At 46.3% G+C, this 72,089-nt stretch overlaps 2 long non-coding RNA genes and 1 other non-coding gene across 3 annotated transcripts in view; 1 reads left to right on the forward strand and 2 right to left on the reverse strand.

Annotated features, from left to right (window-relative positions):
• Positions 1–27,480: 27,480 nt before the first annotated feature.
• On the reverse strand, positions 27,481–35,578 carry LOC149466505 (uncharacterized). Its single transcript, XR_016312033.1, has 3 exons — positions 35,301–35,578; positions 30,714–30,791; positions 27,481–28,946 (listed from the first exon to the last, which is right to left on the reverse strand). It is a non-coding gene; the product is annotated as an uncharacterized LOC149466505 (long non-coding RNA).
• Positions 35,579–59,060: 23,482 nt separating this feature from the next.
• On the reverse strand, positions 59,061–59,126 carry LOC149466506 (small nucleolar RNA SNORD82). The gene has a single exon (XR_016312054.1). It is a non-coding gene; the product is annotated as a small nucleolar RNA SNORD82 (small nucleolar RNA).
• Positions 59,127–65,777: 6,651 nt separating this feature from the next.
• Positions 65,778–72,089, forward strand: part of LOC149466507 (uncharacterized) — an 11,939-nt gene continuing 5,627 nt past the window's right edge. Inside the window, exons 1-2 of the long non-coding RNA XR_016312041.1 lie at positions 65,778–65,905; positions 69,852–69,928. This is a non-coding gene — a long non-coding RNA (uncharacterized LOC149466507). The remainder of the gene's footprint in view (positions 65,906–69,851; positions 69,929–72,089) is intronic.

A 72,089-nucleotide genomic window follows, 5' to 3' on the forward strand; every position in this document is an offset into this window, starting at 1 on the left:
GGACACTATTCTTCCCACTGACCCCAATGATGGGGCACTATTCCTCCCACTGACACCAATGATGGGGCACTATTCCTCTCACTCTCTGGTCATCCCCTTTACTGTGTCCGCAGTCTCTGGTCATCCCATGTACTGTGTCCGCAGTCTCTGGTCATCTCCTGTACTATGTCCGCAGTCTCTGGACATCTCCTGTATTGTGTCCGCAGTCTCTGGCCATCTCCTGTACTGTGTCCGCAGTCTCTGGTCATTTCCTGTACTGTGTCCTCAGTCTCTGGTCATCTCCTGTACTGTGTCCGCAGTCTCTGGTCATCTCCTGTACTATGTCCGCAGTCTCTGGTCATCTCCTGTACTGTGTCCGCATTTGTTCATAGTTTTTTTTTTAAACTATAGTCCGGCACTCCAACGGTCTGAGGGACAGTGAACTGGCCCCCAGTTTAAAAAGTTGAGGACCCCTGGCCTAAACCATTGAAACCTGTTATGGCTCATTCTTTGAAAATCTGGGACTCATGTAAGTATTCGGCGGGACTACTCTCCCCACATTTACCTCTTCTACAGTTATTCAACTGTCCGCTTTTTCCCCCGGGGAATTCTGATGAGATGGCATTTCTTTGGTAAATAATCCATTGCTTTACATCTGATCACTCATTGGTCGGGGTCTGCATACATTCGCGCAACTTCGAGAGTCATGCTATTCCTCCCTCAGAGATATTTCCATATTTGGAAATATGTCATTTTGTTGCACCCTTGATTCGCAGACGGGATTCCCCCCGAACTTTATCTGGTTTTGAATCGCTTTGTAAGGCGTCGACTTCCACTAAAGGTGCCCTCTCTCATGTTTATTTATCAATCCAGAATCATATGGCTGAACGTTTACCTACCAATTGCGTACAATGGATTGTGGAGCTTCAGATGGAAATCTGCTGAGGATTGGGGGCCTATGTGACAAGCGGTTTCTCGATGCTCTCGGAATATACCGGCGTTAGAGAATTCCTTTAAGGTGATCTCGGGATGGTATTTTACCCCATCTCGATTAGCTAAATTTATACCAGATCACGACTCGCAGTGTTTTCATGGCTGTTCTCTAGAGGGTACGATGCTCCATATTTGGTGGACCTGTCCAGTGGCCCACCGATTATGGACTAGGGTTTACAATCTCATATATTCAGTTACGTCTATTAATCTAAAAAAAGACCCTATTGAAGCGTTGCTTTTTAAGCCACTCCATGGCCTACCTCGTTGACCCTCTCGCTTGTCAACTTTTGTTTTGTTGATGGCCACTAAGCAGACTATTGCCAGCTCTTGGAAGTCCCCCACTTTACAATTTGAGGAGGTCAGGTCTAGGATCCAAGGCGTCTTTATTAATGAAAAATTGATGGCAGTTTTGGAGCATAATCATGATAGGTTTCTTTCAGCTTGGCAACCTTGGGTGGACTACCACCCAATTTCTCCTTTTAACACAAAGCTTACTAATCTTTGATGTGTTGGGATTTTCCCCTTCAATCCCCCTATGTGGGGGTCGTGTCTCCCGGCCCTCCCGTCAGACAAACTTCTTTTCTTTTGCTGGTCTGTTTCTTTCTTCCCTTTGTTCTTTTCCTCCTTTTTTTCCTGTCTTTTCTGGAGTGGGGGGGGGGTCTGGGGTTCCTGAATCCTTGGTCCTCTTTGGATTTTCTCTCACTTTTTTTCTTTCTTCCTTCTTCCACATGGTTTGTTCCAAATAGACCAATTGCTTGTCATTTGTTGTTGTTATCTGATAGTTCTATGATTCTCAGGGAAAATATTTCTTCAAGAGGACGAGGCTCTCTCTGTGTTTTTGATGCTTTTCTCGAAGGTATCTTATGTATTTTATAACGTGATTGTGGGCTTCGTAGCCCCCTGTCTTATAATGTGTCATCTGGATCCCTGTGTGGGCCTTATATGTCTATTCCTGTGTTTCTGTGTGGTGTTTCCTTGTCCTCTGTTGTCTGGTGCTGCTTTCTATCATATGATTTGTCATGATTTGTATGTTTCTTTCACTCTGTTCAATAAAACGTTTAGTACAAGAAATAATGCTCGTAATAGTGTATTAGCAGAAGTTTTTTTAGGCGGAGAGTAGACGCTCTGCTCTTGGAGATATAGGGTGATGACTAGCATCGAGTAGGTTAGCGTAGTGTAGTTCAGTGTAGGTCCTGCCCTGAAAGAGTCTACCTTGTCGTGGTGGGCAGGCTTGTCATCTTTTGGTTAAAAATGTTAAAACTGGAGAAAGAATGTATTGTCTCTGGGCAGTTTCATTTTTGACCATGAGATTCAACTAAAAGACTCCTAGATTTCATATAGACAGACCAGAAAAAAATAGTTATATCTCTATATAGAAAAAAAGATGCAGACAGTAATCTGTACAAACTATTTTAAAGTGGCTTTGTATGTTATCAGCATTTTTAATGTTACACGTTTATTCCTTCCATTTCATGCAGGCAACATTTCTCTGATCTAATGTTTACAGGGGTATACTCTCTGGCCACGACACGACTCTGGAGATTTCTCTGCTGACCCACGGATGTTGATCAGGTGTCCAGGTAGGGTGGCGGCTTTCTCTTTGGGTCCTCATGCTGTTAGGTCTGCTGTCATAGGAATGCCTTGGTCATTCTTCTCCTCTGATCAGTCCTCAGTGTTGCCAATATAGAAATAATGCTCGTTCAGCAATCTTGGTCAAATGATCGGCCTATTTCTTTGTGAACCTCAAAAGTTTGACTAAAACTCTGGCCACTAGACTGAATGCGTTAATCCCTACTTTGACTGATAAAGATCAAGTACGTTTCATACCTGGATGCCAGGCGGCTGATAATATCCGCTGCTCTGTTTTAATCAGTCACTTCGCTCGGATGCGATCCCGTGATCTTATGTTTTTGTCCTTGGACATGACTAAAGCCTTTGACACTCTTTCTTGGAATTATTTGCAGATTGCCTTGCGGAGATGGGGTGTAGAAGTTTATTTTCTTCGGTGGATTTATAGACTTTATAGTACTCCGTTCGCTACAGTTCGCTATCATGGGGTTGAATCCTCTCGGTTTCAAATTAGGGGTGGTACGCCTCAGGGTTGTCCCTTGTCTCCTCTTCTTTTTATCATGGCCCTAGATCCCCTAACTGTTCGTATTCGGCTTCATGCGGACATTTCGGGTCTTGTGTTGGTGTTGGTACATCATACGATTGTGCCTTTTGCGGACGATATCCTGATGTATCTCTCTTCAACATTTGTTTCTCTCCCTAATCTCCTTTCGCTTCTTACTTATTTTGCTCATCTCTCGGGTTTACATGTAAATCCTATGAAGTCAATGACTATGAATATTTCCCTTCTTCAATGGGCTGTGGCGCATCTTCAATCCCAATTTCCATTTCAATGGACCTCCGCTCTTCCTTATTGGGAAGTTAAACTTACACCTTCTTATGATTTGTTATACCCGGCAAATATTCCTCCCCTACTTTCTCAGCTAACCAAGTTGATCTCTTCTTGGCAATCCATGACCTTATCATGGTTCAGTAGGGCTCATGCGATTAAAATGACCTACCTTCTGAAATTATTGTATCCTTTTCAAATGTTCCCTGTTCGGGTTCCACCTCATACACTCAGTATTTTACTACACCAAATTTTGCCTTTTGTTTGGGCTTCGGCACTATTCCTCCCTCTGACACCAATGATGGGGTACTATTCTTCCCACTGACACCAATGATGGGGCACTATTCCTCCCACTGACACCAATGATGGGGCACTATTCTTCCCACTGACACCAATGATGGGGCACTATTCTTCCCACTGACACCAATGATGGGGCACTATTCCTCCCACTGATACCAATGATGGGGCACTAGTACTCCCTCTGACACCAATGATGGGACCCTATTCCTCCCACTGACACCAATGAAGGGGCACTATTCCTCTCACTGACACTAATGATGGGGCACTATTCTTCCCACTGACACCAATGATGGGGCACTATTCTTCCTACTGACACCAATGATGGGGCACTATTCTTCCCACTTACTCCAATGATGGGGCACTATTCTTCCCACTGACACCAATGATGGGGCACAATTCCTCCCATTGACACCAATGACAGGACACTATTCCTCCCACTGACACCAATGATGTGGCACTATTCCCACTGATACAAATGATGGGGCACTATTCTTCCCACTGACATCAATGATGGGGCACTATTCCTCCCACTGACACCAATGATGGGGCACTATTCTTCCCATTGACACCAATGATGGGGCACTATTCTTCACACTGATACCAATGATGGGGCACTATTCCTCCCACTGACACCAATGATGGGGCACTATTCCTCCCACTCACACCAATGATGGGGCACTAATCTTCCCACTGACACCAATGATGGGGCACTATTCTTCCCACTGACACCTATGATGGGGCACAATTCTTCCCACTGACACCAATGATGGGGCACTAATCTTCCCACTGACACCAATGATGGGGCACTATTCTTCCCACTGAAACCAATGATGGGACACTATTCCTCCCACTGACACCAATGATGGGGCACTAATCTTCCCACTGACACCAATGATGGGGCACTATTCTTCCCACTGAAACCAATGATGGGACACTATTCTTCCCACTGACCCCAATGATGGGGCACTATTCCTCCCACTGACACCAATGATGGGGCACTATTCTTTACTCTGACACCAATGATGGGGCACTATTCTTCCCACTGATACCAATGATGGGGCACTATTCCTCCCACTGAAACCAATGATGGGGCACTATTCCTCTCACTCTCTGGTCATCCCCTTTACTGTGTCCGCAGTCTCTGGTCATCCCATGTACTGTGTTCGCAGTCTCTGGTCATCTCCTGTACTATGTCCGCAGTCTCTGGACATCTCCTGTATTGTGTCCGCAGTCTCTGTCCATCTCCTGTACTGTGTCCACAGTCTCTGGTCATTTCCTGTACTGTGTCCGCAGTCTCTGGTCATCTCCTGTACTGTGTCCGCAGTCTCTGGTCATCTCCTGTACTATGTCCGCAGTCTCTGGTCATCTTCTGTACTGTGTCCGCATTTGTTCATAGTTTTTTTTTTAAACTATAGTCCGGCACTCCAACGGTCTGAGGGACAGTGAACTGGCCCCCAGTTTAAAAAGTTGAGGACCCCTGGCCTAAACCACTGAAACCTGTTATGGCTCATTCTTTGAAAATCTGGGACTCATGTACGTATTCGGTGGGACTACTCTCCCCACATTTACCTCTTCTACAGTTATTCAACTGTCCGCTTTTTCCCCCGGGGAATTCTGATGAGAAGGCATTTCTTTGGTAAATAATCCATTGCTTTACATCTGATCACTCATTGGTCGGGGTCTGCATACATTCGCGCAACTTCGAGAGTCATGCTATTCCTCCCTCAGAGATATTTCCATATTTGGAAATATGTCATTTTGTTGCACCCTTGATTCGCAGACGGGATTCCCCCCGAACTTTATCTGGTTTTGAATCGCTTTGTAAGGCGTCGACTTCCACTAAAGGTGCCCTCTCTCATGTTTATTTATCAATCCAGAATCATATGGCTGAACCTTTACCTACCAATTGCGTACAATGGATTGTGGAGCTTCAGATGGAAATCTGCTGAGGATTGGGGGCCTATGTGACAAGCGGTTTCTCGATGCTCTCGGAATATACCGGCGTTAGAGAATTCCTTTAAGGTGATCTCGGGATGGTATTTTACCCCATCTCGATTAGCTAAATTTATACCAGATCACGACTCGCAGTGTTTTCATGGCTGTTCTCTAGAGGGTACGATGCTCCATATTTGGTGGACCTGTCCAGTGGCCCACCGATTATGGACTAGGGTTTACAATCTCATATTCAGTTACGTCTATTAATCTAAAAAAAGACCCTATTGAAGCGTTGCTTTTTAAGCCACTCCATGGCCTACCTCGTTGACCCTCTCGCTTGTCAACTTTTGTTTTGTTTATGGCCACTAAGCAGACTATTGCCAGCTCTTGGAAGTCCCCCACTTTACAATTTGAGGAGGTCAGGTCTAGGATCCAAGGCGTCTTTATTAATGAAAAATTGATGGCAGTTTTGGAGCATAATCATGATAGGTTTCTTTCAGCTTGGCAACCTTGGGTGGACTACCACCCAATTTCTCCTTTTAACACGAAGCTCACTAATCTTTGATTTGTTGGGATTTTCCCCTTCAATCCCCCTATGTGGGGGTCGTGTCTCCCAGCCCTCCCCTCAGACAAACTTCTTTTCTTTTGCTGGTCTGTTTCTTTCTTCCCTTTGTTCTTTTCCTCCTTTTTTTCCTGTCTTTTCTGGAGTGGGGGGGTCTGGGGTTCCTGAATCCTTGGTCCTCTTTGGATTTTCTCTCACTTTTTTTCTTTCTTCCTTCTTTCATATGGTTTGTTCCAAATAGACCAATTGCTTGTCATTTGTTGTTGTTATCTGATAGTTCTATGATTCTCAGGGAAAATATTTCTTCAAGAGGACGAGGCTCTCTCTGTGTTTTTGATGCTTTTCTCGAAGGTATCTTATGTATTTTATAACGTGATTGTGGGCTTCGTAGCCCCCTGTCTTATAATGTGTCATCTGGATCCCTGTGTGGGCCTTATATGTCTATTCCTGTGTTTCTGTGTGGTGTTTCCTTGTCCTCTGTTGTCTGGTGCTGCTTTCTATCATATGATTTGTCATGATTTGTATGTTTCTTTCACTCTGTTCAATAAAACGTTTAGTACAAGAAATAATGCTCGTAATAGTGTATTAGCAGAAGTTTTTTTAGGCGGAGAGTAGACGCTCTGCTCTTGGAGATATAGGGTGATGACTAGCATCGAGTAGGTTAGCGTAGTGTAGTTTAGTGTAGGTCCTGCCCTGAAAGAGTCTACCTTGTCGTGGTGGGCAGGCTTGTCATCTTTTGGTTAAAAATGTCAAAACTGGAGAAAGAATGTATTGTCTCTGGGCAGTTTCATTTTTGACCATGAGATTCAACTAAAAGACTCCTAGATTTCATATAGACAGACCAGAAAAAAATAGTTATATGTCTATAGAGAAAAAAAGATGCAGACAGTAATCTGTACAAACTATTTTAAAGTGGCTTTGTATGTTATCAGCATTTTTTATGTTACACGTTTATTCCTTCCATTTCATGCCGGCAACATTTCTCTGATCTAATGTTTACAGGGGTATACTCTCTGGCCACGACACGACTCTGGAGATTTCTCTGCTGACCCACGGATGTTGATCAGGTGTCCAGGTAGGGTGGCGGCTTTCTCTTTGGGTCCTCATGCTGTTAGGTCTGCTGTCATAGGACTGCCTTGGTCATTTTTCTCTTCTGATCATTCCTCAGTGTTACCAACATAGAAATAATGCTTGTAATAGCGTATTAGCACAGGTTTTTTAAGCAGAGAGTAGACACTCTTCATCTGAAGGAATGGAGTGAGGCTACCTCTCGGGGAAGCTCTGAAACTGTGGCAGGACAGGAATGTTGGTGGCGCATAGCTCTCAGGAAGCCTCGGCCTTCTTGTTGGGTTCACGAAGTTCAGGATTGATTGCACCTCCTCCCAGTTGGGTGTGGTCTGGTGGGATAACTGGGGTGTTATGCATGGCCTGATAGGTGGAATATGGGTGGGGTTTCCTCCTTCAGGGGGTGACCACAGTACCCTGAGTGTTGTCATTCCCCCTGTTGCTGCCATGGGCTCTATTCATATGTTTTGGAATTTTAATTCTAAATAAAAACTTTTTTTTATTTAACATACAATTATTTATTGTAATACACTATTGTGAGCATTTTTCTATGTCAGTAAAACTGGGGACTGGTGAGATGAGGAGGGCGACAAAGGTTCTCTGTGAACAAACTTCACTATAATTTTATCACTTGCCCTCCTGAGGATTTACCCCCCTTCCTGACCAGGCCTCTTTTTTGCTACTGGGCGCTGCACTAAATCAACTGATAATTGCGCGGTCATGCAATGCTGCTCCCAAACGAAATTTGCGTCCTTTTTTTCCACACAAATAGAGCTTTCTTTCGGTGGTATTTGATCACCTGTGCGCTTTTTATTTTTCACGCTATAAACAAAAATAGACCAAAAATTTTGAAGAAAAACAATGTTTTTTACTTTCAGCTATAAAAAATATATAGTAAACTCAAAGTTAGTTATACATTTAGGCTAAAATGTATTCTGCTACATGTTTTTGGTAAAAAATCCCAATAAGTGTATATTGATTGCTTTGTGTGGAAGTTATAGCGTCTACAAACTATGGTATAGATACTGCAATTATCGCCATTTTTTGCTATACAGCGCTGCGCTAGTTTAACGGACAATTGCGCGGTCATGCAATACGGTACATAAATGAAATTTACATCTTTTTTTTCCCACAAATTGAGCTTTCTTTCGGTGGTATTTGATCGCCTGTGCGTTTTTTATTTTTTGCGCTATAAAAAAGAAAAGGCTGATGATTTTTACAAAAAAAAGAACAATATTTTGGACTTTTTGCTATAAAACATGTCCAGTAAAAAAAAATGTAAAAATCAAATTTAGTTATAAATTTCTGCCAAAATGTATTCTGCGACATGTCTTTGCTTAAAAAAAATCCCAATACGTATAAATTAATTGGTTTACGTGAAAGTTATAGCGTCTACAAATGGCGGGAAAGATACTGGGATTTTTTTTTTTATTATACTAATAATGGCGGCAATCAGCGACTCATGGTGGTGATCAGCGATTTATGACAGTGATTAGCGACTTATGGCAGGACTGCGGCGGACATTTTGACACTGGGGGTGAACTGACTAGGGGCACTGACATCCCGAGTGACACCAAAAAAAAAAAAACACTGACACAGTACTAATGGCACTGGGGAGGAAGGGGTTAACTTTTATTAGGTAAAGAAAGGGTTAAATGTGTGAGGGGAGTGTTTTGCTAGGGGGCGGGGGTGTGTACTTCACAGGAACACGCTGATCCCGAGAGATAAAGTCTCGTGCACTACTCCTACCTGTTTTGCACAGCGACATTAAAAGACGGCGCTGTGCGTACAGGTGCCGCCCTGCCGCAGTAAAAACACTGCGGGGGGTCGGCAAGCGGTTAAACTGCTTTAGACCTTTCAGACTGAAGGTCAATTATTTTCAATTAGTGTTTTGTACAGACATCGATGCTTGTTCACAGAGTGAAGTGTGGTTCATTACACAATGGTGTGTACATTAAAACCTGAAGGAAAAAGTGGACTCTTTGTTTTATTCTATTTCAGTATGCTAGAGATATGAATATGTGTGGGAGATTGGGGACAATACCCCCAGTGTCTTTCCAAGTCTAATCAGGTAATAGACACATCTTGGGGAGTCTCCCATCTTGTACACTTCACCTGCCTTATTGCAGGCTAATGTGGATGTATGTATGTGGAAAAGAGCTCAGAATTGATCAAAGAAGGGGAAATGTGCCATTACAGGTGACCATTGCTGACCACTGCATCACCCGTCATATAATACCAGCAACAGCCATTTTAAATTTGTTCTCCGTTTTGTGAATGAAAAGGATTGTTCTTTTGTAGATCTCGGTAAACAAGTCTGGAAAGGAAGAAGGCAGGTTCTAGGTTGAGGCATATTACATACAGGCATCTAACACTAAAAATACGATGACTAGCATCGAGTAGGTTAGCGTAGTGTAGTTCAGTGTAGGTCCTGCCCTAAAAGAGTCTACCTTGTCGTGATGGGCAGGCTTGTCATCTTTTGGTTAAGACCAGAAAAAAATAGTTATATGTCTATATTTATAGAAAAAAAGATACAGACAGCTATAGTTCTGAAGAAGTCCCCGAAGTGGGCGGGACAAAATGCGTAAGCTGACACGTGCCTACCCACTCTCTCTGACATCCACATGCCATCTCCACATGCTGTGGTTCATATCTAGACCTTTCACAGCCATACATCTATTCTTGAGCCGTTTGCTAGGCTTGAACTTGAGGACTGGTCACCATCCATGTTAGTGCAGGCAGATTTTTTGCTGGACTTGGAGGTACCATTGTTATTTCAGCCTTTATCATCACAGGACCCAGGGGTCCTATCAGACTGTGAGTTATAGCGAATTGTGATGCTACTTTAATCATATCAGTTGTACAGATCACGGGCTGGACTGGTCATACGAGTTCATGTTGCTTATTTACTCCTACAATATCCTCTATCGCATAGGCTGGCTACTGTGTACTATAGTACTGAACTCCCAGTTACAAGCTGACCATCCTCACTCCATAGCTGTCATTCCTTCTCTGGCTATTAGCTGATTGATTTCAGCAGGCTGCACCAGTTTTATCCATTTTTCTCATGCAATACCTTCCATTGCCTTACCTTCATTACGGCCTCCATCCATCTGGTTCTGGTCACACAAGAGTTTATTTATACCACGTCTTGCATGGACTTTGAGGCTTTTGCCCTGTACAGTGACTTTATACCTTGGGATCCCCTTTGGTCAATGGCCATGTCCACACTGGCCTTTGCATATTGCTATATATTCTAATGCTATATGTTTATGCATTGATGTTTGTTGTTTAGCTGTGTAATATATCTATATGGTTGGCACTTCCAGGAACCCCCGGTGTGTGCAGTAGGCTTACTCTCCATCTAGTGGGTTTTGGGGGGTTGGGGGTGTCAGTGGGCTGGTACTATCTCCCTCAGCTCCTCCTCTCTCTTTTGTGAGTGGGATGGTGCGATGTGAGGGTCCTCTATCTAGGGGAGGAGTTCTTTGTAGAGTTATTGGGGGATTGGTTAGGATTGGTGGGGTGGTTTGGGTCAGGGATTGGGTGTTGGGTCAGATTAGTCCCAAAGGACCGACTCCATCCTTTGTCCATCCCTGATGGTTCCCTCTTGATATCTCGGGGGGGTAGAGTCCTCTGTCATGCAGGATTATCATGTCTCCGATGGCCTATTACTGTTTATGGTGCATAATAAATTTCTTTTGAGGTTAGTTTTTTAGGTGTGCGGCCTTTTTTCTTCTTTTTTTTGCAGGTTCTAGGTTGAGGCTTATTACAAACAGGCATCTAGCACTAAAATTACGATGACTAGCATGGAGTAGGTTGGCGTAGTGTAACACAGCTGATCACATGACAGAGCCAACGTTATCTGCTCTTTACAGTGATCGGTGATCCACTGTGTCCATCCCGAGGGTGCGCATGCACAAGTAGAGTGGGAGGACGTCACCCTATTGAGCATCTGTGGGGCATCCTCACATGGAAGGTGGAGGAGTGCAAGGTCTCTAACATCCACCAGCTTCGTGATATCGTCATGGAGGAGTGGAAGAGGACTCCAGTGGCAACCTGTGAAGCTCTGCTTAATTCCTTATCCAAAAGGGTTAAGGCAGTGCTGTGAAATAATGGTGGCCACACAAAATATTGACACTTTGGGCCCAATTTGGACATTTTCACTTAGGGGTGTACTCACTTTTGTTGCCAGCAGTTTAGACATTAATGGCTATGTGTTGAGTTATTTTGAGGGGAGGGCAAATTTACACTGTTATACAAGCTGTACACTAACATTGTAGCAAAGTGTCATTTCTTCAGTGTTGTCACATGAAAAAGATATAAAAAATATTTACAAAATGCGAGGGGTGTATATTTTTTTTTACAAAGTCCATACTTCTCTTTTAAAATAGTTAATTTGATTTCTTCAAAGGTTACACTGGAACAAACAAGTTACTACATTTTACTTTTGCTCACCACTTTCTGCAAAAGTTCTCTGTATATTTTGATGACACATTTACCTAAATGTCATATTACTTCACTCAGTTTTAGAAAAACGGGACTTTAATGGTATCTATCAGGTGTGTAACTGCAGATCATGGTGCCCCAATGCAGAATTTTGATGCAGCACCCTGGTGGCCTCCCTGCTATTGTTGATCTTAAAGTTGTTCTAAAGGCTTAAGGTTTTTTACCTTCATGCATTGTATGCATGAAGCTAAAAACCCTTCAGTGTGCAGCAGCCTCCCAGCTCCCCTAATATTCACCTGAGCCCGATCTCTGTATAGCGATGTGCATAGGAGACTCAGCTTTCCTGGGCCTCTCCATCCTCATTGGCTGAGACACAGCAGTGGGAGCCATTGTCAATCACAGCTTGTGAGGAGGGAGCGGGGGGTTCGGCTGAGTCCGGCTCTGCTGTGTCCGATGTAGCGCTCTCTAGGTAGCTAGGTTGTTATTTCTGTAAGACAGAGGCTGGGTAGCAGCCTGGGATGAGTCAGCCTGGGAGTGAGGTAGTGAGTTCACCTCAGGACAGGCTGGGAGGCACTACAGGTCAGGGCTTCTGGAGCCCTCCCACCATTCCAGAAACTTATAGAATTTTCTGGAAGAGGGGTGGAGGAGGCCTAGGTCTGCATGTTTAGGGGAACTTGGCTAATCCCCTGGCAGAAGGCCAGGCAAAGTGACCATGGACAACCCTTAAATGTGGCAGAGTTTGTGCAGCAGTAGTGTGTTTGATGGATGGAGAGGAAGGTGGGAGTGTGAATCCTAGGAGGGGGCCCCAGGGAGGGGAGCCTACCTACAGGCTGTTTGCTGGACAAAAGTATCTCCACTCCACCATCTCCAAGGGAGGACAACCTGTCAGCTGGGAAGCAGCCAGCCCAGGGTAAGGCCTGAAAGCAGCTTTAACTCATCAAACTGACAGGACAGTGTGAGTACTTTTACACCCCCCGGGCTAGATAAAGGGAGAGAGTGGTCAGGTGCAAGACCCAACTATTTAGTCAGTTTATTTATTTATTGCAAGTACTTATATAGCACAATCAATTTACGCAGCGCTTTACATATATATATATATATATTGTACACTCACATTAGTCTCTAACCCTCAAGGAGTGTACAATCTAAAATCCCTGAGATTCATACATACACATACTAAGGCCAATTTAGACAGGAGCCAATTAACCTACCAGCATGTCTTTGGAGTGTGGCAGGAAACTGGAGTACCCAGAGGAAACCCACGCAGGCACAGGGAGAACATGCAAACTCCAGGCAGGTGGTGCCGTGGTTGGGATTTGAACCAATGACCCTAGTACTGCCAGGCAGAAGTTCTAACCATTTACCCACTGTGCTACTAGATCTTGGAATCTTGCCCAGGGATACCCTCAGTGGAGCTGGGTCAAGAGGGGGACTCATCCTTTGGTCTGAGGAGGTACACCAAGGGGACTTCAGTGCTCCTTAACAGAGACAGTGCTATTTTTGGATGCACAGCTTTTGTACAGTGTACACGTTGTTAAGACATTTGTCCTCAAGTTTGCAGTTCCTTGGGCATCCAATATACCCCTAGACCCCATCCAAGTTGCTAAGTCCTTAATTAAAACAATTAAAAACAAGCTCAAAGACTGAATTACTAACTCTGTGCATGTGAAGATTATTATTTTATTATTATTATACAGTATTTATAAAGCGCCAATAGTTCACTCAGCGCTGTACATTACAAAGGGGGACAGAACATGTGACAGAACAATACCAATACAATGCAAAACATGAGGGGATTGAGGGCCCTGCTCTTTCGAGCTTACAATCTAGGAGGGAGGGGATAGGGGCACAGGAGGAGATAGCTGTGGGGGATGGAGTGGTAGGAAGAGTGGAGGAGGTCGGCAAGTTAGCAGGGGGTGGGGTAGGCTTCCCTGAAGAGATGGGTTTTCAGGGTGCGCCTAAAGGAGAGGAGAGTAGGTGATAATCTGATGGGTTAGGGCAGGGAGTTCCAGAGGATGGGTGACACCCTGGAGGCGGGCATGGGAGGAGGAGACCAGGGAACTAGAGAGAAGGAGGTCTTTTGAGGAGCGGAGTGTGCGTGCTGGGCGGTACTTTGATATTAGGTCAGTGATGTAGTTTGGGGCAGTATGGTGGACGGCTTTGTACGTCAGTGTTAGGATTTTGAATTTGATCCATTGCGCAATCGGAAGCCAGTGGAGGGATTGGCAGAGGGGGGTGGCGGAAACGGAGCGGTTGGAAAGATGAATGAGTCTGGCAGCCGTTGTCGGGGATCGCCGCAGCACTGGGCTCGGCGCAGGCGCAGTGCACTGCCCTGTGCAGGGACGCGGGCACTGGGACCTGGCCAAGCGCGGCAATCGAGTTCGCACATGCGCGGTAGAGACCGCGCGCGCGCGCTTGGCACCAATGACAGCGCAGGGCGGGATATTTAAATGGCCCTGAGCTGTCATTCAGTGCCTTCTGGTCTTCTAGTATCCTGTATCCTGTGAACCTGTGTATAAGTGAGTTGCTGACCCGGATTGTGCCCTGACCTTGCTGTTTTCTCCTGTCCTGACCCTTGCTTGCCTGACCTCTCTCCTGGATGCACCCTATTGGACCTGACCTGCTGTTGTTGACCTGGCGTGTGACCCGACTACTCTCCGCCCGCTGCCTTGTACCGCACCGTCCCCATAGTTACCGACCCGGCCTGCCTGACCTCACACTCGCTCAGCCATCCATCCATCCCGTCGGAATCTCCCAGCCTTCTCATATTAGGCTCTTCCTCTGTGGGAGCCCCTGGCGGATACCCCTCTCAGTGGTGAGTGTGCCCAGTAACTGCGACCTGGTCTCAGAGCGCTACAAGTCCATCCCCACCATCAGGGGCCCTGGTGAACAAGTGCTCTGGGACTTAGATACGGTGGAAGCACCTCACCGGTGGGTTGCTGGAGGTACTGCTGGGTGGTCCCTTACAGCCGTATTCAGGATCGACTGAAACGGGGATAACCAGCGGCGAGGCAGGCCAGTGAAGAGGGAGTTGCAGTAGTCGAGTCGTGATATGATGAGGGAGTGGATGAGCTGTGTTAGTGGTTTTTGGGGTTAGGAATGCGGGAAAAATGCATGTTGCCTGACCGTGCAAAGCTTACGGGACCCAAAACTCAGCAGCCCCTGAGGATGTAGTGCTACACTCATGAACGCAGAGAGTAGGACTGGGGAGCGAGCTTGTACCAGAGCCCCTATAGCAAACAGCTTGCTGTGGTGGCACTTCTCAGGTGGGGAAAGCCAGAAGTGCCGACAGGGAACCCAGGAAGAGGAGGATCAGAGCTGCTCTGTGCAAAACCACTGAGTAGAGCATGTAAGTATTTTATTAAATATATACAGTCAGGTCCATAAATATTGGGACATCGACACAATTCTAACATTTTTGGCTCTATACACCACCACAATGGATTTGAAATGAAAATAACAAGATGTGCTTTAACTGCAGACTGTCAGCTTAAATTTGAGGGTATTTACATCCAAATCAGGTGAACGGTGTAGGAATTACAACAGTTTGCATATGTGCCTCCCACTTGTTAAGGGACCAAAAGTAATGGGACAATTGGCTTCTCAGCTGTTCCATGGCCTCATGGTTCTCAAGATGAGATCCAAAGAGCTGTCACTATCAGTGAAGCAAGCCATCATTAGGCTGAAAAAGCAAAACAAACCCATCAGAGAGATAGCAAAAACATTAGGCGTGGCCAAAACAACTGTTTGGAACATTCTTAAAAAGAAGGAATGCACCGGTGAGCTCAGCAACACCAAAAGACCCGGAAGACCACGGAAAACAACTGTGGTGGATGACTGAAGAATTCTTTCCCTGGTGAAGAAAACACCCTTCACAACAGTTGGCCAGATCAAGAACACTCTCCAGGAGGTAGGTGTATGTGTGTCAAAGTCAACAATAAAGAGAAGTCTTCACCAGAGTGAATACAGAGGGTTCACCACAAGATGTAAACCATTGGTGAGCCTCAAAAACAGGAAGGCCAGATTAGAGTTTGCCAGACGACAGCTAAAAAGCCTTCACAGTTCTGGAACAACATGCTATGGACAGATGAGACCAAGATCAACTTGTACCAGAGTGATGGGAAGAGAAGAGTATGGAGAAGGAAAGGAACTGCTCATGATCCTAAGCATACCACCTCATCAGTGAAGCATGGTGGTGGTAGTGTCATGGCGTGGGCATGTATGGCTGCCAATGGAACTGGTTCTCTTGTATTTATTGATGATGTGACTGCTGACAAAAGCGGCAGGATGAATTCTGAAGTGATTCGGGCAATATTATCTGCTCACATTCAGCCAAATGCTTCACAACTCATTGGACGCTTCACAGTGCAGATGGACAATGACCCAAAGCAGACTGCAAAAGCAACCAAAGAGTTTTTTAAGGGAAAGAAGTGGAATGTTATGCAATGGCCAAGTCAATCACCTGCCCTGAATCCGATTGAGCATGCATTTCACTTGCTGAAGACAAAACTGAAGGGAAAATGCCCCAAGAACAAGCAGGAACTGAAGACGGTTGCAGTAGAGGCCTGGCAGAGCATCACCAGGGATGAAACCCAGCGTCTGGTGATGTCTATGCGTTCCAGACTTTAGGCTGTAATTGACTGCAAACGATTTGCAACCAAGTATTAAAAAGTGAAAGTTTGATTTATGATTATTATTCTGTCCCATTACTTTGGTCCCTTAACAAGTGGGAGGCACATATGCAAACTGTTGTAATTCCTACACCGTTCACGTGATTTGGATGTAAATACCCTCAAATTAAAGCTGACAGTCTGCAGTTAAAGCACATCTTTTTCGTTTCATTTCAAATCCATTGTGGTGGTGTATAGAGCCAAAAATGTTAGAATTGTGTCGATGTCCCAATATTTATGGACCTGACTGTATGTACAAAAAAAACAAGCCTTTAGTTTCACTTTAAAGTATGTCTATATTGAAGGGAGGTAGTAGGACTAGGGACCAGTTCTGTGGACAGAAGTTGTCAGGTAAGAGTGGTATCAGTACATGTCATCAATTACAAATATTGTAGCTGCTGACTTTAAGTAAGTCCCTGGCTTATTAAACCCTGGCTGGTTCTTCACCAGTCTTTGGGCCCCAGGCACCTCCATGCTAACTGTGGGAAGCCGGGTGTGACTCTGCAGCTTTGCAGGCAGCTCCCCACTACACATGCTTGTGCCATGCTATGCCCTAGAAATGGTCCTGCAGCCTTTTGGGACCTGTGACGTATTCCAAAAGGTTGCATGCAGAGAGGGTGGGAAGCTGAAGTGGGAAGTGTTAAAACCAAGTCCCCACAGCCCCTAAAAAAAGGAAAGTGTCTGAAAGGTGAGGAGGGCAGGAGGAGGCATAAAAGTGGAACTTCTTTTTAGGAGTTAAGTTCTGCTTTAACTTTTAACTTTCATTTTTCAGCCAACTATCCTGAATGCAGCAGCTCACTAGTCTTTTTCAGTATCTCAGATCTCAGGGCCTTCGTGTAAATTTTAAGCCCTTGTAACCCTTCCACCACCACAACAAGCAAGTGCTGAAAGAGAAGGCCTACTAGTAAGTAAAAAAAAAATCTAAAACACAAGATTTGTAGTAGCAACACTAATGACCATTATAATATTCTATATTATGGCATAATTGTTGGTATTAAATCACACTACACACATTTGCAAATACTGTATATGTGAAAGCCACAGTGCCTTGCAAGGCTCCTCTGTATACTGTGGTCTTAACTCATCATTTTGAGGTTCTGAGTTGGAACAAATATAGCAATGAAAAAATGAAGGGTAGGTTTGCCTGGAGGGAGCCAACTCCTTAAAGGTACAGGAACACATCAGACACCCAGCAAAGCAAGCGCACAATGGCAGCTGAAAGCATTCAATGTGTCCCGGCATTAAATTCAATTGTGCAGATAAATGGCAACCACCTCAGAAGAGGTTTGGCACTGCGGCTTTCACATACATTTGCACGTGTGTGCAAAAAAAGCTTCTCTTTCCGTGCAAACTGTTAGACAGGGCTAAATTGGTTTTGTTGCAGGCTAGCTGGTAAGTGTGCTGGAAATTTTCTGTTGTTTGTAATGTGCAAAGCACCTTCCATGTGCTCCTTACTGTAAAGGCTAGTTATAGATTGGGATGGTTGTCATTCATCTGCACATCTTGCCAGTTTTTCCTGAGGAGACACTCTGGAATGCTTGCTTTAGACATAAAGAGTTAATTACAGTGCTGACCCGCAGTGGCGTCCCGAGGCAGGTGCGGGGGGTGCGCGCCACACCAGGTAACACCTACCGCATGGGGTGACACCGGACCCGCTCCACGAAAAGGTAAGTTGTAAGCAAGTTGACAATCCCCACAGGATGGATCGGATCTGCAGATTGGGGAGCATAATGGATAGGACTCCGATCCATTATGCTCAATCCGCAGATCCAAACCATCCTGCGGGGATCGTCGGCATGCAACCTATACGGGGTGACACCAGACCCGCTCCACGAAAAGGTAAATTGTAAAGAAAGCCGACGATCCCCACAGGATGGATCGGATCTGCGGATTGGGGAGCATAATGGATTGGAGTCCGAACCATTATGCTCAATCCGCAGATCCGATCCTTTCTGTGGAGATCGTCGGAGGGGGTCTCACCAAGTGTTATCGCACCGGGTGACACCAACCCTAGGACGCCCCTGCTGACCCGGTTTCTCCTTACTGCACAGCCTGCAAAGGGGGATTTGTTACTAGCAACAATAATGCTTAAATCTCCTCCTGTGTGTCTGATGTCAGCTCTTTTAACTGGAGACATCACAGGGGATACAGAGTCGGTGTCAACAGAAACCTCTGCAATCCTTAATAATAAAGTACTGGGTTTGTGGTATCTTCACATATACACCAATTTTTAATGTTGAATTTGACTTAAGGACCCCCCTAATAGGTCCCCTTTTACTCCCAGGCCCCATATCAGCAGCATGGGCTAACATGGCTATTGTTATACCATTGGTGCCCACAACTTTATAATCCATGGCATTATTTGAAATTCATAACCCACAAAAACAGTAAAAATGTTTGGCTGATAATTATTGCGATCTTTCCTTTTTTCATCAATGCCAGCACTGATTTTCTGAACTACTTTATACAGTGCAATATGTTTCACCAAGGCTTTTCACCCATTTTGTATGTGTATTAGGCTGCTGAAAATCATCTTCTCATTCAGTGAGTATTGTGACAAACGCGGTGCCCGACCCCTGCCCTTCTCACCAACTTGTGACAAAGGACCAGCCGATCTCACACCGCGCTGTCACTTGCGTAACAATGCCACTCTCAGCTGCACCCTGCACAAAGATTTTCCAGCTCGCAGGACCACAATCAGGGGCGGACTGACAACTCATGGGGCCTCCGGGCAATAGGGGATCATGGGGCCCCTGTGTCCTTGCCCAAACTCAAAGAAGCCTATGAAAAAGGTACCAGGGGCATCTCATGAGGCCCCCTACTGACCCCGGGCCCTCGGGCAGTGCCCGAGTTTCCAAATGGTCAGTCCGCCCCTGACCACAACCTAGGTGCCAGCAGCCTCAGAGCGATGGCCACTGGGTTAAGTTAATTATGTAATTAACCCTTCAAACTCCAAACTGCCACCAGATAGCTTTGGGACTATCAACCCTTCACAATGTTAGCAAGAACAAATATGAACAATAAATGTCTGTAACACACACTGTCACCAGAGACAGGTATATTAAGAGGATTATTATATACAGTAGCACTTTTCAAGAGACAGGGATTCTTTAGTTTGCATTAAAAGTCTTAGATATAATTTTACCACTTTTCAAAATAGAGTTTATTAATGAAAAAGTCAAATGGTGCAATTAAATTATTTACAGAAAAAGATGTTACAAAGAAATAAAGAGTACAATAAAGTAATAGAGAAAAAGGAAAGGAGGTAAGAAAGCAGAATACTTGCAAAGTCCTTGGTTTTAGCAGAGTCCAATTGTCCAAGCAAATAACGTTGCCTTGGCTCTCTTGGGTGTTTCTTGGTTGATGGTAAATGAGAGCTCCCCTACTAGATCTGGTCAGTCCCTTTTCTATGATATCAAAGAGGTGTTTCCTGAGAACATTTGACCAATCATCCGGTTTAGGGGATGGGTGCTAGGAGGTCACCAAATTTATTACCAAGTTCCAACTACAGTTTCATAATAATATTAACAACTTCCAATACGTGCAGGTGGTATTCTAGCAACTGGCAGATTATTATTCAGAATTATATTTAGATCCCAGGGATACCAAACACAGCACAGCGTACCTTTGGCACCCAGGAGGGAGGAGACTGCTTTCTCCTTTTTCCTATGTGCTACCATAGTCATGTATGACCTTGATTTGTTCAGTATGATATTCCCCATTCAAATATATACCTAAAATTAATGTGCCCTGTTCCTGTTGAATTCTATTAATTGTATGTGGAATCGTTACGTTGTGGGATAGACGTTTTATGGCATGCTCTGTATTCCTAGAGCCTTAAAGGTCACATGTGACGGCTTGACTGAGTTATTATTGTTTTACGATAGGGCAGTGGAAAGTGTTTTTCATGGTCTGTGGAAATAGACATCCTGCCAAGACTAATTAGCTGTTTACAGCTCTGGCCAGGTCTAGACACTGCATCTTTTTGTGTTTTAATTAAGATAAGAGGTTCTTTTGAAGTTTGTTAAAAGTTTAAGCTACAAATTCCATAGTTTGCAAAGGGGGGGGGGAGGCAGTAGGAACACTGCTCATGAGACCTTCACACGATGGCTGTTGAGTACAACTTCCATGTCTTTATTGCGCACAATTGTTACAGGTATCACTGTGCAAATTCATAGAGCAACCTCTTTGTCAACAATCAGAGCCCATTCACATTAGTGCGTTGGGTTAACGCTCAGTAATGCACAATTATATGTGTTGGTGCAATGTGGTGCCATTCATTCTGAATAAAGCAGTGAATCTTCCTAGTGCATGTGTTTTAAAATATATGGACTAATTAAAGTATAACTAAAGGCAAAATGTTTTCTTTAGTTTTAGATAGAGTGGAGATGGATTAGAACACTTATCAGTTTCTATTGCTGCCTGTGCCCCCCATTAAAGAGATTCACCCTCTTTATTTTTGCTGTTTATCATTATCATTGAAAGTGAAAATAAAAGAAAATCCCAAATTTTGGGTTGTCCCCAGAAAAGTAGAAGAGGGGAAATCTTCCAATAGGGACACTAGTTCTGGTTACCTGGGGGTCCCAAAGGAATTCCCTTAAATTGCATGGATTTCCTTTTACTTCCTGTTTAGCTATGGGACAGGAAGTGAAGGTAAATCTTTGCAATGGGACACAGATGTCGAAAAAAAAAATCTGACAGAGGTTATTCCTCCCTTGCTTTATCCAGTATGAAAAAAAAGTTGTGCCTATAGTTCTACATTAACCTTTTATAAGTGCATGGTGCATGTCACATTATGCAAAAGAAAGTTATTTAGTCTGAATAGCATCCCATTTTACATGGAATAATTAACCACCTGTAAATTCTCACTGAATGTCACATTGTGTGTTAGGTAGTCATTCATTCTGAATGGCACCCCGATGCACCTTGTCAAAGGGCAGTGCCTGTCTGTCAAGCACCTTTTTTAGTTTGGTTTGGTGTGTTAGGCCACCCATTTCAATGAATGGACTGCCTTAACCTCCCTGGCGGTATTCCCGAGTGTAGCTCGGGGTAAAATATCTGTACCAAAAGCGGTAACCCCAAGCTACACTCGGGCTTACCATGCGGCGCTGCATAGGGAGTCCCTGCAGCACTTACCTTGTCCTTCGCTCCCACGATGTGTCCCCTGCAGCGTCCTCGGCCATCTCCTCCGGCTGATGCCGGCATCCGGCTCCTGTGTTCTGGTCCCTGTGACATCGGGACGTACGGGCGCCACCAGCCCTGTCTGCATTTTGACTGTTCTTTCTGCCTGGAAACTTAGAAAAGTCCATGGCGTCCAAAAAGTGTCCCTTTAGGTCAAAAGCGGGTTTAGATCAGCTAGAGAACAGCGATAGTGAATCAGAACCACTTGCAGAATTGAGTGATAATGATTCGTGGAGAAATTTGTCATCAGACACTGAAAACAATTTTGCAACTTTACTCAGCGATGTGCGAACCTGGCGCTATATTTCAAATTTCAGTGTTTTTGGTTTGATTATATTATTGAATTAAATGTATTATTATATTATTATTTTTTATGATTATTTATTAAATTATAATTTATGATTTTGTGTTTCAAATTTTTATCCTACCCGGGATGTTTAATAGACTCTTGTTCGGACAGATTTCAGTGAGTTATTCCTAAATATTACAGCCTACAATAAAAAAACTACATATTTCCATGCAAAATAATGGTACCGCTTTCAGCACCAAAAATCTGAAAAAACCATACCGCTAGGGAGGTTAATGCACCACACATTAAGACATGTGCACTGTGACACCTCAATGGTGTGAATGAGCTCTTGGGGACATATTGGCAAAGCACTGAATGTGACACTCCAAGCATTTAATGATGGTTAATCATTCCCCGTACTTTTAGGCGCTTGGACTAGGGAGAATGACTGCTTATTGTATATGTCACTAGATCTTAGTTTCGAGCTAAGTAAAGCCCTGTATACACATAGAAAATATCGGACGAATGATCGTCCGTTTTTTTTTTGCATGCTAGTATCATATCGAAAGTGAAGAGGTTACTAAAGTTACGAAAATTCTTGAATAAAAATTCAGAAGTGATGTAATAGAATGTAGCACTACCCTCTTAGGAGTTGCTATAGATTTGGGTCCACCTATAGTCCTGCACAGCCAGGCAACAAGCATTTTCTTCAGACCTTGCACACTGGAGTTAATAAACAGTCTTTGAGCTTGGTTTTTAGGTTTTATTAAGGGGTTTGAACTTAGATGGAGTTGAGAGGTGTATGGGATGCCCAAGGAACTACAATTTGAGGACAAACTCCTTAGCAACTATGTACAAGTCTCTATACAGCAAAAATCTCTTCTTGGAGAGTTCTCCTGGTGTATCACCCCAGACCCAAGATTAATTCTTTTCTTCACCCAGCTGCCTGAGGGAATCCCTGGGCAAGAATACAAGAAGCTGCCACTTTAGATGAAAGCAGTCCCAGATGAGGAGCTAGTCAGGTTTCCCACCAGAATGCTCTCTCCCCTTATCAGGCCCAGGGGGTGTAGGATTACTCCCTAAGTCCTCTCCAGTAATACATGAACATAAAATATGCAGCACTAAAAATTGGATATTAAAATAGATAATAAAATGTACATGATATACGTGTGCAAATGAGCAACATAACTTAGTGCTGAAACCAATGATATAAAGCAATATCAAATATCCTGAAGGAAAAAGGTGCATATAGTGACACTAGTGCCAAAGTCAGTCTATTCGGTCGTATTGCAAAATGATAAAAACAATCCGTGACATCTGTGGCTTAGAAAGTGAATGTTTATTGCGCTAACCAGATAGTGCGATTTATTGCGCATTGGAGTTAATAGGACCTACTCCTGGTCATCTGGATCTGGAGCACTGCAACGTGGATCGTCACCAGGTCACCAGCATTCAGGTACTATGCGTCTGAAGGTAGAAAGCTCATCACCAGGTATTCCGTCATCAGCCACCAGAGAAATGTTACCCACTCTCATATGTCATGAATCACCTTAGGGGGGGCTCGCAGGACAAACAAGCCCAGAAGAGAGGTATCCGATAGTGTAGTATTTTTATTAAAGGATGTAATATAAAAACAGGTAAACAACTTACATAAAATATCAAGATGGCCACCGGTCGTTCATAAGGACCGTGCGGGCTAAGGTCACTGTGTGGGGGCACCTCCCTGATGCGTTTCGTGTAAGTACACTTTTCCAGGTGCCCATCTGACCACAACACTTTCTCCCACTCCTTCTCTGAATCATTTAGATGTTTACTGACAAACGTCAGACTTTCACATTTACATGTGCCTTCTTGAGGAGGGGGACCTTGCGGGCGCTGCAGGATTTCAATCCATGGAGGCATATTGTGTTACCAATGGTTTATTTGGTGACTGTGGTCCCAACTGCCTTGAGCTCATTCACAAACTACTCCCAAGTAATTCTGGGTTGATCCCTCATTTGTCTCACCATCCTTACCCCATGAGGCGAAATCTTGCTTGGATCTCTAGACCGAGGGCAATTGATGGTTATTTTGTATTTCTTCCATTTGCGAATAATCACTCCAACAGTTGTCTCCTTCTCACCAAGCTTCTTGCTGATGGTCTTATAGCCAATTTCAGCCATGTGCAGGTCTACAATCTTGTCCCTGATGTCCTTTGACAGCTCTTTGGTCATTTGCCCATGATGGTGAGGTTTGAATGGAAGAAAGATTCTGTGCACAGGTGTCTTTAGGAGCACCTTCTTAAATTGACAGGACTAATCTGTGGCCCACATGAGCACATAGCCAGTCTGTAGGAGCCAGAATTATTGTTGGTTGGTAGGGAGTCAAACACTTATTTTACTCACTGAACTGCAACTCAATTTATAACATATATTTTTTTTCTGGAGTTTTGGTTGATATTCTGTCTCTATCATTTAAAATATACCTATGATAAAAAATTATAGACCCTTCATTTCTTTGTAAGTGGGAAAACTTACAAAATCTGCAGGGGATCAAATAATTGTATTCCCCACTGTATACCCAGGTCCAGCCAACAATTAAAGTGATCACTTAAAAGTGACTGGAAACCTATATTTTGTTTAATAAAAACATGCCACCAACTTACCTGCTCTGTGCAATCATTTTGCACAGAGTAGCCCCAATCCTACTTTTCTGGGGTCCCCTCTCCCCTCTGCCAAGTGCCCCCCATAGCAAGTCGAATGCTATGGGGGCAATCATGCAGGCTCACTCCTAAGACACATCTGTGCGTCCATTGACACACAGAGTAGAGTGTTGCTTGGCTCTGCCCCCTGCTCTCTCCGCACTGGCTGCGATTGACAGTTGCCAATGGCTCCTGCTACTGTCTCTGAGGGAGAGAGCCTCAGTGCTGGATCGAGATTGGACTCGATCCATGTTGGGGGGGAGCTGCACTCGGAAGGTTTTTTTTACCTTTATGCAGTAAAGGCATTAGGTTAAAAAAAAGACCTTCAGCCTCTAGAATCATTTTAAGGAGAAAGAAAAGATGATTATTAATTTTTAATTTTATAGCCACCGTTTAAGTTCCAGTTTCCAGAAACTGTTAGTAAAAAGCCGCATAGAGTGTCTTAGTGCCCATGATTGAACTTTATTACTATTGCAACCATTACTAGCACCTGAGGAGCTTCTTTTGAAAACCCAGGGACTATTGATTCTAATGGGAAACAAAGAGGTGCTGATTTGGTGCAGACTGAAGAGTACTGTAAATGCTGACTATTATTATTAAGGTAGGCATACATGGATGGGCTGAATCAGTCTAAATTTAGGCTGTGAGTGGCCCTGACAACACCACCCAGGTTGATCAAATCAACTGAGCTAGGTGGAAAATATTCCGTCAAAGAGTGACTGCATCCTATCAGATGCATGCACTATTCAGGTATTCAGACAGCCGCGTTTGCTGTGGCTGTCTGAATACTATGCTTTGCATTAAGTGTGGAAGTAGAAATCTATTGCTTTTCTCTCATTCAATCTATGGAATGAATGAAAAAAATCTAAATGTGTATTGCTAGCTTTAGTGGAGGGGGATTTTGCTTATACCAGCTACTGTACCTAAATAAAGCAGAGAGTGATTTAAGATCTTTTGAGGTTTTAAGACCTGTATATTAGAACACTCAGAGCAGCTAGCTGTACTGTGTCATTATACAGGTGTGTAAGTCTGATAACCAGTGACTAAGTAGTAAGTGTTTCTGCTTCAGAATGCAGCAACCAGCCCAGAAAACCACATCTGGAATATTACTTCCCTCTGTATTTTATTGTATGAGTAAAGCAAGCCTTAAGATTTCTTTAAAAACTTTTATGATAAAGGCCAACAGTCTAAAAAAAGAAATAAAGAGTTCAAGAAATAAACTACAAAACACAGCAACCTATAACAACTCAACTCATTAAAATTAAAATGACTAAAGTAGGGCCAACATAAGCTAGATTCTGATCGGTTATCAGTTGGCAATCGCATTTATTTCTTTGCTTCTTGCGTTGGTTTATTGGATAAAAAGGTTAGTCTAGCAGGATGTTAGGACAGAAACCTCAAAAGCTGGTGTTGTTTTATTGCAGATAACCAGGGGCGTATCTGCCGCAAGGCAAACAAGGCGTTTGCCTAGGGCAGCAGTTTTCAGGGGGGCGGCCCTGCACCCAGGCAGAAGGGACAAGGGACCAGGGCTTGGCAGGTTAGGAGAGCTTGGCAGGGCTCGGGCAGGAGGCAGGCTCTCTGTGCCTTCCCAGAGCTCTGATTCCCTGTTGTACCCACTGCCATCATTAAGATCCGGCAAGAAGCCCAGGGCCGGACTGACCATTGCAGCTATGCTCCGCTTACCCGGCCTCTCTGCAGCCAGCCGGCTGTCTATTCCATTCACTGCATAGGGCTGGAGAGCGGAGCCTAGAGGTCAGCTGACCGTGCAGAAGGGGTGCAGAAGAGGAGACCATTGCTGCATGGCAGGTATCAGTGCAGCCGCAGACACCACGGACCCCAGATAAGGCCACCTTTACTTGTCAAATAGAGGCTCCCCCTCTCTTCTCTCCCCCCTCCCTACCCCCCTCTCTCCCTACCGCTCCCTCCCTCCCTCTCTCTCTCTCTCTCTCTCGCTTTCCCTCTCTCTCTCACTCTCTCTACCCCCCTCTCTCTCCACTCTCACTCCCCCCTCTCACTCTCCCCTCCCTACCCCCTCTCTCCCTGTCGCTCCCTCCCTCTCTCTCTCTCGCTCCCCCCCTCTCTCTACCCCCCTCGCTCTCCACTCTCACTCTCTCTCCTCTCTCTCACTCTCTCTCTCTCTCCCCCCCCCCCTCTCTCTCTCTCTCTCACTCATTTTGCACAAGATAAAAGTAGTCTGGGGGCTAACAAGCCTCTGGATTACTTTTACAGGCAGCGGAAGGGTGTCCCTCCCCCTCCTGCTACCGACGCCTTTACCAGGCTCTACCATGCAGTCCCAATGCAAACGATCAGACTGATCTGTGTCTGATCGCATGCATTGGGAGGCCAGAGGAGAGATTTGGGGTCTAATAGACCCTAGATCTCTCCATAAACAGGAACTGTCATGGCGTATGCTATCACAAGGGATGTTGTTCATCCCCTGTAATAGAAATAAAGCTGATCAAAAAAAAGTTAAAAAGGTACAGTGTACAAAAAAATGTATATAAAGAAATAATAAAATAAAAAATTAAAAATTAAAGCACCCCCGTTCCCCCATGCTCACAGGCACATAGGTCCCTCACGCATATGTAAATGGAGTTCGCACCACACATGTGAGGTACTGCCATGAAGGTCAGAGTGAGAGTTCTAGCACCAGACCTCCTGTGTAACTCTAAACAGGTAACTTGTAAAGGCTTTTAAATTTTGCCTATGGAGATTTTTAGGTACCATAATTTGGCACCAAATAATATACCATGGCTGGAGTGGGACAAATTCAGATGGTGGGGGTTGCCCGATTTTAGTCTTTCTGGGGAAGGAGGAGACGCCCAATTTTAGTCTTGCCTAGGGCAACACAAATCCAAAATACATCACTGCATATAACAGTTCATCTTATAGAATGAAATATTGAAATAACAAAACATTTTTTTCTCTGTACTTTCCATTAAAGTACTGAAGTATTAAGTAAAGTATTAATAAATAATCCAGTTTTATCTTGAACCAGTAAATAAGGTATTGTCTTTATAAATATGACAAAATACATACATTTATTAACAAATACAAACTAAAAAAATCGAGTAAGGAATTACATTTGCATTGCAGTACAGATACAATCCCAGCATGCATTCAAATGACAATACCTTTCTTTTACCACAGTGCAAAAAAATGAATGCATCTACCTTGCAGCAAATTGATTCATACATGTTGACTGCCAACACGTGTATATCTTGCTTACTAAATTGTGATTGACTTTCTCAACTGCCTTGTAATTTTTACTAGGATTATAAAACAGCCCATCACAATAGATTGACAATGAAACTATTCAGGCAAGGGGAATTAAACAATAAATGCAAGGGGAATTCTGACAACTGCCATACAGAGGCTATTGTCAAGAGATACTTTGGACCTGTTTTGAGTTGTAATTAAGCTGGGTAAAATCAATGGTGGAGTTAAATAGAGAGAATAACAAAAATCATAATTGGTTGTAACAATATCAACTTCCTGTGTGCTGATTCTCCAGTTGATTTTTCATGTCTTAAAACAGACAAAATGGTCGTTTCAATAAAAATAAAGATGTTTCAGTACACAAAATGGTAAAATGATGTAAAACAACTTCATAAAAGTGTCATATGAAGTGATCTACATTAGTGATTAAAGAATGCTGAACTAACTTAGCTATGATGGCGAGGGGAATGTGCAAAGTGCTGGTGATAAATGAATTATTACGCTTTGGTCACTCCCAATTACATTGGAAACATTACTAACTGCTAGAGGCACAGAGGGCAGGACAGCATACCATGAGCTAGGACGGCAATGCTTACAAAGTATTGGCATCCTCTTACCATCACTACAGCAGTCTGGTTGTTGGGATATTACCCTAATAAGTGACATGCTCAGGAAGGCATAGCACTATTCATATCTTGCTGCAACTAAATACATTTCACAATTAAATTAACAGATTAATTTGCTAATTATGATGAGCAAAATACTCAGGAAAAATTACATTAAACCAGGAGAAAAAGTAAAAAAAAAAAATGAAAGTACAAGGGTTTGAAATATGGAAAAAAAAAATATTTTCATATTTCAGTGCCGCTGGAAGAAAAATATGTCAAATTGCTCTGGGTGACACAATTTTATACACGAGGACCATTATAAGTGGTTTCAGAGCTAAACTATTTTACAGTACATGATACTGTAAAAAGAATACACATTCATAAATCACAACTCTAACTACACGTACATACAATTAATTTTGCACTCATTTAAATCACACAAATAAATTACTAGAATTAAAGTTAAATACCTATTAATTGAACGCCACATAGTTCAACTAGAGACATCGCTTTTGTCATTGAGGTTCTCCTTAGTTTTGTTCATACTAATTAGCATGGGAATACCCAGTGTTTCTGTCATGGTCATCATTTTCTTTATTTTGTTGTGCTTCTTTTCTTTACCTTTAAAAAAAACCAAAGGTTAAAATATAAATATGACATAATGCATTTTGGGAGCCTTGTTTGTAAAGGCCATGTTTGAATCATATTTATAATTGCAGTGCGTTTGACACAGTCTAAATAAGCCCCAACTTCTATTCCACATGTGCCGAATCCATCCCTCCAGGTCATTTCATGTGGCCGTCAGCTGCAGCACCCCCCTAGTCTTTGCCCCCACCTTGCCTGAGCAGTCAGCAACTGGAAGGGAGGCAGAACTCCTCAGCCAGATCCTTCGTCACTCTGTGCAGCCACGGACAGGCTCATCTCCATCCCCTCCTCTCCTGTCTCAGCAGTCAGTAGCAAAGAAGAGGATTGAACTCCTCCTACAGATCCTGTGTCTCTCTTTGCAGCTTAGGACAGGCCATCTCCACCCCCCACCCCCTTTCCTGTCCCAGCATTCAGCAGCAGAGAGGAGTACAGACCTTCTTTGCCAGATCCTGCATTTCTCCATGCAGCCATGGACAGGATCGTCTCTGTACCCCCTTTCCCATCTCAGCAGTCCACAGTAGAGAGGATGACAGAACTCCTACGTATGCTGTGCCTCTCTGTGCAGTTGCAGCATTCCCACGTTTCTGCCTCCCCTGGTCTCAGCATTCAGCAGACTCCAGTCCTTCTCCAGACCCTACCCTTTCTGCTTCCAAGCTCTGCCCCAAGTTTATTCCCTGCAGCAGCAGTAAGGGGGGTGCACTGTAATGCAATGGAGAGTGGGGGACTCTTGACTTCTGATGGTGGGGGGCTCTTGATATCTGATGTAAGGGAGGGTGGGGAGCTCTGCACATCTAGTCTTACAGGTACAACTGGCCCTTTGAGGGCAACCATAATGCTGGTGCAGCTAGACGTGCTGATGCGGTTAGACACCCCTGTTCTATTCTATTTTCTCTCACTACAGAAGCCTTGGCATTGGTGTAAGACATGAATTAGGGCAACACTTTGGCTAGCATACATATTGAACCACTTGATTTTCGTCTAGGCTACAGGTACTCAGTGTGTAACAAATCTGGCGATTCATGGCAATGGCCAAGTTAGGTAGATGTAGACAAGCCAGGAGGCTACCAAGAGTCTACATTCGTTCAGACGTTTCTGGATGCCCTCTAACCATAAATAATTTATTCAGACAGTTCTGTATCTGCGTGGCAAGCTCTTGCCCTGGAAAAGCAGTCATTAGCCTACAAATAGACCAGGTAAAGACAGAGGGCCTAAAATGAGCTTGCCCTATGATCATCTGCACGTACAAGAGGCTTTTTAAATACTTAAAACGAAACTTGACTCTCTCAATCAGCATGGACTATTTCTAATCCTTATGCTGCTAGCATTAGTAAAGTATATCATATTTACTTGTTTTAACCTTTTCTTTTTTTGTATTCCTTCATTAACTTCCTGGTTTCCGTGCCTAAGGAAATGATGTCATGCATCCCAGGAGTCTTCAGGAGGGGAGGGTTCTCATCTCAGCCAATGCCTGAGCTAAGGGCAGATGGATTCCAGGAAGTTACTGCTATATGAAACACCTGTCCTTACTCAAGATGACCACAGCCAGAAATGCCAGGAGGTGTTTTTCAAAATGTTTTCTCAGCAAAATAAAGCATGGAGACATGAATGGATGGAGGAGTTTGTTTTGAATATTAAAAATAAATTGTATAGCATTTTTGGTTTGTGGTGCTCAGATGCAGTGCAGTTCCACTTTAAGTTGGAATCTAAGCATTTGAATCTGAGGTTTAAATCGTCTTAACTTACCCAATCTCCTTCACCTTCTGAATAACCCAGGGCAAGTTAGGTCTGGAGTAAAGAATCTTGCCTTCTTTTGTGATAAACCTGGAAGAAATACATAGTATTTGAGAACACTTCATAAGTTTTTATTAGCATTAAGATATAAACAGCAGATATGCATATAATCAGAAACTGGCTAGTTTTTGCTCATATCAATGTAAACATTTATTTCTACTGTGCAGAGAGATACAAAGCAGAATGTCCATATTGACAGGAGAGAGATCTGTGTTTACACACAGATCTCTCCCCTCTCAGCCCTGCCGACAATCACCAAGTCCCGGCTAGGAATCGCCGGCTGGGAAACGGAGCTTGACATATCCAGCAGCCAATGACCTCCTTTATTGTATACTCTTTGTAAAATCAATGACAGTGCAGCAGGATGAAAGACTACCCCTAACATGTTTTATGCCAACCAGCGCTCTATGAGTAAGCGTTGGTTGGCGTGAAGCAAGCTAGAGTAGTCTTGTTCATCCTGCTGCATTGTAATTCATTTATGAAGAGTCTACAATCAAAGTTAATGTTGTTTATCGGTCATGCAGTCATCTGATTTTCTCCATGCCTCAAGTTTACAGTGGAGAACTGGATTAGCAGCTGGGATTTTGGGCAGAGAGAGGTGGACGGACCCGGAGCAGGATTGTATAGTAAATATGGGAGCGCTGTGCAGAATATGAGCCCTGTTTACATTAGGTGAACAGAAGCTTGCCGGTGGGTGAAAGTGACCAGGACCGTTCATAAAGCGCAGTGCTACTCGCACATGTGCAGCGGGTACCCGGATGTGAAGCCGCAAGCTGTCACAGCCGGGTGCCCAATCTGAAGATGCCGGCGCCTGGAACACAGGACGGCCGGTGAAACGGGCTACAGGGGACACACAATGGGACCGAGGGACAGGTAAATGGCTGTTTTTTAAAAGTCAGCAGCTATAGTTTTTGTAGCTGCTGACTTATTTTTGGACCGGGTGAGTGGAACTCTGCTTTAATGCATAAAATCCATTAAGTTAAAAACCCTTGAGGATTTAGAACTACTTTAATGCCTGAACTCAGCTGCTGCAACTAGAAAATGAGGCAGAACACTGCACATTCACGTAGATTGAACCTTGTAGCACCCATACTACAACTGTGCGCCCACTATGGGGTGCGCACATGTAGCATGCAGCCAGTTCTGCAAACAGCAGGATGGAGGGGGATCAAGGGACCAGAGGTTTCTGTAGAAAAGACCCCTAATGCATATGTAAAGGAAACCAAGAGCAGCATTTTAAAATGAGGACCACCGGTAGGTTCCATTCAAGGAATCTGGAATTGCATACAGGAGAATTGTTCAAAGTTACTAAAGGCGAATATTCACTTTATTAGACTTTCAGTTTGATGACAGGTTTACACCATGCCCAGAGCTGAATTGCACAAGAAAGCGCTCTGCATTCCTGTGCGGTGTGAATTCAAGGCCATGAATTTTGAATGGGCTAAAGTCGCACCGCACTGTGCCACACTGGGGTATATTTACTAAAGCTTGGGAGTGCAAAATCAGGCTCACTTCTGCATAGAAACCAATCAGCTTCTAACCTCAGCTTGTTCAATTAAGGTTTGGCAATAAAACCTGGAAGCAGACTGGTTTCTATGCAGAAGTCAGCCTGATTTTGCACTCCCCAGCTTTAATAAATAAGCCCCACTGTAACCAGATCACATGGTACAAAAGTACCATGCAATCTGGTGCGGGCAAACACACTGTATTTGTGACTGGCACTTGGGGTGTCATTAAATTTCTGTTGACACCCGCTGCAGATTGCAAAAGCTGTATGTTTTGCATCTAGGTTTAATTGCAAAGGAAAGCACAGCATGTTCCTGCGTGATTCAGATGTGGGCATGTGAGAACTGGCCTTATTAGCCTGTTTTTGGTGTAAAATACGTATAAATTCTAGGTCAGCCGGACAGTAATGGTTATTACCTGTACAGAAAGGTCAGTGCGGTAACGCACGTCTGATGTTACAGTTAGAGATGAGGGCTTCTCAAAAAAGGCAAAAGCAAAATTCACAAATATGGTGACATACAGGATCCTTAAAAAGTAAGCAATAATAGATAATAAAATAAATACAACTTTACAGCAGAGATGTGTTATTCATTGGAGGGATTAGATAAAAGTCAAATGTCCCCAGACATCCCAGGATGTAGAAAACACCTCCAGAGGCTTTGCTTCTGGTATTTCAAATTAAAATCCAAGGACAGGCAGAAGAGGCAGTTCTACCTTCAACCATGGACTGCACTACAGGGTTTTCAAATCCAGTTACTGGAAATATCCCACTTTTTATCAACTAAAATAAGAGTTAAAAGGCAAACGTTACCTGTGTCTTTTGACAGATATACCCAGTAAATATTTTACCATTGCAGTACCTCTAGCATCTCCCCTGCAACCTTCATACAGTCTATAGCCCCTTTAGAGTCTCCCTGCCTGCCACCCACAGATTATAGCCCCTCTAGTATCTCCCTTCGTGCCACCTACACCCTCTATATACTCTCTAGCATCTCCCTCCATGCCCCATACACCCTCTATATTCTCTCTAGTATCTCCCTGCCAACCCACCACCTTCAGGGAAGTTTGCCTGTCATTCTAGAACTGTGGCCACTCTGCACCTCCTTCCCACCACCACCTACAGGAGGTCACACAGAGGATGGCTTTCTGATCCAGTTTGCAGTTGTGTTTTGCACTGCAGACCCTATGCAAATCCAGGTCTGCCAGGATTGCCTCCATGTAACAGGATTTGAGAATGGTGACTCGCTCATGATAGCAAATAATGCATTGTGGGAAGGCAGGGGGTATAGCCATGTATTTTTATACCTGAAAGTACTGGGATTTTCACTGGTGTGGATATGGGAGGTAGACAGGAACTAGGAAGGTAATTAATCACTTCCCGTGCGGCCCATGTATATAAACGGCCAGACGGGAGCAGTGCAGGGGTGGGTGGCCGATTATAATCGTCCTCCCCGCTCCCTACCTGTGTGCACCCAGCACCGCGATTGTTGTACAGGACGTCTGTGTGACGATCACGTGATCACTGATTGGCCAATCAGTGATCACATGAAGAGTAGTAAGCAAGATGTCGTTTCTGACATCATTGCTTACTACGTGTGAAATCTGTGAATGATCACAGAGGTGACATGGTACAAGGCTATTCACAACAGCCTTGTACCATGTGACAAGCTGTGACCAATCACAGCTCACACAGTATTTCTCAATGGCTGCAAGAATGCAGCCAAAGAAGAGTAGAAATTATTGCTTTTACAGCCTTTATGGGTGTAAAAGCAATCAGTGTAAAAAAAAAAATCTTCACCACTCCCCACAAGTAGTGACACTGTACTACTTGTGGGGGGTGATGAAGATTTTTTTTTTTTTTACTGCTAGAGTGACAGTATGTTGACAAAAAAAACATAAATAATAATATAAAGAAATAAAATAAAAATGTAAAAAGAGTTTTTGAAAAGTTATAATAATTTTTGGTTATAAACTAATTTGGGTTATTTTTTTTTTACTAAAAAGATAACTGAATAAATGTTGGCCAAGATTTATGAAGAAAGATTATTTATTTTTACAAAATATTTGGGACTTTTTCATTTATATAGCAAAAAAAATAAAAATCCCAGTGGTGAATAAATACCACCAAAATAAAGTTTTATCCATCTCAAAAAATGCTAAAAAATTCATATGGGTACAGTGTTGCATGACCGTGTAATTGTCATTCAAAGTGTGATAGTGCTGAAAGATGAAAATTGGCCTGGACAGGAAGGGGGTAAAAGTGTCCAGACTTGAAGTGGTTAAAAGGCATTTACCAGAATTTTTTTACTATTTAACTATCTTAAACTAGGAAAAAGTGTTATTCCTGCCAAAACCTTTTTTCCAAAGAAGGTGGGATGCAGTTAGGATCTCTGTCTGTGCTCACTGCAGGGGAGATTCCTCCTCCCTACATGTTCAAAGGAACAGGAAGTGAACGGGATCTCTCTAGGGACGCATCAGCAAATAAAACCACTTTATTCATAGAAGGGGAAGTGTTAGAACCTCTGTGATTTTTTTTTTCTTGCCTTTCATATAGTGTAAACGTTAGCTGGGTATACACAGTCTTTTTTCAAGCAACCAGTTGATTGAATGGGAAGAAAAAAAACAAAAGAAAAACCAAAAAACAACTTCCCAAATCCCAGCATGCACACAAGTGAGGGATACACACGTACTGAGATATGGGCAGTTCCTGCTGGACAGGAGGAATTTCAATACGCATATACCCTGCTTTACTCTCCTCATTTCCTATGTGGGTTAAGTGAAATTTCCTTGATAAATGTCAATAGAAACTCAACAGATGTCCTAACACTTCCACTTGCAAAAACAATAGAAAAAATGATTTTGTTTGAAGATTCACCTAAAATCCGTCTCATTTATTACTGTGCCGGAACCCATAGAGGATGCCAGTGAATAATGGAGATGTGGACATGGAAGGATTGTGTACCATGTATTGCCTATAGCCAACACACAGCAAGTATTTATACAGCAATAAATGAAAAATAAAAGCTTACTTACTACTGGCACAGATCAGAATAATCCCAGCAATAGAGCTGCAGAGAATACAGATCAACACGATGGTCTATGGAGCGATTCTGCGAACAGAAAGAACACAGCCAGGTCATAAAATAAAGACTAACAAAGCATTCCCATTCCACCAATACAAAAGCAGTTACTCATACGCATTCTTATAACCACTCAATGCCGTCATCTTTCTCATCATCTTAAAATATGTAGGGATGGTTACCTGCAAAAGACACCTGGCAATTAGACCCCTGATGTCTCCCCTGCCCTTCACTGAAGCCAATGAAGCGCAGATCGCGCAGTGTGAGTCTGAGGTTCAAAGGTGGAAAACTGGAACCCGGGAAACATAGTGGGAGGTGGTAGGGGAATTGGATGGTGCATTAACGGGGGCCCATGAAAGTGATCCATCAGCTGTACATCCACCAGATCGCTTCTACCTGACAGCTGAAAATCGGCTTGTTAAAGATGCATGCTACAGCACCTGGGAAACTGTGTAAAACCCTCTGCTGCTGCAGACATATGCCATACATGAGTGGAAGCAATAGGATTCAATAAAGTCCTAAAAGGCTACGTTCACCTTTCTGACCAGATTTCATATTAAATCTATATTTAAGGTGTAACATAACATATGGTCACCTTCTCCAACCCCCCCATCCTGAAACTGCACCCCACATCTCCGGAACCACAGAGTGCTTCTACATTCACAAAAAAAAACAAAAGATACAAATATCCAGTGATTGTGTTTCCAAGTGCAATTAACACAATACTATGCACCTCACATTTTGGGGGCCTGACCCCCTTTTCCAAGTCTTGAAAAAAGACATGAAAAAAGGGGGCCAACACTGTCCCAGAAACAGGCCTCAGCGATTCAACCGTGGCCTCCACCCTCTCTTCCGCTAGCAGTGCCAGCTTTGTCCATAGCTGTGGCACATGCAGGGTCCCCGGCACCTTGAGCAAGCCGGCGCTGAGGACTGAACTGGTGTTCTGGTCCTCCCTCTGCCCCACTGGTGTCACACTTTGGATAGGACACTTCATGTGCCAGCATGGGTACCCCCAGACAAGTGTGGATGCATAAGGAGGCACAAGGCACGAGAGTTCCTCACAGAGATCTGCGATTTTGATATTGTATTATGTAATATGGTTCATTATTAAAGGATTCATTGCACTAGGGCACATGTGTGCTTTGTCTATTTTTTGTTTATGCTTCTACCTGAGGCTGTTTGAGTTTGATTTAGGTGCAGCTGTGTATGGCTCTGCTCACACAGCCATGTGACCAATTCACAGGGATCAGTGATTGGAAAGACTACAAGTCCCATCTGCCACAAGAGCAGAGGAACTCACAGATCTAATTAGAGCACTGTGTGGTGGTGTCACTATACTTGTAATCCATTGATTTTTTCTTCCACTTCCAAAACAGTATGTGCATACCTCCAGAGAGACTGGGGGCTGGGCTGGGGACGATGCAGGAGCCTATGCACTGCACCAGCAATAAACTGATTGTAACTGCCATGCTCTGCAGGCTTCAATGCACTTTATTCTGACTCAGATTGTTGTGATAGCAATTTATCCCTTGTGAGACCTCTCTGCCTAGCCTGTATAAACGGATATAATCACTGTGGACAATCCTTATCAGATAGCTGAACTCACCAATACTGTGTTCATCCAGAAGTTGCTTTATTCTGTACATGTGAAACAGGATACAGCAGAATGAATGGTTTCCAGTATTATGCGGTCAAAAGATGATACTTTGTGTAGCGTACTATGCAGAATACATGTGTCCCTGTTACATGTGGACTGTTAGCTGCCTCCATGACACAGGAAGTCCTGTACTCAAGAAGAAGGGAGGAGCTTCATATACAAAGGAACTGTGTCATAGATCTCAGGGAGACAATATGAAAAACAAATGCATTACCAAATAAGGCCACTGGTGGCAGCATATAACTAACTATAGAAATATCCATATGAAATGGTACAAAGAATAAACGATATGAATTCTCATGAACATTAACAGAAATATTAACTGTGTAACAGCATACACTTATTTGTTTATTTTACCATGGTTGCATTTATTCAATCTTTTCAACTATTCCTTTATAATCCATCATACTAAAACATATACAGTGCTATCCTATGCGGTTATCAAAGAGCCACGATGATATAGAACTGATTTGACCATCGACAAGAGATTACAGCTGGCACTGTGCTTTACTGAATAAACTACTAAGGCTACCCAGTTCAACTTGTCAGCCAGCCCCAGTCTAACAATGGATTTTGCACAAGGAACATGGATAGGTATAACTTATCAAAGAGGGGGATAAGATAGCCAGTTCAACATGCCAGCCAGCCAACAACCGTCCATGTTCACTGCTGTAAAAGCCAGTTACTTGATTGGATTGCGATCTAGAGAACTGGAGGCCAAGTCAACACCTCAAACTCCCTGTACCCCTCCAACCATTTTTTCAGTGTGGCGGGGGGGGAGCATTCTCCGGCTGAAAGAGGCCACTGCCATCCAGGAACAGCGTTTCCATGAAGGGTTGGACTCCATCAGCAGCAATGCTTAGGTAGGTGGTCTGTAGAAAGTAACTTCCACATGAATGGCAGGAGCCAAGGCTTCCCAACAGAACATGGCCCAAAGCACCACCCTGCCCCTACCGACTTACCTTCTTCTTATACTGCATCCCACAGCCATCTCCTCCCCAGGTAAGTGAGACACACCCAACCATCCACATGATGTAAGAAAACTAACATGATTCTTCAGACCCGCCACCTTCTTCCATTACTCCGTGCTCCAATTCTGATGCTCATGCGATCATTGTAGGGGCTTTTGTCTGTGGAGCTGGGTCAGCATGAGCACCCTGACTAGTCTGCAGATATACAACCCCCATAGACAACAAACTGTGATGCCTATTTTTTCTGCTTTCAAATCTTCAACTTCAGAGACAACATGTTCACATGCCGCCTAATATATCTCAGTCACTTTCAGATGTCATTGTAAGCAGATAATCAATGTTGTTCCCTTCACCTGTCAATGGTCATAATGTTCTGGCTGATCAGTGTCCTGTATACAGATCCCAGTATACAGGATTATATTATATACAGATCCCGATATTATTGTATAGAATATAAAACCCTCTCTGATATTCTGCAAATAGAGACGTCATGCCAGGTGTAGCTGATCTCTCCGGGATAATGGCCTCCAATCGCACCCCCCCTCCAATCGCACACCCCCTTTTGATCTCATCCTGCCCTCCAATCATGCATCCCCTTCCGATCGCACAACCCCCTCCGATCGCATCCCCCCTGCGATTGCAGCTTGATTTCCTTGGATCTATACCCACACTGATATCCTGCAGCACCACTGTTGTTACTTCCTCTGGATAGGTAGGTAGATAGGTAGGTAGGCACCCTCACAACCTACAATACTCTTTCATAATCCCATGGAACAAGAGAAGAAAACATCCTCCATAGCGTAAAACCACTTTATTCCAATGAGATAGATAAGTCAAAAAATTTGCACTCACATTTAGTTGATAATATACAAGCCTTTACCCCAGGTACTGGGTGTATTGCATGAAAAGGTGTACCAAAATGGTGCTACACTGGAAGTACGTCACCACGCTTTGCCGTCGACGCGTTGCGTCACGCTTCCACGTGACTTCTTCAGGACTGCGTGATTGGGACAACCACTGCCATACTAGCGTAGTCCGAACAGTAACTAGGCAACCCTACTGTCGGACTTGCAGTGAAAACAAGCCTGTTTTCCACAGACCCTATAGATCACAGGGCAGTACTTCTTAATGGCACTATATAGTATATATCCCTTAATGGCTCCCTACATCATTATTGGACAGTATAAATTGGACATCCTCAAAAAACCTTTAATAATCTAAATAATTATAAATTTGATAAAAATACACTAGATAAAAAATTTAAAAAACTCACCCCCTAATCCTCAAAAAAAAAACGGGTGATACCAACCCGATGCAATTAATATAAAAATTAGTATACAGAATTATATGTGTATAAACAATAAGTACATGTATATAAAAAATATTTTAATATACAAAACCCTTAATCAAATACTGTATACTAATAATCTCATATTGCCAATCCATAATATATGTGAATAAACCAAAATAAAATTACCTTTTATTAATATAATTAAAAATGCAAATAAACCCTTAAAAAACAGAGAAATAATGCTCATAATGGTGTATTAGCACAGGTTTTTTTTTAGGCGGAGTGTAGACACTCTGTGCCTGAAGGAATGGAGTGAGGCTACCTCTCGGGGAAGCACTGAAACTGTGGCAGGACAGGAATGTTGGTGGCGCATAGCTCTGAGGAAGTCTCGGCCTTCCTGTTGGGTTCACGAAGTTCAGAATTTATTGCACCTCCTCCCAGTTGGGTGTGGTCTGGTGGGATAACTGGGGTGTTGTGCATGGCCTGATAGGTGGAATATGGGTGGGGTGTCCTCTTTCAGGGGGTGACCACAGTACCCTGAGGGTTGTCATTCCCCCTGTTGCTGCCATGGGCTCTATTCAGATGTTTTGGAATTGTAATTCTAAAAAAACCTAATGTTTTATTTAACATCCAATTATTTATTGTAACACACTATTGTGAGCATTTTTCTATGTCAGTAAAACTGAGGACTGGTAGGATGAGGAGGGCGATAAAGGTTCTCTGTGAACAAACTTCACTACAATTAAATCGCTTTAGACCTTTCAGACTGAAGGCATCTATGTGGAAGAGAGCTCTGCATTGATTAAAGAAGGGGAAATGTGTCGGGACATTACAGGTGATCATTGCTGACCACTGCATCACCCACCATAAGATAACAACAACAACCATTTCAAATCTGTTCTCTGTTTTGTGAATGAAAACGGTTGTTCTTATGTAGATCTTAGTAAACAAGTCTGGAGAGGAAGATGGAAGGTTCTAGGATGAGGCTTATTACAATCAGGCATCTATCACTAAAAATACGATGACTAGCATGGAGTAGGTTAGCGTAGTGTAGTTTAGTGTAGGTCCTGCCCTGAAAGAGTCTACCTTGTCGTGGTGGGCAGGCTTGTCATCTTTTGGTTAAAAATGTCAAAACTGGAGAAAGAATGTATTGTCTCTGGGCAGTTTCATTTTTGACCATGGGATTCAGCTAAAAGACTCCTAGATTTCATATAGGCAGACCAGAAAAAAGTGTGACCAGGGGTCTGACGAAGGGCGGCAAAAACAGCAAATCCCCAAAATTAAGCAAGTGCAGCACCACCCATAAATGAACATAATTAACAATGTGTCTCATTTATAAAATCATACAACAATAAAGTTCTGTGACTATTTGTAAAACTGTAATGTAACAATGTGAATAAATGCAATAAAGAAAAAAAATATAGAAAAAAAATAATTAAAAATGAAAATAATAATTAAAAAATATATTATTAATATATATTTTAAAGTTTTTTTTATCATTTTAATCTTAATTTATTTTTTTCCTTTATTGCATGTATTTATATTGTCATGTTACATTGTTACGAATAGTCATAGAACCTAAGGCCTTGTTCATGCCATTTTTTTCTGTATACCTTTCTGAGTTTTTCTGCATACGTTCTGCAAGGGTACAAAGAAAACAATAGTTCTCTATGTGCCCTATTCTCTGTATAAAACTCACTGATATGCGTATGAAAACAGATGTAAACTTGTGCTCTGCGAGTGAAATCTTTTCCATCAGTTTTTCTGCACGTATAGTGTGAACGAGGCCTAACTTGTATGATTTTATTAATGAGACACATTGTTAATTATGCTGATTTATGGGTAGCACTGATTTTAGATTTAATAACTGTTGATCCTTCAGTTGAGAGGAGATACACGTTTTTTGGTGTAAGCAGCTTCCTTAATTAGGATACCTATACCACATAATAGGCACGGGATACCTATTGCTCGCCCGCCCGGCAATATCATTCAGTCACAGAATTCTGTGAATGGGAAACGACACTCTCGGCTTGTAGTCCTCAGTGAACTACCACAGCACTGTTGAGCACTGTGATAGTTCATTGTCTCTTCCCGTCAGTGTGTATCTGCTTGCCCGTACGGAGTAAAAGCACACATACACTGACAAGTCTGCAGAAGTCCTGCATAGCACCCGTGATCTGCTGATTGCAGGAGCAATGCTTTCTAATAAATGCACATTTTCTTACCTGCAAAAAGATGTGCATGTATTATTTATTTTTTTATTTTTTTAAAGGTGAACTTATTCTTTAAAACTAGCTATAAAATGGGATAGTTGCCATTTTTGTAAACGTAAGAAACAGGCACAACAATGTGTCACATAGAGGCATGGTGAGGGGTGCAGCAATGAGGCCACAGTGTACAAACTGTGGACACCCTGTCCTCAGTCCATACTGAGCTCCTGAGCCGCACAGTGCCATTGGTTGGTAAGATGCTGTTAGGTGTGCAGTAGGCAGTGCCTTAGCAAATAATTACGCATCCCTCGCCCCATTCAGCTGATGATTGGAATGTTCCCCAGCCTACAATTGAATGTAAACAAAGGGTTGGGGTGCTGGGGATGCTGACTGATGTCATTGTTCAAAAAGTGCCATAGCCATGTTTGGTTTATTACATCAGCCAGCATTCTTAGCCCCTTCATTTACAATCAGCTGTCACCTGGAGAATCTCCTGGTTGTCAGCTGAATGGAGCCAGAGATGCATCCTTGGTTGCTAGGATAGCAGCAGCCTCCAGCATTCTAGCAACCAGCAAGCCCTAAGGAGGAAGCGTAACACCCACAACAACTTTGCAGCGCAAACATGGTCTGGCCTGTCTCTGTACACCAAATTGGAGGTGGTTTTAATTACCTCCTGTTACGTTATCTACAAACTGTCAGTAATTCTTACATTTGAAAATTCCCAAAATAGGAACTACCCAAGTCTGTTGCATGTTTTGGAACTTTACGAGCAAGGCTTTCCTTAATTATGTGCAGATGATTTAAAGGCAATCTGGATCTCCCCAATGTGCCTAACATTGATGTCAGTGGGAAAATAATTCCTCATACATTGATGTCGGTTAAAATATAATGCCTGCTTGTACATGTGACTTACATCGATGTCACTGGGAATATAATGCTCTCAAGTTGCTGTAGATGGGAAAATAATTCCTGTTTCACTGGTGTCAGTGTGTTGCTACTTAAGTGTACAGACGGTGGGAAGGGGTTTATTTGGTGTGGATGGGAAACCTCACATTGGAAGGAAGACCACATGAAATCACCACACACTGACAGCACAGCAATGAAGAACTCCCTTTAACACGTGTGTGCGTGTGCGTGCGTGCGTGTATATAACAAGTTTACTGCTACTTTAAATTGGTAAAGATTGTAAAATAATGCCCTTTATACTGGTGTCAATGGGAAAACTATTCCCCACCAACATACCAGTGACAGTGTGCAAAAAAAAAAAAAAAAATAATTACATTGGTGTCAGTGGGAAAATAATTCCCCTTATGTGAGCATCCCTTTGGTAATATTTTTCACATACGTGGATGTCAGTGGAAAAATTGCCAGTAAGGCTACGTTCACACTAGCGTTGTGTGCAGGCGGAAGAGAGGCGTTTGGGAAGCGTTTTTACCGCTTCCCAAACGCCTCGGACAATTCTGCACATTGCAGCACATGGTGCTGTTCTAACGGGAGCGTTAGCATCGAGGCAAAACGGACGCCTCTGGTCGAGTCAGGAGGCGTTGAAGCCTCCTATTCTAGTCTATGTTGCCGCTCCGCAAACGCCTGATTGGCAATTGCGGTGTGGTTGCAGGGCGTTTGCGGAGCGGTCACACTATTCAAACTTCATTATAGGTGTTTGTGGGGCATTTTTAATGCTCGGCAAACGCCTAGCAACCGCCGCTAAACCGCGCATGAGGCATTTGCCGAGCGTTAAAAAACGCTCCGCAAACGCCGGACCAACGCTTGCCAAACGCTATATGGGCGTTTGGCAAGCGTTAGTAAAACAGTCAAGTGTGAATGAGCCCTAAAATTGGAGTCAAAAATAATTTCCATTACACTGGTGTCATTAGGAAAATGATTTCTCTTTTCTTTTGTTAGTTCATCCTGGGACAAATCGGTTCAATCTCGGGACAAACTGATGCACCTGTCACCAAACACCAGGTTTTCTCTGGCCTGGTGGATCATCATTCAAGCTTTGGAGTTGGGAAAATCCTTCCTATTGATCTCTTAAAAGATCCTCACAATGGAAGCAAGTCATGGGTTAGATTCCCTATGAAATTGTTATTGCGATCTGTGTTCCCCCTGGGGAGATTCACCTTCTATGTCCTGGTAACAGTAAGTGACATATAATGAGGGATTTTGGTTGCAGGGATGGGACTGTGCTAGTGTTGGGGGGTGGTGAGGAGGCAGGGGTGTATCTGCCATGAGGCAAACAAGGCGTTTGTCTAGGGTGGCAGTTTACATGGGGACGGCACGCCCCCCAGGCAAAAGGGACACTGTGTGTCAGCAACAGGGCTGCCATGGGTGAGTGTACAGCCAAGCCGACACACAAGGAGGGTCACCCGGGCTAAGGGACCGGCTGCAGAGGAGAGCAGAGTGGTGGGCGGATCCCTGGTGTGCGCTCGGAGCGCGTGAGGGTGGGGCCCACTGTCAGTGTGCGCTGGGACGTGCTGTCCTCCTGTCCCGATCCTGTCCCATGCCCCCGTCATGCTGCCCCCCACCTGTCCCTCTGCGCTCCTCCTGTCCCACTGCCATTCACCTGTCCCTCTGCGCTCCTCCTGTCTCGCTGCCCCGATCCTGTTCCATGCCCCGTATCACGCTGTACCCCCCATCTGTCCCCACTGCCCCTCACCTGTCCCTCTGTGCCCCTCCTGTCCCACTGCCCCTCACCTGTCCTTCTGCGCTCCTCCTGTCCCATGCCCCCTGTCACGCTGCCCCCCACCTGTCCCTCTGCGCTCCTCCTGTCCCATGCCCCCTGTCACGCTGCCCCCCACCTGTCCCTCTGCGCTCCTCCTGTCCCGCTGCTCCGATCCTGTCCCATGCCCCCTGTCACGCTACCCCCCACCTGTCCCTCTGCGCTCCTCCTGTCCCACTGCCACTCACCTGTCCCTCTGCGCTCCTCCTTTCCCACTGCCCCTTACCTGTCCCTCTGCGCTCCTCCTGTCCCGCTGCCCCGATCCTGTCCCATGCCCCCGTCATGCTGCCCCCCACCTGTCCCTCTGCGCTCCTCCTGTCCCGCTGCCCCGATCCTGTCCCATGCCCCCGTCATGCTGCCCCCCACATGTCCCTCTGTGCTCCTCCTGTCCCACTACCCCTCACCTGTCCTTCTGCGCTCCTCCTCCTGTCCCGATCCTGTCCCATGTCCCCCGTCACGCTGCCCGCCACCTGTCCCTCTGTGCTTCTCCTGTCCCACTGCCCCTCACCTGTTCCTCTGCACTCCTCCTGTCCCGCTGCCCCGATCCTGTCCCATGCCCCCCACCTGTCACTCTGTGCTCCTCCTCCTGTCCCACTGCACTCCTCCTGTCCCTCTGCCCCCACCTGTCTCCCCACCCATCACGCTGCCCCCCATCATGCTGCCCTCCCCCTGTCATGATGCCTCCCTCTTGTCCTGCTACCCTCCTACCTGTCTCGATGGCCTCCTGTCCTGATCTCCCCCTTCCTGCTGCCCCCCTCCTCTCCTGCTGCCTCCTTCCTGTCCTGCTGCCCCCCATCACGCTGACCCCCTCCTGTCCCACGACCTCCCCCTGCCATGTCACACTGCCCTCCATCATGCTCCTGTACTGAAGAAGTGGATCTTAAACAGCAAGGTGAGAGATAAATGTAGATGGGGGGTGGTCGATTTTAGTCTTGCCTAGGGCAGCAAAAAAGTAAAATACACTACTGTGCGGAGGGTCGATGCTGGGACTGCAGGGATGGGTGAGTATGTGGGGACTGCAGGGATGGGTCAGTATGTGGGGATCGCAGGGATGGGTCAGTATGTGGGGATCGCAGGGATGGGTCAGTGTGTGGGGACTGCAGGGATGGGTCAGTGTGTGGGGATCGCAGGGATGGGTCAGTATGTGGGGATCGCAGGGATGGGTCAGTATGTGGGGATCGCAGGGATGGGTCAGTATGTGCGGACTGCAGGGATGGGTCAGTATGTGGGGATCGCAGGGATGGGTCAGTATGTGGGGATCGCAGGGATGGGTCAGTATGTGGGGACTGCAGGGATGGGTCAGTATGTGGGGACTGCAGGGATGGGTCAGTATGTGGGGATCGCAGGGATGGGTCAGTATGTGGGGACTGCAGGGATGGGTCAGTGTGTGGGGACTGCAGGGATGGGTCAGTGTGTGGGGACTGCAGGGATGGGTCAGTGTGTGGGGACTGCAGGGATGGGTCAGTGTGTGGGGACTGCAGGGATGGGTCAGTGTGTGGGGACTGCAGGGATGGGTCAGTGTGTGGGGATTGCAGGGATGGGTCAGTGTGTGGGGACTGCAGGGATGGGTCAGTATGTGGGGATTGCAGGGATGGGTCAGTGTGTGGGGACTGCAGGGATGGGTCAGTATGTGGGGATTGCAGGGATGGGTCAGTATGTGGGGATTGCAGGGATGGGTCAGTATGTGGGGACTGCAGGGATGGGTCAGTACGTGGGGATCGCAGGGATGGGACAGTACGTGGGGATCGCAGGGATGGGTCAGTACGTGGGGATCGCAGGGAGGGTCAGTACGTGGGGATCGCAGGGATGGGTCAGTACGTGGGGATCGCAGGGATGGGTCAGTATGTGGGGATCGCAGGGATGGGTCAGTATGTGGGGAATGCAGGGATGGGTCAGTATGTGGTGGATGGGAGGATGGGTCAGTGTTGTCTGTGATGGATACTACCAGCACTGATCTCCTCCCACTTCCAGCTCATACATGGGTATGGGGAGCCCTCTCTGTATATGGGCGACACACCATTCCTTCCCCCAGTGAGGACCCCTATGCTCCCATCCTCACCCACCTACCTGTCTTCTGGATGAAGTACTGACAGCGCCTGCTGCTCACTGCACCCATCATCTGATACTTCATGTCCGTCCCCTCGCCCTTCACTTGCCGACATCGTTCCACCACCTGGGGAGATTCACCTTCTATGTCCTGGTAACAGTAAGTGACATATAATAAGGGATTTTGGTTGCAGGGATGGGACTGTGTTAGTGTTGGGGGGTGGTGAGGAGGCAGGGGTGTATCTGCCATGAGGCAAACAAGGCGTTTGTCTAGGGTGGCAGTTTACATGGGGACGGCACGCCCCCCAGGCAAAAGGGACACTGTGTGTCAGCAACAGGGCTGCCATGGGTGAGTGTACAGCCAAGCCGACACACAAGGAGGGTCACCCGGGCTAAGGGACCGGCTGCAGAGGAGAGCAGAGTGGTGGGCGGATCCCTGGTGTGCGCTCGGAGCGCGTGAGGGTGGGGCCCACTGTCAGTGTGCGCTGGGACGTGCTGTCCTCCTGTCCCGATCCTGTCCCATGCCCCCGTCATGCTGCCCCCCACCTGTCCCTCTGCGCTCCTCCTGTCCCACTGCCATTCACCTGTCCCTCTGCGCTCCTCCTGTCTCGCTGCCCCGATCCTGTTCCATGCCCCGTATCACGCTGTACCCCCCATCTGTCCCCACTGCCCCTCACCTGTCCCTCTGTGCCCCTCCTGTCCCACTGCCCCTCACCTGTCCTTCTGCGCTCCTCCTGTCCCATGCCCCCTGTCACGCTGCCCCCCACCTGTCCCTCTGCGCTCCTCCTGTCCCATGCCCCCTGTCACGCTGCCCCCCACCTGTCCCTCTGCGCTCCTCCTGTCCCGCTGCTCCGATCCTGTCCCATGCCCCCTGTCACGCTACCCCCCACCTGTCCCTCTGCGCTCCTCCTGTCCCACTGCCACTCACCTGTCCCTCTGCGCTCCTCCTTTCCCACTGCCCCTTACCTGTCCCTCTGCGCTCCTCCTGTCCCGCTGCCCCGATCCTGTCCCATGCCCCCGTCATGCTGCCCCCCACCTGTCCCTCTGCGCTCCTCCTGTCCCGCTGCCCCGATCCTGTCCCATGCCCCCGTCATGCTGCCCCCCACCTGTCCCTCTGCGCTCCTCCTGTCCCGCTGCCCCGATCCTGTCCCATGCCCCCGTCATGCTGCCCCCCACATGTCCCTCTGTGCTCCTCCTGTCCCACTACCCCTCACCTGTCCTTCTGCGCTCCTCCTCCTGTCCCGATCCTGTCCCATGTCCCCCGTCACGCTGCCCGCCACCTGTCCCTCTGTGCTTCTCCTGTCCCACTGCCCCTCACCTGTTCCTCTGCACTCCTCCTGTCCCGCTGCCCCGATCCTGTCCCATGCCCCCCACCTGTCACTCTGTGCTCCTCCTCCTGTCCCACTGCACTCCTCCTGTCCCTCTGCCCCCACCTGTCTCCCCACCCATCACGCTGCCCCCCATCATGCTGCCCTCCCCCTGTCATGATGCCTCCCTCTTGTCCTGCTACCCTCCTACCTGTCTCGATGGCCTCCTGTCCTGATCTCCCCCTTCCTGCTGCCCCCCTCCTCTCCTGCTGCCTCCTTCCTGTCCTGCTGCCCCCCATCACGCTGACCCCCTCCTGTCCCACGACCTCCCCCTGCCATGTCACACTGCCCTCCATCATGCTCCTGTACTGAAGAAGTGGATCTTAAACAGCAAGGTGAGAGATAAATGTAGATGGGGGGTGGTCGATTTTAGTCTTGCCTAGGGCAGCAAAAAAGTAAAATACACTACTGTGCGGAGGGTCGATGCTGGGACTGCAGGGATGGGTGAGTATGTGGGGACTGCAGGGATGGGTCAGTATGTGGGGATCGCAGGGATGGGTCAGTATGTGGGGATCGCAGGGATGGGTCAGTGTGTGGGGACTGCAGGGATGGGTCAGTGTGTGGGGATCGCAGGGATGGGTCAGTATGTGGGGATCGCAGGGATGGGTCAGTATGTGGGGATCGCAGGGATGGGTCAGTATGTGGGGACTGCAGGGATGGGTCAGTATGTGGGGATCGCAGGGATGGGTCAGTATGTGGGGACTGCAGGGATGGGTCAGTATGTGGGGATTGCAGGGATGGGTCAGTATGTGGGGATTGCAGGGATGGGTCAGTATGTGGGGACTGCAGGGATGGGTCAGTACGTGGGGATCGCAGGGATGGGACAGTACGTGGGGATCGCAGGGATGGGTCAGTACGTGGGGATCGCAGGGAGGGTCAGTACGTGGGGATCGCAGGGATGGGTCAGTACGTGGGGATCGCAGGGATGGGTCAGTATGTGGGGATCGCAGGGATGGGTCAGTATGTGGGGATTGCAGGGATGGGTCAGTATGTGGTGGATGGGAGGATGGGTCAGTGTTGTCTGTGATGGATACTACCAGCACTGATCTCCTCCCACTTCCAGCTCATACATGGGTATGGGGAGCCCTCTCTGTATATGGGCGACACACCATTCCTTCCCCCAGTGAGGACCCCTATGCTCCCATCCTCACCCACCTACCTGTCTTCTGGATGAAGTACTGACAGCGCCTGCTGCTCACTGCACCCATCATCTGATACTTCATGTCCGTCCCCTCGCCCTTCACTTGCCGACATCGTTCCACCACCTGGGGAGATTCACCTTCTATGTCCTGGTAACAGTAAGTGACATATAATAAGGGATTTTGGTTGCAGGGATGGGACTGTGTTAGTGTTGGGGGGTGGTGAGGAGGCAGGGGTGTATCTGCCATGAGGCAACCTTTCTATTACATCCGGGACCACCAAGTAATGGCGGCTGTATTGTAGGCAGGTTCCCTTAATGGGACCTGGGGGGTCAGAGGTCACTGGCAATCTGCACAGGCCGGCTCCCTGCTTTGAATCTGCAGCATAGAGGTGACCCTTCTGATAAAAAACACAGACTGCCCGAACCCTCAGCCATTTGTTATCTGATTGACCGACATGAAACCGCCCCTACCCCTTACATGGACTGTTCCGATTGGAGTGCCTTTTTACATGCATTGTTCCCATCGGTTTACTCCTCTGCATGGACTGTTCTCATCGGAGTGCCCCTTTACATGGACTGTTCACATCGGAGTGTCCCATTTACATGGATTGTTCCCATCAGAGTGCCCCCTTACATGCACTGATCCCATCGGAGTGCCCACTTTACATGGACTGTTCCCATCGGAGTGCCCCCTTGCATGGACTGTTCCCATCGGAGTGCCCCTTACATGGACTGTTCCCATCGGAGTGCCCCCTTACATACATTGTTCCCATCGGTTTGCTCCTCTGCATGGACTGTTCCTATTGGAGTGCCCCCTTAAATGCACTGATCCCATCGGAGTGCCCCTTTACATGCACTGATCCCATCGGAGTGCCCCATTACATGCACTGATCCCATTGGAGTGCCCCTTTACATGGACTGTTCCCATCGGAGTGCTCCTTTACATGGACTGTTCCCATCGAAGTGCCCCCTTTCATGCACTGATCCCATCAGAGTGCCCCCTTACATGCATTGATCCCATCGGAGTGCCCCCTTACATGGACTGTTCCCATCAGAGTGTCCCCTTACATGCACTGATCCCATCGGAGTGCCCCCTTACATGGACTGTTCCCATCAGAGTGCCCCCTTACATGCACTGATCCCATCGGAGTGCCCCCTTACATGGACTGTTCCCATCGGAGTGCCCCCTTACATGCATTGTTCCCATCAGTTTGCTCCTCTGCATGGACTATTCTCAATCGGAGTGCCCCCTTACATGCACTGATCCCATCGGAGTACCCACTTTACATGGACTGTTCCCATTGGAGTGCCCCCTTACATGGACTGTTCCCATAGGAGTGCCCCCTTACATGGACTGTTCCCATTGGAGTGACCCCTTACATGGACTGTTCCCATCGGAGTGCCCCCATAAATGCACTGATCCCATCGGAGTGCCCCTTTACATGGACTGTTCCCATCGGAGTGCCCCCTAAAATGCAGTGATCCCATTGGAGTGCCCCATTACATGGACTGTTTCCATCAGAGTGTCCCCTTACATGCACTGATCCCATCGGATTGCCCCCTTACATGGACTGTTCCCATTGGATTGCCCCTTTACATGCAGTGTTCCCATCGGAGTGCCCCTTTACATGGACTGTTCCCATCGGAGTGCCCCCTTTACATGGACTGATCCCATCGGAGTGCCCCTTTACAAGCACTGATCCCATCGGAGTGTCCCCTTACATGCACTGATCCCATCGGAGTGCCCCCTTTACATGGACTGATCCCATCTGAGTGCCCCCTTACATGGACTGATCCCATCGGAGTGCCCCCTTACATGGACTGTTCCCATCAGAGTGCCCCCTTACATGGACTGTTCCCATCGGAGTGCCCCCTTACATGGACTGTTCCCATCGGAGTGCCCCCTTACATGGACTGTTCCCATCGGAGTGCCCCCTTACATGGACTGTTCCCATCGGAGTGCCCCCATAAATGCACTGATCCCATCGGAGTGCCCCTTTACATGGACTGTTCCCATCGGAGTGCCCCCTAAAATGCAGTGATCCCATCGGAGTGCCCCCTTACATGGACTGTTTCCATCAGAGTGTCCCCTTACATGCACTGATCCCATCGGATTGCCCCCTTACATGGACTGTTCCCATTGGATTGCCCCTTTACATGCAGTGTTCCCATCGGAGTGCCCCTTTACATGGACTGTTCCCATCGGAGTGCCCCCTTTACATGGACTGATCCCATCGGAGTGCCCCTTTACAAGCACTGATCCCATCGGAGTGTCCCCTTACATGCACTGATCCCATCGGAGTGCCCCCTTACATGGACTGATCCCATCGGAGTGCCCCCTTACATGGACTGATCCCATCGGAGTGCCCCCTTACATGGACTGATCCCATCGGAGTGCCCCCTTACATGGACTGATCCCATCGGAGTGCCCCCTTTACATGGACTGATCCCATCTGAGTGTCCCCTTACATGGACTGATCCCATCGGAGTGCCCCCTTACATGGACTGTTCCCATTGGAGTGCCCCCTTACATGGACTGTTCCCATCGGAGTGCCCCCTTACATGGACTGTTCCCATCGGAGTGCCCCCTTACATGGACTGTTCCCATCGGAGAGCCCCCTTACATGGACTGATCCCATCGGAGTGCCCCCTTACATGGACTGATCCCATCAGAGTGCCTCCTTACATGGACTGTTCCCATCGGAGTGCCCCCTTACAGCACTAATCCCATCGGAGTGCCCCCTTACAGCACTAATCCCATCGGAGTGCCCCTTTACATGGACTGATCCCATCGGAGTGCCCCCTTACATGCACTGATCCCATTGGATTGCCCCCTTACATGGACTGTTCCCATTGGATTGCCCCTTTACATGGACTGATCCCATCGGAGTGCCCCCTTACATGGACTGATCCCATCGGAGTGCCCCCTTACATGGACTGATCCCATCGGAGTGCCCCCTTACATGGACTGATCCCATCGGAGTGCCCCCTTACATGGACTGATCCCATCGGAGTGCCCCCTTACATGGACTGATCCCATCGGAGTGCCCCCTTACATGGACTGATCCCATCGGAGTGCTCCCTTTACATGGACTGATCCCATCGGAGTGCCCCCTTTACATGGACTGATCCCATCGGAGTGCCCCCTTACATGGACTGTTCCCATCGGAGTGCCCCCTTACATGGAATGTTCCCATCGGAGTGCCCCCTTACATGGACTGTTCCCATCGGAGTGCCCCCTTACATGGACTGTTCCCATCGGAGTACCCCCTTACATGGACTGTTCCCATCGGAGTACCCCCTTACATGGACTGTTCCCATCGGAGTGCCCCCTTTACATGGACTGATCCCATCGGAGTGCCCCCTTACATGGACTGATCCCATCGGAGTGCCTCCTTACATGGACTGTTCCCATCGGAGTGCCCCCTTACAGCACTAATCCCATCGGAGTGCCCCTTTACATGGACTGATCCCATCGGAGTGCCCCCTTACATGGACTGTTCCCATCGGAGTGCCCCCTTACATGGACTGATCCCATCGGAGTGCCCCCTTACAGCACTAATCCCATCGGAGTGTCCTTTTACATGGACTGATCCCATCGGATTGCCCCCTTACATGCACTGATCCCATCGGATTGCCCCCTTACATGGACTGTTCCCATCGGATTGCCCCTTTACATGCAGTGTTCCCATCGGAGTTCCCCCTTTACATGGACTGATCCCATCGGAGTGCCCCCTTACATGGACTGATCCCATCGGAGTCTCCCCTTACATGCACTGATCCCATCGGAGTTCCCCCTTACATGGACTGATCCCATCGGAGTGCCCCCTTACATGGACTGATCCCATCGGAGTGCCCCCTTACATGGACTGATCCCATCGGAGTGCCCCCTTTACATGGACTGATCCCATCGGAGTGCCCCCTTACAGCACTAATCCCATCGGAGTGCCCCTTTACATGGACTGATCCCATCGGAGTGCCCCTTTACATGCACTGATCCCATCGGATTGCCACCTTACATGGACTGTTCCCATCGGATTGCCCCTTTACATGCAGTGTTCCCATCGGAGTTCCCCCTTTACATGGACTGATCCCATCGGAGTACCCCCTTACATGGACTGTTCCCATCGGAGTGCCCCCTTTACATGGACTGATCCCATCGGAGTGCCCCCTTACATGGACTGATCCCATCGGAGTGCCTCCTTACATGGACTGTTCCCATCGGAGTGCCCCCTTACAGCACTAATCCCATCGGAGTGCCCCTTTACATGGACTGATCCCATCGGAGTGCCCCCTTACATGGACTGTTCCCATCGGAGTGCCCCCTTACATGGACTGATCCCATCGGAGTGCCCCCTTACAGCACTAATCCCATCGGAGTGTCCTTTTACATGGACTGATCCCATCGGATTGCCCCCTTACATGCACTGATCCCATCGGATTGCCCCCTTACATGGACTGTTCCCATCGGATTGCCCCTTTACATGCAGTGTTCCCATCGGAGTTCCCCCTTTACATGGACTGATCCCATCGGAGTGCCCCCTTACATGGACTGATCCCATCGGAGTGTCCCCTTACATGCACTGATCCCATCGGAGTTCCCCCTTACATGGACTGATCCCATCGGAGTGCCCCCTTACATGGACTGATCCCATCGGAGTGCCCCCTTACATGGACTGATCCCATCGGAGTGCCCCCTTTACATGGACTGATCCCATCGGAGTGCCCCCTTACAGCACTAATCCCATCGGAGTGCCCCTTTACATGGACTGATCCCATCGGAGTGCCCCTTTACATGCACTGATCCCATCGGATTGCCACCTTACATGGACTGTTCCCATCGGATTGCCCCTTTACATGCAGTGTTCCCATCGGAGTTCCCCCTTTACATGGACTGATCCCATCGGAGTGCCCCCTTACATGGATTGATCCCATCGGAGTGTCCACTTACATGCACTGATCCCATCGGAGTGCCCCCTTACATGGACTGATCCCTTCGGAGTGCCCCCTTTACATGGACTGATCCCATCGGAGTGGGAGGGAGGGGGGTTTGGGAGGACTCGGAAGGTGCTCTGCGGTGACAGGAGCAGACCAACCCCACCACCTTTACGACCGTTAGGTCTGGGTGAGTGGGTCCAGGTGAGACCTCCGTAGGAGAGTGCAGCAGGGGAGGAGTCAGTGGCCTGGATCCAGGTTTCCGTGATCACTAGGAGGATGAGGGAGCGGGAAGCAAAGAGGTCGTGGATGGCGGTAAGCTTGTTGCACACTGATCGGGCGTTCAGGAGTGCACATGAAAACGGGGGGGAGATTTTAGGGAGCAGGGGGATAGATACTAAGTTGCGAGGGTTGCGGCGGGACGTGGAGGCGGGAGGGTGTTGTGCGGGTGGTGAAGGGCCAGGATTCGGGGAGATGTCCCCCGCAGTTATGAGGAGGAGAAGGGTGAGAAAGGTGGCATGGGAGCGGGATGTGCAGGAGCGTGAGAAACTACTAGTGGAGGTGTTCGGGTCAGTGGGAGAGTGGAGTAATAGGAGGAGGTGGTGGGTGCCGTAGAGGGGTGAAGGAAGCAGTGAGGACACAATATACAATTGTTTGGGAGGGGTAGAGGGATATAGTGAATGGATTTTGGGAATGGAGGAGAGGAAAATGAGAAGGAGGAGTGGAAGAGGCATTTTGGGGAGGTGATGAGAGCAATAGTAGGGAGATGATAGCAATGAGGGGGAGATGTACAAGTTTTGGGGTGGAGCAGAGGGGTAAAGAAATGAGATTTGGGAACAGAGGATAGTAATATGGAAAGAAGAGGGGGTGTATTGTATAAAAGGTACACAGAGTGGGACTCAGGTATGTAAGAGAGGTTTCCCAGGGTGTTTGCTTGCAGTCTGTCCAGCGTGCAGGAGAGTTTCTTGCTGTTGTTGTGTCTTCCTGCTGCTTAAGTTCTCCTGCTTTAGTTCAACTGCTGTGTTTAACTGCTTCGCACTCGTTCAAAGCCACACTCAATCTGAAGCAGCACCCCCATCAGTGATCTCCCCCCATGAGCTGATCTAAATTTATAGGGAGATGCTCAAATGAGCATTCAACTCCGCCCCAATTAGAAGCTGATAAGGATCACATGAATAGTGGGGGATGTTTCTTAGGAACCAGGCTACAGTCGTAAACCTGAGTGCACCTAGGAGGTGAGGACTGGTCAACATATACAAATATAAATACACCATTTGTTCAGAATTTAACAGGAGTCAATGCGTTTTTCTGGTTAAGAGCGGAGGTAGGAGATAGATGCAGTTACCTGTGAAAGTAGAGAAGGCATAACTAAAGTGCTGTGTTTTTTACTGCTTCACACTCGTTCAAAGCCACACTCAATCATAAGCAGCACCCCCATCAGAGACTTGCCCCCCATCACATAAACAGCGCAATGTTAGAAATATTAAATGTTTAAGTCACCATAAAACCTTTTTATTTTTAAAATATTCCTAATATCCACCTCTGATTTAAATAAGCTTTTGGTTCAATTTGTTTTCAATATCTGGACAAGTAGATTGTCATGAGGGACAAGTAGATTGGGACACCGATTTAGTCCCTTGGACAAGTAGGTTTTTCAAAAAATGTCCACACCCCTGGAATATGTCCCATAGGAAATCATGTTAAATGGACTGCTGTGCATTTCTGCACAAAGCAAAACACTTAGGTGTGAACCTAGACTAAAGGGTTAAAAACAGGGTGAGGAAGCAACAATGCTGCCTGCTTTAACCCCATTTGCTGTACTGGTCAAGGTTGCAGGGCAATTGCAGAGCAGCCTCTTTCACTTGAATGGGTCATGCTTGACAGATGCTACACCCACCAACCATGACCACTTCTAACTCCTGCTGCCACATGTGCACACCCCTTGCCATTGCCGCTAAAGGGGGTGCAGTTAGGGCAGGGGGAAAAAAGATAAAAAACAAAACAAACACCACACCCCAACTGCAGGTTTTCAACTACAAATTTAAATGGATCGTTCTGGGCACCCTAGAAGGCTGCTTTCACACTGATGTGCTGTGGTTTACATGCACTGCGGTGCAAAGCATCTGTAACTTTCCTGGGTTAACTGCACTTTTCTATAAACTTCTATTATATCTTGCAGGTCTGGTGTGCTTTCTGAAATCCTGCATTCAGGAGTTTTGGTGTGCTTTCAGAAAGTAGGATTGAATAAAAGTATGTGGCCAAGTGCAGCAAACCCACAGGCAAGCTGCAGGTCCACTGCACCAGTGTGGGTAAACCGCAGTGCATCAGTACAAAAGCAACCCTATACTATTATGCCCAGTATATTGCTTCACAGTGACTTCAAGATCTCTTTCCTGCTGCTGACACCACTCTGGAGACAGCTGGCCAGGGTAAGAGGTGGAGTGCATTTGGTATCACTTCACATTGGACAGAAGCCAGCACACAGGCGGCATTGGCTTATGCAGCTCTGGATCCCTACTACAGCTCCAACTTCACAAGTAGCCCCTCTGCATTGCACTCTGTAAGCAAGTCCAGACTGCCATCTTCCAGTCACCTGGCCGCGATCTATGGGTTGCTGATCCCCAGGTTAATGCATGAGAATAGTGGTGTACCACATTGCAGCCAAATACAAAAAACAAGCTTACACTCTACTCGACTCATTAACAACTTCAGCTCCGGAAGATTTTACATCCTACATGACTAAGCCATTTGATGCTATACTGAATGACGCGTTACTGTAACTGGTAAATGCACGGTCAACAACGCTGAGCCCAAGAGAAATTTATATACAATTTTTTGTAAACAAAGATCTTTTAGTGGCATTCAGTCACCACTGGGTTTTTTTTGCAATATAAGTCAAAAGACCAAAAGTTTATTTTTTTCCCTTTCTGCTATTATATGCATATCCAATGAAAATAGTAAAAAAAAAAGATAACTTTTGGCCAAAATGTATTGTGCTATATGTCTGATGGAAAAGTGTATATCGATAGATTGTAGGTGCTATAACTTTTAAACAAACCTAGGTTACATGTACACACTAACATTTGTATTTATTTGTGTACCAATGGCAGTGATCAGCAACTTGGGGATTGCAATAGTGTGACAATCTTGACACTGACACTGGGGGGAACTGACCAACTGCCACTGACATTAATACAGTGATATTATACACTGCGGAAAAGCATGTAGTGCATTTTTTTTTAATGCATTTTTTTGGTTTAATCTTCCTAGCAACTAGAAAAAAACCGTATGTACAAAAACACACCGCAAAAAGCACTGCAGAAACGCAAACTGCATAGGTGTGAACCAGCAGAAGCATGCAGTTGCAGAGCAAGTGAAGGAGCTGCAGCATAGGGCGCCTATTCAGCACGTTATCTTAAGAAATACTTACTTGGAGGCTCCAATCTGAACATCCTGCACTGGCAAGTTCTTCTTACAGAAAAAACTCCCTCAGAGCATTTTTAAGTTCATCATAATCTTTTGCAGAATTCAGATTTGCAACAAATACTGACAAATCTAACAAAAGGAGTAAAAAAAAGAAAAAAAGATTTTAACCAGAAATACCAAATACACATTAGCAAATATGGCATGAACTTTGAAATGATGGCCAACATTGAATAGAATTAGCATGTAAAGCAGGAATTTCAGCTTCATTATCTGTCCCAGAGACCCAAGGGAACGCTATTATGCTACTATACCAACACAACTTAAAGCAGAGATATACACACACCGATTTAACAGTTTCACGTAAATGACATTCAGAGCATCCCATGAGAACAACTGTCACAGTTGCCTGCATCTTTCAACTAAACTGTCAAGCCATTTAATGGTTGGTGTTCTAACCAATCACACGCGCAGCACCATGGCAACTGCAGAACAGAGGCTAAAGCTGGCCATACATTACACAACTTTCCTATTCAATTTCCTTTAGATTTACCTTCAACTAAGACACGCAAGAGCCTTCCTGTCTGCATACAAACTGAAAGTTTAGGTTTGACCGCATATGTTTTGGAAAACCTAAAGGAAATTGACACTTGCAGACTTAATACTACTGACAAGAGAAAACTCAACTGAAATTTTCTTGACACTTGTACCCCAGAAGGGCCATTATATTGCCAGGTGAGAATTCTCAAATTTTCTCAACTGGAATGCACACAGCCAATATGGATTTCCTGACATTTTCGATAATCTCTGCATCTGGATATGCATAGTACACGACAAAGGTCTATAGGTGCCAGAAAACCAAGAGTCCAGCATACATCCAGCGCCCCGAATAACGTTTCCTAAACACATCACTTCCAGAGCCAATTTTTTTAACATTTTGCGCACATTTGTACATAAAAATGCACATGAAACCCTGAAAATATTTTAAGGTACAAAAAAAATTTTAATGTATGAACTTTTTTTTTTTTTAAATATTTTTCAGCAAAAAACTAATGAAAACAAATGCTCAATTTCCTGGTAAAGTATAAAAAAAAAAAAAAAAAAGTAGTGTCACCATGGTGACACTCCACTCCTAGAGTGACAGTATGTAAAAAAACAAATATAAAAAAATAAAATTGTTAAAAAAAATGTTTAAAAATTATAATTTTGGTTATAAACTAATTTGGGATTTTTTTTTTTACTGGAAAGATAACGGAATACATTTTGGCCAAGATTTATGATGAAATATATATTTGCAAAATTTTATAAGAAAAACACTTTTTTTCAAAATTTTTGGACTTTCATTTACATAGCAAAAAAAATAAAAATCCCAGTGGTGAATAAATACCACCAAAATAAAGCTTTATCTGTCTAAAAAAAAGGCTAAAAAATTCATATGGGTACAGTGTTGCATGACCGCGCAATTGTCATTCAAAGTGTGATAGCACTGAAAGCTGAAGATTGGCCTGGACCAGGAAGGGGGTAAAAGTGTCCAGACTTGAAGTGGTTAAATATGGCAATGCAGTTAAGTAGAGCAAAAAGGCTTTTTTTTCCCTTTTTAAATATGTTGGATAGAAGAGGAGAGGGTTACATTTATTGACCATCTGTGTCAGAGAATTCCCTTCACTTCCTTCAATGTTGCCTCAACATGAAGAGGAGATATCTTTCCAATGTGAAGGATATCCTCTCAGACAGTTGTCACAGGAAAACGTGCCCCCATTAGAAAAAGGTCTCCTGCATTCATTGTTTTGGTGGCAACAAAATGTTGAATCTCTACAACGGGGACACAGACGGCAAAAAAAAAAAAAAAATCTGACAAAAGGTTTTCTTTCATTACACAAGTAAAAAAAAAATAAAAGTTCCAGTAAAAAGAGATCTCCATTGCATGTTAAAAACAAAGTTATCACATTTATGGCACATCAGCAAACATCAGTCATCAAAGATCAGTATTAAGTCCCAAAATTGTTCATCATTTGTGCCAACAATTCATAAGACAGCAGGCAGCTTACCCTCCTCTTCAGACTCCTCCTTTCCAGGTTTCTTCCCTTGAGGCATTTTGGCAGGAGCTTTCTTGGCAACAGGTTTTTTCTCTTCTTCAGATTCATGTAAAGAATAGAATTCCATTAACACACCAAACCAAATTTCAGTGACACCATCTCTCTATTAGATATCTAGTATTGTAAGAGTGGGAGGAGCCATCCACTATGTCCATGTCTCCTTCCCCTGTAATCCCAGGGCGTTGCCATGGAAACAGAGGTGACCCGGAAGTAGAAAAGAGGGCAGCCTGTCACTTCAGGTGTCCTCAGCCCACAGAGCGCCGCCTCTTTCTCTATGATTTGCCTCCTGTTCTCCTCCCCCTAGGTGGAGACCCGCCCCTTCCATCACGGCAGATGAGGATTCTGATCCCGCCTCTTCTCTGCCCCCTCAAAGAGTTCTACACCATACTCCTCCCCCCAGGCGGAGTTTCGGTCTTTTCCCCACTCTCATTTAGAGAGGTACCACGCCCCCACATTTATGGAGGTGAAAGCCACCCCCTCTAAAAAGTTCAATGGGAGGACATAGAGATGCCGCCCCAAAGCTTTGTCGCCCCGCCCCCATGCTCTGATGCCACGCCCCCGTTTTCTGAGTGGTAGGTTGCAAAGTCCCCGCCCCTCTCATTTGCATAAATGTTGCAGAGGATTGTGGGTATGTTGGTGTGTGATCTGGGGATGGGGGCTGAGCGGTTGTGTGTAATGTATGAGTACGGTATTCGGTGTAAGAGGTATACATTATTCATAATAATACATCCACACATACATCACAGCAGACACGTCTAGGAATAAAGGGAATGAAATGGACGGGCTCTCCATGATGTGACCCTCACAGATCCTGGAAGGGTTTATATAGAACAGGACACACCATGGTAATCAGCTGAGGGACGGCTTACTACCAAGGCTATGTGCACACCTTGGGGGGGTGTGAGGCCAGAACCAATCACTGGTGAGTCCAGAACCAATTGGTGTCCAGAACCAATCACTGGTGAGTCCACCAAGACCACATGACATGAGAAGAGCAACAAACGAAAAGAGAAGAAAAAGAAGAGATGTTGTCATGTGGGACCTTGGAGGGTGGTGGAGGTGATTGGCTGCCTGGCAGAGCAAGTCTGCGGTGTGAGATGGAGGCGCCCCACTGAAGAGTGAAGAAATGCGTGCGTGTGGGCGCTACCAGAACCCGATTCAGACTACTCTCCCTTCCCTCACCAAACTTTTACTTCACCACAGCATGTGAGGGTGCTGCACGACCCGATTCAGACTACCTTCCCCTCCCCCACCCTCATTATTCATCACGGCATGTGGGGGCGCTACATGACCCGATTCAGACTACTCTCCCCTCCCACACCATCATTACACTCCGCCACGGCATGTGGGGGCGCTACACCACTACTCTCCCCTCCCACACCATCATTACACTCCGCCACGGCATGTGGGGGCGCTACACCACCCGATTCAGACTACTCTCCCACCCTCATTACACTCCGCCACGGCTTGTGTGGGCGCCACACGACCCGATTCAGACTACTCTCCCCTCCCCCACCCTCATTATACTCCGCCACAGCCCGAGGGGGTGCCACACGACCCGATTCAGACTACTCTCCCCGCCCTCATTATACTCCGCCACGGCTTGTGGGGGCGCTACAGAACCCAATTCAGGCTACTCTCCCTTCCCCCACCCTCATTAATCCCCGCCACAGCCAGTGTGAGCGCCACATAACCCGATTCAGACTACTCTCCCCTCCCCACCATCATTATACTGCACCACGCCCACTCTCCCCACCCTCATTATACTCCGCCACGGCTTGTGGGGGTGCTACACAACCCAATTCAAACTACTCTCCCCTCCCCATCCTCATTATACTCCGCCATGGCTTGTGAGGGCGCTACACAAACCAATTCAAACTACTCTCCCCTCCCCCATCCTTATTATACTGCACCACGGCCTGTGGTGGCACTACACGACCCAATTCAGACTACTCTCTCCTCCTCCACCCTCATTATACTCCGCCATGGCCTGTGTGGGCGCCACACGGCCCAATTCAGATGACTCTCCCCTCCCCCACCCTCATTATACTGCACCATGGCCTGTGGTGGCACTACACGACCCAATTCAGACTACTCTCTCCTCCTCCACCCTCATTATACTCCGCCACGACAAAACCACTTCTTCGGTTCCAAGACCTTCCATTCTCAACCAGTGTTCCATGGAACCCTGGGGGCTCCTCCAGAGGTTAAGAGTCCTTTGAATTGTGGCTGAATCTGATGGTGCCTGAATAGTTCTGGACCCAATGCCTATTTGAAGAGCCAACGGCAGGACACCAAAGATCTTTTTAACGGTCTGTAAGAGTGGCCTGCTGACCACCATTGTAGGGGGCAATCTTCCAAATGACTACCACTAAAAGGGGGGTGCGAATTCTTCCCACTGGCCACCAATGCAAGGGCCACTCTTTCAAATGATTACCACTAAAAGGGGCAAAATTCTTCCCACCGGCCACCAATGCGAGGGCCGTTCTTCCCACCGGCCACCAATGCGAGGGCCGTTCTTCTCACCGGCCACCAATGCGAGGGCCGTTCTTCTCACCGGCCACCAATGCGAGGGCCGTTCTTTCCACCGGCCACCAATGCGAGGGCCGTTCTTCTCACCGCCCACCAATGCGAGGGCCGTTCTTCTCACCGGCCACCAATGCGAGGGCCGTTCTTTCCACCGGCCACCAATGCGAGGGCCGTTCTTTCCACCGGCCACCAATGCGAGGGCCGTTCTTCCCACCGGCCACCAATGTCAGGGCCATTCTTCCAACAGGCCACCAATGTAAGGAGCATTCTGCCCACCGATCACCAATGAATTAATTTTAGCAAGGGTTTCCTGAAACCTGAAAATTATTTCAATGATTCCTTGGGTAAAACTCTTGAGAAAGTCTGTCTAAGAGTTTCACAAAGATGCTCAGCATTTATATTCACAACTTAGGTCACCTCACCCTGATTGCCATGGAACATGGAAATGTGGATTGTCCAAGAGCAGGATGTGGGTGTGTGAAAGTGGCACCATCCTGTCCTAGTTACATAACCCCATTGTTGGTGTCAGGAAACCTTTATAGTCGTTAGCTCCTCCATTTACATCGGCTGATAGTGTGAATTGTCGTCAAATCGCTGGGGCATTATATGTGGTAGTAAGATGGTGAAGAAGGCCAACCACCCAATGGTGTATTTAGGTTTTGTGCTGCCCTAGGCAACACTAACATCGTCTGACCCACGGACACCGACCAACACCAACCCCCCCACCCCCTTGTCCCTCTCGTGGAGAAAGCCTGACATTGACCAACAACACCCTTGCCCCCCACCTGGGAGAGCCTTCCACTACCACCCCCCGCCCTGGCAATAGGGAGAAAGATACTCATCTTCATCTCTGGACATCACCGGGAACGAGAGTCAGGCTCTACATACACCATTAACCACTTCCAGTCCGGACACTTTCCCCCCCTTCCAGTCCGGACACTTACACCCTTCCAGTCCGCACACTTTCACACCCTTCCAGTCCGGACACTTTCACCCCCTTCCAGTCCGGACACTTTCCCCCCCTTCCAGTCCGGACACTTTCCCCCCCTTCCAGTCCGGACACTTTCCCCCCCTTCCAGTCCGGACACTTCCCCCCCCTTCCATTCCGGACACTTTCACCCCCTTCCAGTCCGGACACTTTCACCCCCCCTTCCAGTCCGGGCACTTTCCCCCCCTTCCAGTCCGGACACTTTCCCCACCCTTCCACTCCGGACACTTTCCCCCCCTTCCAGTCCCGGCACTTTCACCACCCTTCCACTCTGGACACTTTCCCGCCCTTCCAGTCCGGACACTTCCCCCCCTTCCATTCCGGACACTTTCACCCCTTTCCAGTCCGGACACTTTCACCCCCTTCCAGTCCGGACACTTTCACCCCCTCCCAGTCCGGACACTTTCAACCCTTCCAGTCCGGACACTTACACCCCCTGTCACAGAACTTTATTGTATGATTTTATAAATGAGACACATTGTTAATTATGTTCATTTATGGGTGGTGCTGCACTTGCTTAATTTTGGGGATTTGCTGTTTTTGCCGCCCTTCGTCAGACCCCTGGGCACACTTTTTTCTGGTCTGCCTATATGAAATCTTAGGAGTCTTTTAGTTGAATCCCATGGTCAAAAATGAAACTGCCCAGAGACAATACATTCTTTCTCCAGTTGTGACATTTTTAACCAAAAGATGACAAGCCTGCCCACCACGACAAGGTAGACTCTTTCAGGGCAGGACCTACACTAAACTACACTACGCTAACCTACTCCATGCTAGTCATCGTATTTTTAGTGTTAGATGCCTGATTGTAATAAGCCTCATCCTAGAACCTTCCATCTTCCTCTCCAGACTTGTTTACTAAGATCTACATAAGAACAACCCTTTTCATTCACAAAACAGAGAACAGACTTGAAATGGTTGTTGCTGTTATCTTATGGTGGGTGATGCAGTGGTCAGCAATGATCACCTGTAATGTCCCGACACATTTCCCTTCTTTAATCAATGCAGAGCTCTCTTCCACATAGATGCCTTCAGTCTGAAAGGTCTAAAGCGATTTAATTGTCGTGAAGTTTGTTCACAGAGAACTGCCTTTGTCGCCGTCCTCATCCTACCAGTCCTCAGTTTTACTGACATAGAAAAATGCTCACAATAGTGTGTTACAATAAACAATTGGATGTTAAATAAAAAATTAGGTTTTTTTTAGAATTACAATTCCAAAACATCTGAATAGAGCCCATGGCAGCAACAGGGGGAATGACAACCCTCAGGGTACTGTGGTCACCCCCTGAAGGAGGACACCCCACCCACATTCCACCTATCAGGCCATGCACAACACCCCAGTTATCCCACCAGACCACAGCCAACTGGGAGGAGGTGCAATCAATTCTGAACTTCGTGAACCCAACAGGAAGGCCGAGACTTCCTCAGAACTATGCGCCACCATCATTCCTGTCCTGCCACAGTTTCAGAGCTTCCCCGATCAAATTTATAATTATTTAGATTATTAAAGCTTTTTTGAGGATGTCCAATTTATACTGTCCAATAATGATGTAGGGAGCCATTAAGGGATATATACTATATAGTGACATTAAGAAGTACTGCCCTGTGATCTATAGGGTCTGTGGAAAACAGGCTTGTTTTCACTGCGAGTCCGACGCTAGGGTTGCCTAGTTACCGTTCTGACTACGCTAGTATGGCAGTGGTTGTCCCGCCCAGCGGTCTGATTGGCAGATCTTCAGATTATAAAATGGAGTACTGTCTACCCACCTGTGTCACTCACCTGTGCCCATCAGTGCCACCCACTTGTGCCCATCAGTGCCACCCACCAGTGCCCATCAGTGGAGCCCAGCAGTCAGTGCTGACTATCAGTACCCATCATCAGTGCCACCTATCCGTGCCACCTATCCGTGCCACCTCATTAGTGCTGCCTATCAGTGCCACCTATTAGTGCCCTTCAGTGCTGCCTATCAGTGCCCTTCAGTGTTGCCTATTAGTGCTGCCTATCAGTGCCCATCAGTGCCGCCTATCTGTACCCATCAGTGCTGCCTCATCAACGCACATCAGTGAAGGAGAAAAATTACCTGTTTGCCAAATTTTATAATAGAAACAAAGAAACTTTTTTTTTTCACATTTTTTGCTCTTTTTTTGTTTATAGCGCAAAAAGTAAAACACCCAGCGGGGAGTACATACCACCAAAAAAAAGCTCTATTTGTGAGAAAAAAAATTATAAAAATTTCACATGGGTACAATGCTGCATGACCACGCAATTGTCATTCAAAGTGCGACAGTGCTGAAAGCTGAAAATTGGCCTGGTAAGGAAGGGGGTATAAGTGTCCGGTAGGCAAGTGGTTAATGGAATTAGGTATCCATTCGATTTATCCTCTGATAATCATGGAGGCCATGAAATGATGTATCACTTTGATTCATAATGCAGAATGTGAAATTGTATCCACTGAAATATCACTGGGCCAGCTGTCACCCCTCAACTAACTACGCCTGGTCCCCCTAGTGATGAGCACCCACTCCCTACCACTACAGATGTTCAAGGGATACAGAAATTGCTGTCACACCGCCTACCACCCACAGACCTCCACACCAAAACTACCCGAACAAATATTGACAGACTTCCACCCCACAAGTACCACCTCAACAGCCACAGATACATTGTGAACCCCTCGCACTACAGCCCCTTCTGCCGTAAACAGCACCCCTACCAAAGTAACACCCTCCAGTGACAGAACTGCAACCGCACTGACATCCTACATTGGCGTGTACCCATGCGAATGGCGTAGCGTGTAAAGGGTTAAATATTGTGTCCGTGTGCTGCAGAGGATTTATCATGTACACAATAAATGAATCAGCCTGTATACTGTGCAGATCACTCAGCATCTAAGGGTTAAATGACTCATCCTTCCAATCCTGTCTGTGTCCTGCTTTGCCCAGCAGACACGCCGATCTTTTCTGAGTACCTCTGTGATGTTCCAACAGATTGGCATGAAGGGGTTACTTCAAGGTACATGGTCGGATGCAGTAGTTCTGTAATGGAATGATCGTGCCTGAAATAGGGACATGCGCAGTTGCTTCAAGGGGGACAGATCTTCATGGGAGACAGATCTTGCCGCTACACCGGACCCTCTTCCTCTGGAGGGGGGGTCTTGGTGCATGGAGGGCCCTGGACAGTAATGGTGAGAGCGGCCCTGTGGTTGGACGGGGGATGTGATCGGAGGGGGGGGATGCGATCAGAGGGCAGGGGTGCAATGGGGGAGGAGGATACAATCGGAGGGGGGTGTAATTGGAGGGTGGGGGATGCGATCGGAGGGGGGGGTGCAATCGGAGGGCGGGATGCGATCGGAGGTGTGGGGGGGGTGTGCAGTCAGAGGGCTGGATGCGATCGGGGGGGATGCGATCGGAGGGTAGGGATGCAATTGGAAGGTGGGGGTGTGATGGGTGACAGGGATGCGATCGGAGGGGGGTGGATGTGATCGGAGGTGGGGTGTGCGATTGGAGGGTGAGATGTGATTGGAAGGCAGGTGTGCGATCTGAGGGCAGGGTGCGATCGGAGGGCGGGATGCGATCGGAGGGGGGTGTGCGATCGGATGGCGGGAGGCGATCGGAGGGAGATGCGATTGGAGGGGGGTGTGCGATCGGAGGGGGGATGCGATCAGAGGGGGGTGTGCGATCGGAGGGAGGTGTGTGATCAGAGGGCGGGATGCGATCAGAAGGCGGGTGTGCGATCCGAGGGCAGGGTGCGATCGGAGGGCGGGATGTGATTGTAGGAAGGGATGGGATCGGAGGGCGGAATGCACAATTGGAGGACAGGATGCAATCGCAGGGGGGGATGCGATCAAAAGGGGATGCATGATTGGAGGGCAGGATGCGATCGGAGGGCAGGATGAGATTGTAGGAAGGGATGTGCAATTGGAGGGCAGAATACAATCGCGTGGGGGATGCGATAGGAGGGGGTTGTGCGATCGGAGGGGGGATGCGATTGGAGGCCATTATCCCGGAGAGATCAGCTACACCCGGCATGACGTCTCTATTTGCAGAATATCAGACAGGGTTTTATATTCTATACAATAATATCGGGATCTGTATATAATATAAACCTGTATACTGGGATCTGTATACAGAACACTGATCAGCCAGAACATTATGACCATTGACAGGTGAAGGGAACAACATTGATTATCTGCTTACAATGACATCTGAAAGTGGCTGAGATATATTAGGCGGCAAGTGAACATGTTGTCTCTGAAGTTGAAGTTTTGAAAGCAGAAAAAATAGGCATCACAGTTTGTTGTCTATGGGGGTTGTATATCTGCAGACTAGTCGGTGCTCATGCTGACCCAGCTTCACAAACAAAAGCCCCTACAATGATCACATGAGCATCAGAATTGGAGCACGGAGTAATGGAAGAAGGTGGCGGGTCTGAAGAATCATGTTAGTTTTCTTACATCATGTGGATGGTTGGGTGTGTCTCACTTACCTGGGGAGGAGATGGCTGTGGGATGCAGTATAAGAAGAAGGTAAGTCGGTGGGGACAGGGTGGTGCTTTGGGCAATGTTCTGCTGGGAAGCCTTGGCTCCTGCCATTCATGTGGAAGTTACTTTCTACAGGCCACCTACCTAAGCATTGCTGCTGAAGGAGTCCAACCCTTCATGGAAACGCTGTTCCTGGATGGCAGTGGCCTCTTTCAGCAGGAGAATGCTCCCCGCCACACTGCAAAAATGGTTGGAGGGGTACAGGGAGTTTGAGGTGTTGACTTGGCCTCCAGTTCTCTAGATCACAATCCAATCAAGTAACTGGCTTTTACAGCAGTGAACATGGATGGTTGTTGGCTGGCTGGCATGTTGAACTGGCTATCTTATCCCCCTCTTTGATAAGTTAGTTCAGCTATCTGATAAGGATTGTCCACAGTGATGATATCCGTTTTTACAGGCTAGGCAGAGAGGTCTCACAAGGGATAAATTGCTATCACAACAATCTGAGTCAGAATAAACTGCATTGAAGCCTGCAGAGCATGGCAGTTACAATCAGTTTATTGCTGGTGCAGTGCATAGGCTCCTGCATCGTCCCCAGCCCAGCCCCCAGTCTCTCTGGAGGTATGCACATACTGTTTTGGAAGTGGAGGAAAATATCAATGGATTACAAGTATAGTGACACCACCACACAGCACTCTAATTAGATCTGTGAGTTCCTCTGCTCTTGTGGCAGATGGGACTTGTAGTCTTTCCAATCACTGATCCCTGTGAATTGGTCACATGGCTGTGTGATCAGAGCCATACACAGCTGCACCTAAATCAAACTCAAACAGCCTCAGGTAGAAGCATAAACAAAAAATAGACAAAGCACACATGTGCCCTAGTGCAATGAATCCTTTAATAATGAACCATATTACATAATACAATATCAAAATCGCAGATCTCTGTGAGGAACTCTCGTGCCTTGTGCCTCCTTATGCATCCACACTTGTCTGGGGGTACCCATGCTGGCACATGAAGTGTCCTATCCAAAGTGTGACACCAGTGGGGCAGAGGGAGGACCAGAACAGCAGTTCAGTCCTCAGCGCCTGCTTGCTCAAGGTGCCGGGGACCCTGCATGTGCCACAGCTATGGACAAAGCTGGCACTGCTAGCGGAAGAGAGGGTGGAGGCCACGGTTGAATCGCTGAGGCCTGTTTCTGGGACAGTGTTGGCCCCCTTTTTTCATGTCTTTTTTCAAGACTTGGAAAAGGGGGTCAGGCCCCCAAAATGTGAGGTGCATAGTATTGTGTTAATTGCACTTGGAAACACAATCACTGGATATTTGTATCTTTTGTTTTTTTTTGTGAATGTAGAAGCACTCTGTGGTTCCGGAGATGTGGGGTGCAGTTTCAGGATGGGGGGGTTGGAGAAGGTGACCATATGTTATGTTACACCTTAAATATAGATTTAATATGAAATCTGGTCAGAAAGGTGAACGTAGCCTTTTAGGACTTTATTGAATCCTATTGCTTCCACTCATGTATGGCATATGTCTGCAGCAGCAGAGGGTTTTACACAGTTTCCCAGGTGCTGTAGCATGCATCTTTAACAAGCCGATTTTCAACTGTCAGGTAGAAGCGATCTGGTGGATGTACAGCTGATGGATCACTTTCATGGGCCCCCGTTAATGCACCATCCAATTCCCCTACCACCTCCCACTATGTTTCCCAGGTTCCAGTTTTCCACCTTTGAACCTCAGACTCGCACTGCGTGATCTGCGCTTCATTGGCTTCAGTGAAGGGCAGGGGAGACATCAGGGGTCTAATTGCCAGGTGTCTTTTGCAGGTAACCATCCCTAAATATTTTAACCTCTTGCCGTCCGCCTGCTGTTTATAAACGGCAGGACGGTGGCAGTCCAAGGTCGGGTTGCCGTTCCTAAACGGCACCCGCCTTTTCTAGCTGTGCGCGCTCCCTAGGAGCGCGCACCACCGCGATCCGGTGTCCGCTGTGTCCTCCGGACACAGTGAAACACCGATCGTCGGACGGGACCTCTGTACGAGGTCCCGGTCATGTGATCACTGATTGGCGAATCAGTGATCACATGCAAAGTAGTAAGCAAGATGTCACTTGTGACATCATTGCTTACTACGTGTGAAATCTGTGAATGATCACAGAGGTCACATGGTACAAGGCTATTCACAACAGCCTTGTACCATGTGACAAGCTGTGACCAATCACAGCTCACTCAGTATTTCTCAATGACTGCAAGAATGCAGACAGAGAGAAAGAGAAATGATTGCTTTTACATCCTATATGGGTGTAAAAGCAATCAGTGTAAAAAAAAAAAAAAAAATCTTCATCACCCCCCACAAGTAGTACAGTGTCACCAAGCTTTATCTGTCTCAAAAAAATGGTAAAAAATTCACATGGGTACAGTATTGCATGACCGCGCAATTGTCATTCAAAGTGTGATAGCGCTGAAAGCTGAAAATTGCCCTGGACAGGAAGGGGGTAAAAGTGTCCGGACAGGAAGTGGTTAAGATGATGAGAAAGATGACGGCATTGAGTGGTTATAAGAATGCGTATGAGTAACTGCTTTTGTATTGGTGGAATGGGAATGCTTTGTTAGTCTTTATTTTATGACCTGGCTGTGTTCTTTCTGTTCGCAGAATCGCTCCATAGACCATCGTGTTGATCTGTATTCTCTGCAGCTCTATTGCTGGGATTATTCTGATCTGTGCCAGTAGTAAGTAAGCTTTTATTTTTCATTTATTGCTGTATAAATACTTGCTGTGTGTTGGCTATAGGCAATACATGGTACACAATCCTTCCATGTCCACATCTCCATTATTCACTGGCATCCTCTGTGGGCTGTGGGTTCCGGCACAGTAATAAATGAGATGGATTTTAGGTGAATCTTCAAACAAAATCATTTTTTCTATTGTTTTTGCAAGTGGAAGTGTTAGGACATCTGTTGAGTTTCTATTGACATTTATCAAGGAAATTTCACTTAACCCACATAGGAAATGAGGAGAGTAAAGCAGGGTATATGCGTATTGAAATTCCTCCTGTCCAGCATGAACTGCCCATATCTCAGTATGTGTGTATCCCTCACTTGTGTGCATGCTGGGATTTGGGAAGTTGTTTTTTGGTTTTTCTTTTGTTTTTTTTCTTCCCATTCAATCAACTGGTTGCTTGAAAAAAGACTGTGTATACCCAGCTAACGTTTACACTATATGAAAGGCAAGAAAAAAAAATCACAGAGGTTCTAACACTTCCCCTTCTATGAATAAAGTGGTTTTATTTGCTGATGCGTCCCTAGAGAGATCCCGTTCACTTCCTGTTCCTTTGAACATGTAGGGAGGAGGAATCTCCCCTGCAGTGAGCACAGACAGAGATCCTAACTGCATCCCACCTTCTTTGGAAAAAAGGTTTTGGCAGGAATAACACTTTTTCCTAGTTTAAGATAGTTAAATAGTAAAAAAATTCTGGTAAATGCCTTTTAACCACTTCAAGTCTGGACACTTTTACCCCCTTCCTGTCCAGGCCAATTTTCATCTTTCAGCACTATCACACTTTGAATGACAATTACACGGTCATGCAACACTGTACCCATATGAATTTTTTAGCATTTTTTGAGATGGATAATATTTTTTTTTGCTATATAAATGAAAAAGTCCCAAATATTTTGAAAAAATAAATAATCTTTCTTCATAAATCTTGGCCAACATTTATTCAGTTATCTTTTTAGTAAAAAAAAAATAACCCAAATTAGTTTATAACCAAAAATTATTATAACTTTTCAAAAACTCTTTTTACATTTTTATTTTATTTCTTTATATTATTATTTATGTTTTTTTTGTCAACATACTGTCACTCTAGCAGTAAAAAAAAAAAAATCTTCATCACCCCCCACAAGTAGTACAGTGTCACTACTTGTGGGGAGTGGTGAAGATTTTTTTTTTTTACACTGATTGCTTTTACACCCATAAAGGCTGTAAAAGCAATAATTTCTACTCTTCTTTGGCTGCATTCTTGCAGCCATTGAGAAATACTGTGTGAGCTGTGATTGGTCACAGCTTGTCACATGGTACAAGGCTGTTGTGAATAGCCTTGTACCATGTCACCTCTGTGATCATTCACAGATTTCACACGTAGTAAGCAATGATGTCAGAAACGACATCTTGCTTACTACTCTTCATGTGATCACTGATTGGCCAATCAGTGATCACGTGATCGTCACACAGACGTCCTGTACAACAATCGCGGTGCTGGGTGCACACAGGTAGGGAGCGGGGAGGACGATTATAATCGGCCACCCACCCCTGCACTGCTCCCGTCTGGCCGTTTATATACATGGGCCGCACGGGAAGTGATTAATTACCTTCCTAGTTCCTGTCTACCTCCCATATCCACACCAGTGAAAATCCCAGTACTTTCAGGTATAAAAATACATGGCTATACCCCCTGCCTTCCCACAATGCATTATTTGCTATCATGAGCGAGTCACCATTCTCAAATCCTGTTACATGGAGGCAATCCTGGCAGACCTGGATTTGCATAGGGTCTGCAGTGCAAAACACAACTGCAAACTGGATCAGAAAGCCATCCTCTGTGTGACCTCCTGTAGGTGGTGGTGGGAAGGAGGTGCAGAGTGGCCACAGTTCTAGAATGACAGGCAAACTTCCCTGAAGGTGGTGGGTTGGCAGGGAGATACTAGAGAGAATATAGAGGGTGTATGGGGCATGGAGGGAGATGCTAGAGAGTATATAGAGGGTGTAGGTGGCACGAAGGGAGATACTAGAGGGGCTATAATCTGTGGGTGGCAGGCAGGGAGACTCTAAAGGGGCTATAGACTGTATGAAGGTTGCAGGGGAGATGCTAGAGGTACTGCAATGGTAAAATAT

Source organism: Staurois parvus, unplaced genomic scaffold, assembly GCF_062004578.1.
Source record: "Staurois parvus isolate SC_StPar_1 unplaced genomic scaffold, SC_StPar_1.0 ptg000126l, whole genome shotgun sequence".
In the NCBI taxonomy this organism is placed as follows: Eukaryota; Metazoa; Chordata; class Amphibia; order Anura; family Ranidae; genus Staurois; species Staurois parvus.